Source organism: Myotis yumanensis, unplaced genomic scaffold, assembly GCF_028538775.1.
Source record: "Myotis yumanensis isolate MYYU_CA2020_CCGP unplaced genomic scaffold, mMyoYum1.0.hap1 SCAF_14, whole genome shotgun sequence".
Taxonomy (NCBI): Eukaryota; Metazoa; Chordata; class Mammalia; order Chiroptera; family Vespertilionidae; genus Myotis; species Myotis yumanensis.
Window position 1 is genome coordinate 9,572,235 of NW_027223765.1, and position 70,727 is coordinate 9,642,961.

The 70,727-nt window shown below is 50.1% G+C and overlaps 2 protein-coding genes across 2 annotated transcripts; both read right to left on the minus strand.

Moving 5' to 3' along the window:
• Nucleotides 1-3,158: 3,158 nt before the first annotated feature.
• SLC6A20 (solute carrier family 6 member 20) lies at nt 3,159-29,442 on the minus strand. Its single transcript, XM_070391670.1, has 11 exons — nt 29,177-29,442; nt 16,957-17,097; nt 15,293-15,384; nt 14,426-14,653; nt 13,563-13,673; nt 12,483-12,724; nt 11,074-11,236; nt 10,503-10,707; nt 8,833-8,992; nt 5,131-5,296; nt 3,159-4,180 (listed from the first exon to the last, which is right to left on the minus strand). Exons 1-11 carry the CDS (start codon nt 29,295-29,297, stop codon nt 4,031-4,033), a joined length of 1,779 nt encoding a protein of 592 aa, XP_070247771.1. The 5' UTR covers nt 29,298-29,442; the 3' UTR covers nt 3,159-4,030.
• Nucleotides 29,443-44,997: 15,555 nt separating this feature from the next.
• Nucleotides 44,998-55,646, minus strand: LZTFL1 (leucine zipper transcription factor like 1). Its single transcript, XM_070391069.1, has 10 exons — nt 55,511-55,646; nt 53,993-54,117; nt 52,132-52,326; nt 51,005-51,065; nt 49,661-49,732; nt 48,401-48,466; nt 48,242-48,319; nt 47,205-47,381; nt 46,406-46,509; nt 44,998-45,434 (listed from the first exon to the last, which is right to left on the minus strand). Exons 1-10 carry the CDS (start codon nt 55,511-55,513, stop codon nt 45,416-45,418), a joined length of 900 nt encoding a protein of 299 aa, XP_070247170.1. The 5' UTR covers nt 55,514-55,646; the 3' UTR covers nt 44,998-45,415.
• Nucleotides 55,647-70,727: the final 15,081 nt, after the last annotated feature.

A 70,727-nucleotide genomic window follows, 5' to 3' on the forward strand; every position in this document is an offset into this window, starting at 1 on the left:
CAGCATAGCCAACACTGTTCACTCTGCCCCATCCAATTTGCAGCCCCACCCAAGCTGTTTGCAGCAGCTTTTCCATATGAATGGCCTGTCCTGGCTCAGGCTTCAGACTTTTCTAAAATCTCTCAATAAGCAGCAGCAGCCTCAAACCTATCAAGCGGCCCAAAACCTGGTACTAGCACCGCCTGTCTTGCTTCACAGCTGGGCCTCGCCTGGGCACTTCCAAACTCAATACAAATAGAAGGCATGTTAATCTCTCTGTGGTTCCTGCCGCCACCCAGGCAGTGGCGGACTGCGCCTCCCATGAGGCCCCAGAGGCAGTACACCCGGTGGACAGCTTGAGACCACACCAGATTACAACTCTACACATCCACAGTGACACACTCAAAGGGCAGACTCAGTGAGCACCAAAGCCCCACCGAAGCAAGTCCTGCTCCATAGGGGAGTCTCCTGCACAGCAGCTCTCCCACTGTAGTCGCAGCTGGTCCTCACAGCCAACTTGGACGTCAGCTCCTCCCAGTGACACCAGCAGCAATCAAGGCTCAACTACAAGACTGTGCACACAGCCCACACAGGGGCGCACCTAGAGGGCCCACCTCAGGTGACTGGGGAGGCTGAGCCACTGGGCCCTATAGGACACCTACTACACAAGGCCACTCGACCAATTCCAGGAGACGTAGCTGCTCTATTTAATACACAGAAACAAACACAGGGAAGCAGCCAAAATGCGGCAACAAACAGGTCACAAATGAAAGAAATGCAAGCAAACTACTGGATACACAGTTCAAAACATGAAACGTTGAAGGATATTCTTTAAGAGTAAGAGAAAGAGGAAGAGAGCAACAAAACGGCAATAAATACATATCTAGCAACAACTGAATCTAAAAATAAATGAACAAGAAATCTAATGAACACAATAAACTGATGAATCAAATCAAATCAAATCAAAGGCATGGAAACATGGAACAGACTGATGCATCTCACTGGGAAGGGGTGAGGGGGGTGGGAAGAGATTAACCGAAGGTCATATATGCATTACCTATGGACACAGACAATAGGGTGGTGAAGGCCTGGGGTGGGGAGGGAACTGGGTGTAGGGGAGCAGTGGAGGGGCAGAGGGGGGAGAGGGACATCTATGATACTCTCAACAATAAAGTTTTTTTTTGTGTGTGTTTTTTTTAAAGAACTAAGACAGGGTTATGTTTCTAATATAAATAGAAAGCTTTGCAGCATTGGTGATCTGGCCATATCACCATGGTTACCATGAAGTATACAGGAACGGAATGTCCCTCTTTCTCTCCAGCTTATTGCAGAGGGGGCGAACAATTGTCAAAATGACCGCTTTGGTAAAGTACCTAGAAAACAGTCAACAAAGAGCTTTTTGAGAGAATCTTATTATTGGCTCAAGAGAATTAATGAGAGATAGTCTGCTCTTCATGAAGTTTGCAGAAACCAAAGTAAAAAAGTGAACTGAAACTCAAGACAGCTTTGGCGGGAGCCCATTATTCTATAAACAATGGGAGTTCATTGATTTGATTTCCTTGAGCAAAATTATTCTGTGGACGTGACATTTCCAAACAATTGGAAATGCTCAAAAATACTTTCAAATTTTTAAAGGTCATTTTGATGTAAATATTCCTAAATGTAGGATACAGTTTCCTTTAAAAAAAAAATAGATTTCAGAGAGAGGGAGGGAAAGAGAGAAACATCAGTGGGGCTATCTCTTGCACGTGGTGATGGAGCCCACAATCTGGGCAATATACCCTGACTGGGAATCAAACTGGTGACCTCCTGGTACCTGGGATGATGCTCAACCAACTGAGCCACACCGGCTGGGCTTTTTTTTTTTTTTTTTTAAAGATTATATATATATATACACACACACACACACATATATATACACATACACTTTTTTTTTTTGCGCCGACCACAACCTACGCAGGTGCCAGGGCCATTTTCCGTCTTTCTTTTAATATATTTTTCTAATTGATTTCAAAAAGGAAGAGCAAGATAGAAACTTCCATGATGAGAGAGAATCATTGACCGGCTGCCTCCTGCAAGTCCCTCACTGGGGATCGAGCCCACAACCCCGGGCACGTGCCCTTGACCGGAATCGAACCTGGGACCTTTCAGTTCGCAGGCGGATGCTCTATCCACTGAGCAAACCGGCTAGGGCGCCTCCTTTCTTAAATGGGTGCTGGTTCTCAGGTTTGGCTGGTTCCGGGACGTGGCCTGGGCATCGGGGTTGTAAATGCTCCCAGGTGGTTCGGATAGGCAGCCAGGTGGAGACCACTGAAATACAGTTACTGTGAATAAAGTGATGGGACAACATCGGTCTCCACGCCCCTGGGGGCCGATGTGGGGCTGAAAGCCCCTGATGGTGCCTGACCCCAGAAGGGCGGCCTGTATTCACTGTAAGAGAGACCAGGCCTGGGGGCTGCGGGTGGGGCTGGGCTGAGGACAGACTCTGCGCTGTGTATTCGCCATCATCGAGTGCACTCACTCTTCACACCTGATATCCGAGGTTTCTCAACACTAAAACCTCCTGATGAGAAATCAGAGGGCTGACTACGTGGGGTAAATAACGCTGGTTCCTCCATTTTAAAGGTAAGGGTTCTTTTTTATAACCGGCCATCGGGTGAGGCCAGAAGTGCTGATAAGCGGGCAGCTCAAGACACAGGAAGCCGTCCTAAGGCCCCAGGAGAGCGAGTGGCATGAAACGAATTAAGAAACAAACAGCCCTAACCCGTTTGGTTTGGCTCAGTGGATAGAGCGTCGGCCTGCGGACTGAAGGGTCCCAGGTTGGATCCCGGTCAAGGGCATGTACCTTGGTTGCGGGCACATCCCCAGTGGGGGGGGGAGGGGGGGACGGGCAAGAGGCAGCTGATCGATGTTTCTCTCTCATGGATGTTTCTAACTCTCTATCCCTCTCCCTTCCTCTCTGTAAAGAATCAATAAAATATATTTTAAAAGAAGAAACAAACATCCATCTCCACCTGAGGTCCCAAGCGAGTGCTTAAGTGTCTTCAAAGGCGTCTGCACCAATCGACCCGGGACTACCCTGAACCCCAGGAGCTAGGGACGCACAGGCCCGAGAGCAGGAAGGGACCGCTCCCTGGGGGACCCCCTCCCGCAGTAAAAACACGACAGGAGACAAGGACGGTGGTGGACGAAAGCTCTATCATAAATATAGTGGTTTCGGTTACAAGACGCTCTGCTGGAGTATATACACTTTAGAAAACGTATGTACAGATAAATAATTTAAATGGACCGTCAGTAGTGTTCTTGGCCTTTCCTACAAAGAGGCGCCCGTCGGGCCCCAATGGAGCAGGAAGTCGATGGGAAAGGGCCGCACTTCCTCCCTCGCCGGGGCCCCGCGGGCCCCGCACATAACCCCCCGAAGGCGGCCCACTGGGGCAGGTTCTGTGGGGAGGACAGGGCTGGACCTACTGTGAGCGGCTCCACGTGAGAGGACAGCGCCCTCCCCCCGCCACCCCCGCTCCGGTCCCGGCAAAGGCCTCCCTTCCGGCCACTCACCCTGTTGGCGAAGGCGGACGCGGCGGACGCATCCTCGCTCTGCAGAGAGGACTCGGGCTGCACGGGACACGCAGGTGTGCCCTCGCCGCCACTTAAAAGAGCCCGCTTTCAAACGATGGCCCCTCTACTATTTTGGAATCTCGTTAGAAAAAAAAAATGGCTTAAATTTTATTCCATAAAAATGGTAGTCAAAAGTCAGCTCACAGTGTGCGCTAATTCTAGGCCTTTCCTAGAATCAAGGAGGCCGCTGGCCTCGAGCCTGGCCCTGAACACCTGCCCCTGTGGCGACAGGGAGACGGCCGCGACCTCGGGGCAGAGGGCAAAGGGGCGCTCGGTGCCCGAGGGGCCTTCCTCCTCCACACCTTCTAGCTCTTTCTAGGCGCCGCCGGAAGACGACGCGCTCAGGACTTCCGGCGTAAATACTTGCAAAGCGGCCGCGGAGGCTCCACCTGGAACTAATAGCGTGAAAGTGGGCGGCGGCCTCGGGAGCCGGTCCTCAGGCCACGGGCGCTGGGTCTCCCTGCCTGAGGCGGCGCAAAACGAAAGTCCCCAGGGCCACCAGGGGGATGCACATGGTGGAGGAGGCCACGAGCAGCCCGATGACGGCCAGCGCGTACGCCGGGTAGTCCTTGGTCACCAGCTGGCCCTGAAGGGAGAAGCGGAGCTCAGCCCAGAGAACCGGCCCACGTGGAACCCTTCCCGAGCACGCGCGAGGCCCTCGGGCCCCGCCCTCCCGCTCGCCCCGCCCTCCCGCTCGCCCCGCCCTCCCGCTCGCCCCGCCCTCCCGCTCGCCCCGCCCTCCCGCTCGCCCCGCCCTCCCGCTCGCCCCGCCCTCCCGCTCGCCCCGCCCTCCCGCTCGCCCCGCCCTCCCGCTCGCCCCGCCCTCCCGCTCGCCCCGCCCTCCCGCTCGCCCCGCCCTCCCGCTCGCCCCGCCCCGCCCTCCCGCTCGCCCCGGTGTCTCACCAGCAAGGGTGCTGGGCAGACTAACTCCCCTCGTCCTCTTTCTCTTCCCTGTACTTCATTGCCTGCATAGCCATTATTTGGAGCTTCTGCTAAAGAGTAACCCCTAAAGACTAATCATCGATTGGCTGGTGTGACTCTGTTAGCATCCGTGGGTTGCGGGGTTGATCCCTGGTGTGGGGCATGCAGGAGGCAGCCAATCGATGATTCTCTCTCATCATTGATGTTTCTATCTCTCTCTCCCTCTCCCTTCTTCTCTGAAATCAATAAAAATATAAATTTAGAAGAAAAAGAATAACTGACGTGATTATGTTTGAGATGCCGGGCAGGGAGGCTGGATGTGGGGGTTGGCCCTTAGCCCAGCACAGTCCAGTAGAACTTTCTGGGCTGATAGAAATAAGCCATGTTCGACACAAGACACAAGGGGTTACTGAGCATTTGAAGTGGGGCCAGTGAGGCTGTGTGCTGAGCTTTGAGGTACGATCAGCACTGAACTGGGTTTAGCACTGAAACCACAGCTTTGATGTTGCCCTGTTGTGACCAACGACCTGCCCACGCCATGGCAGGAACTTCTTGGTTTCAGAGAACTAAGGCCTGTGCTCTTGAGGCATCTTGGGGCCCTGGGAGGGCAGGTACCTGGGAGGCGTCCCACGCTTGGTACTGCAGGGTCCCCGTGAGGATGTAGTCGCTCAGGTAGAAGAGCAGGAGGCTGATGATGAGCAGCGGGCTCACGCCAGCCCACATGATCTTCCAGTACCTGCTCAGAGTGCGGCCAGTCATGGCCTGAAGGTCACTTTCAAATCTGCTTGGAAAACGGGAAAGTCTGGATTAGCCACGATTTTGGAGCGAGGGGGAGCCCAGCTTGCACATCCCTGTTCGCTTGGGGAGATTCTGTTCTGGCTCCACTGAGATATGAACACAAACATGGGGCCTCCCTCCCTGATTCCTTCTGGGGATGGAATGGGGAGAAGGGCTGAGGCTGACACAGAGCAGGGTGCAAAGCGATCACCCCCAGATAAGTGGACGTCAGGAGACATCTTTCTGGTGCCAACCTTCAGATGGAGGCTTCTGGCATAGACCAGAGGGCAGCTCCCACCAATGGCGGGAACAGAGAGCCTGGGACAGGGGTCCAACCAGCCTCAATGCCAGGGGACCCCCAGGGCAACTCCTGGCTTGGGGTCTGCCAGCGACTCTACTCCCCATTACAAACAACCCAGAGGGGAATCTTTTTTGTCCCCTGAAACCACAGCAGGTTTTCTGGGGCAGATGGAGAGCCAGACTTGGGACTAAAGGGTGATGGCCCGGCGGTTGGAGCCACCCAGGTGTAGTTGCCCGAAGACCACTACTGTGTTCAATCATGTCTGCAGACTGTCTTTCTTTCCTTTCCTTTAAATGGACTTTTTTGCCTAAGTTTAGCAATAGCATAACAGCATCCATTCTTTTGTGGGTTTGATAGGCTAATTGTATATATATATTTTTTAAATATATTTTTTATTGATTTTTTAGAGAGAGAAAGGGAGAGGGATAGAGAGTTAGAAACATCGATGAGAGAGAAGCATCGATCAGCTGCCTCCTGCACACGCCCCACTGGGATGTACCAGCAACCAAGGTACATGTCCTTGACTGAAATCGAACCTGGGACCCTTCAGTCTGCAGGCCGACGCTCTATCCACTGAGCCAAACTAGTCAGGGCTGTATATTTTTAACATTCACACAAATAAGTATGAAAAGGATCTTCAGCACTTTGGGAAATGCTGACCCAGTCCAAGGGCTTTAAAACCGCTCCGCACGATGGGAGAGGCAGCCTTGAAGGAGGGGTGGGATTGGGACGGAGTGAAACTGTCACCAGGTGCAAACATAGCCACTACAGCCACTGCCTCACTTCCACCCCTGGCCTGTCTTTTTTTTTTTTTAATATATTTTATTGATTTTTTACAGAGAGGAAAGGAACAGAGAGTTAGAAACATCGATGAGAGAGAAATATCGATCAGCTGCCTCCTGCACACGCCCCGCTGGGGATGTGCCTGCAACCAAGGCACACACCCCTGGGACCCTTGAGTCCGCAGGCCGACACTCTATCCACTGAGCTAAACCGGCTTGTGCTCCTGGCCTGTCTTAAGTTCCCCCATGAGCTTCTAGCTGCCCCTGTGTGGCCGCTGACCTAGCCAGACCTTAGGCTCTAGGCCACGAAGACTCATGTGCATAATGTGAACACTGGGATTTTCAAGACCATACAAGGCAGAAAGTGTTGGGTTCTCTTGTCCCTTTACCTCCCCTGCTCTCCACTTTCCTGTATAGAGAAACGTGGGAAGAGCTGCAGAAAGGCCGCATGGCACTGTTGCAAAGTGGCCACTAGATGGCGCCGTCCCCCGTCCAAGCAGAAAGACTGCCCTCTGCTGGTCATTCTCATATCTGGCTGCTTACGAAATCCCCAGGGCACCTTTGGTTTCTCCGTCCATCGGGCCATTTACCAACACCCGCTTTGGATGGACTTGTACCCCTCTCCAGCGCCTCCAGTGGGCTCTAGGTTCTGTTCCTCTGGGCATTTCCTAGGTGACCAATATGTTCCAGTTTACCCAGGACTTCCCTGGGTTTAGCACTGAAAAAGCTCCAACGTCCCAGGAAACCCTTCTTTCTCGGGAAAATGGGGCGAGTCTAACACTAAAGTCCTCACAGTGTTGCTAGCTCTGGGGGAGGATTACGGGCAGATAAAAAGGCATTCCTTGACCACGAAAGTTTGGAAATACTGCAAATTACAACCCCCTCTTTGAGATTCACAATTGTCTTCAAGGGTCTGAGAAATCCTACAGCAAAGAAATCTGGCTTTAATTTATGTCCTGGAGTTATTTGATAGTGGAAATCCCTCAGAATGGCTTCCAAGGGGCACAGTGGGACACTCGGCACCAGGGGCCTGGCTCCTAGATGATCCCAGCTGGTCCCCTGACCCACCTCCAGATCAGTTTGGAAGATGATGAAAGACTGGGGTGGGGAAGACTTGGTACAGCCCTTCTGAGCAGGCTCTCATTCGAGCAGCAGTTTCCAAAACGTAATGGGCCTCTACCCCCTGGATGTGCCAAAATGTGGATTTGACTCAGGGGCTTGGGAGCCTGAGACCTTGCATTCTTTTAAAAATATTTGTATTGCTTTCAGAGAGGAAGGGCGAGGGAGAGAGACAAATCTTAATGATGAGAGTCACTGATCGGCACCTCCTGCATGCCCCTAACCGAGCCCGCAACCCAGGCATGTGCCCTTGACCAGAATCGAACCTGGGACCCTTCAGCCCACAAGCTGACGCTCTATCCACTGAGCCAAACCAGCTAGGGCAAGATCCTGCATTCTAACAAGCTCCCTGATGCTGCCGCTCTGGGACCAGACTCACCTGCAGCTAGAGCCCCACCTGGACCCACCTAATCAGCACCCTGGGGATGAAGGGGGAGGGGGGAATGTGAGAACCAGTCCCCAGGGGCTCCAGTGCACGCCCAGGTCTGAAAACTGCTCTAGACTCGTGGTTCTCAGCCCGGGCCACACATCCCAGCACCAGGGCTGCGCCGTGCCAGGGTTGAGAACCATACATCCTGGATCTGCCAGACTTCAAGGTCTGGGTTATCAACTGGACTTTGGTCAGCGAGCTTGAAAAATGCTGGTTTCGGCCTTAGCTGGTTTGGCTCTGTGGATAGAGCGTCAGCCTGCAGACTGAAAGGTCCCGGGTTCGAGTCCAGTCAAGGTCACATGCCCGGGTTGCGGGCTCCATCCCCAGTAGGGGGCACGCAGGAGGCAGCCGATCAATGATTCTCTCTCATCATTGATGTTTCTATCTCTTCCTCTCCCTTCCTCTCTGAAATCAATAAAAATATATGTATAAAAAAATGCTGGTGTTGGCCAAGGGTCAGAATGGCCAGTGCCCGGAGGCAGGATTGCCTGCCCCTGGAGCCGTTGGGGTTCAGCAGGGCCAATGGGGCCAATATCTATAATAATAAAAGCGTGATATGCTAATTAGACCAGACGCCCTTTGTGAGGAAGCCGGGGCTGGGAGGGAAGCCCGGGTCCCGGATGCCAGAGGGAAGCTGGTGCTGGCAGCTGGGGAAAGGAAGGCCTACTCTTGCACGAATTTCATGCATCGGGCCTCTAGTCCTTTAATAAAAAGTAAAAGCACAGGAACTAGGCAAGATAAAGGTGGAAGGCCAGCTGAAGGGGAAGTGAGGCAGAGAATTAGCTAAGATCTGGGGGAAGATTAAAGCCCCGAAAGATGCCAAGCTTAAAGGAGAACGCGCGATGCCCGCCGAGAGAGGGCTGTTCCTGTGGGTGAGCTTGCCCAGCAGTTGGCGGGGCGGGTCTCACCTCCTCAGCCCGTACACGTAGCACACGGCAATCGTCTCCACCAGCACGATGAGCAGCAGGGACAGCGTGGCCGCGTAGTCGTTGAAGATGTCGAACCAGTAGTTGCCGGCCTCCAAGGTGAACACCAAGCCCACCGCGCAGTTGATGAGGCACACCAGACCTGGGCCAAGACACGGCTCACCTGCCTGCACCCACACCTGCCCCAGCAGGGCCGTGGGCGCCGGGGGGACTCGGCTGATGGGCTCACCCATGTGTGTTGGTCTCTTTGAGAGTGTGTGTGTGTGTGTGTGTTTGGTAGTGGAGGAAGGTGTCCCAAGGAGCGTCAGTGGGCAGCATTGATGGTAATTGACAGAGCTGTCCTGCAGGGGGCACCAGCTCAATGGAAAAGAGAAGGTTGTAGCATCCCTAGGGGATCTGGCCCAGGCTGTGAATTGGGGCTGGAGATGGGAGCTGACCCTCTGGGGACTTCCTAGAGAGGAGTCATGTCTGACCAGAGGGGTGCGGGGAGAAGGGAAGAGTCGAACGTTTACACAGCTCCCACTGCGGCCCAGGCACTTGCCACGCATTGAGCACTTAGGCCTCCGAGGCGGGAATCAAGGAGCCCCTTTTACAGATGGGGACGCCAAGGCTCAGAGATGGGGAAGCCAAGGCCCCTCTGCCTCCAGAATCTGGGTTCTTGTCCGGGTCTCCTCCGGTCGCCTCTCTTGGGCTCCCCACCAAGAACTGGCCTAAGCTCCCTCCTGCCCTTCCACTGCTACCCCACATCGCCCCAGCCACCGAGCCCCAGCCCGAGGGGTCCCGCAGGAGAGGGAGCTCGTGTGGCCGGCAGCTAACAGCTCGCTGATGCGGCTGCAGGTGTGGGGCGGCCGCTCAATGCGGAGGGCACTGACCAAGGCTGGGCAGGACTTCAGAGACCTGGGCTGGGAGGAGGGACGCTGTGGGCGGTGTCACCAAGGGAAGGGGTGGGTGCACAGGGTGGAGTGGAGCAGAGGGAGGCGGAGTGGCTGGGCGGTCAGATTCTTCCCTAAAACCCTGCTGTCCGAGAGCAGAATGGTAGAGAGATGGGTGTCTGCTCTTACAATGGCTTATCACACGGGCGGGAGAGGGACAGCCGATCGCTAATTGTCACAGTGTGGGCGGGTCTCCTAGAGTTTGGGTGTAGACCGCACACAGAGCACATACGTGCGATTTCATGTACACGGAGCCCAACAAAGGGGGAAACAAACATAAAACGGTGGCAGTGAGACCAGGGGGGACGTGACCTGGGCCGGTGGTGGTTACCTGGGCGGATACATACGCCACGTTCACTGAGTTTGTGCTTAAGGAATGTACACCCTGCAGCGGTTATGCCTCAATTAAACACGGACAAAAGCGGCATCTCTCCTGGCCTGGGAGCTCTGGGTGCCAGCTTGGGGAGCTTGGCCTTTTCCCCAAGTCGGGGTGGCCACTTCCCGTTCCCCTGGGGTGGAGAGCCAGACGCATGGGGTGATTGACACGTGCCAGGTCCCGACTGCCCAGGGGGAGGAGAAGGTGAAGGCAGGACTCCTGTGAGGTCGCTGCAGCCCCGTGGCCACCTCCACAGGCACACGGCCCCCCGAGGCCGCCCACCCATCTGCTGGTCCCCCCATCCGCCCTCCCTGAGTGCCGCCTCCGTCCCGCCCGCCGCTCACCGGAGATGGCCTCCTTGGGCAGGTGGCGGGAAATGGCCTTGCTGTCGGTCAGGGGCGTGAGGATGGCGGCCGTGTTGCCCAGCATGCTCCCGATCCCCAGCATCAGCAGCATGAAGAAGTACAGCACCGACCACAGCTGGGACACCTCCATGTTCTTTATGGCCTCGGTGTAGACGATGAAAGCCAGGCCGGTGCCCTGGACGGCCTGCCCCCGGGGACAAGACCCCAGTCACACACCGAGGGATGCACGGCTCCCCGGACACCCCCAACGCTAAGCTGTGGGGGACCTCGGAGCTGGCTCTCCCACCTGCAGGCCAGAGCCCTGTCTGAGCCCCTAATGACAAGTGTTTACAATGGTTCTTTCCGGTGGTGGACACGTGGGTGCCGTTATAGGATTCTTTGTACTTTCTGCCTTTTCAACATTTAAAAGGAAGAGGGAACAAGGGCACGGAGGACCCAAAGGAACCAGTGTCCCCGGGCAGCAGCCGGGGGGAGGGTGGCCCGTCCTCCCTTCTCCCGGAAGAGGCGGAGGGAGAAGAATTCCATCCCCGAGACCTTGCCAGCGCCTTACCGTGTCCAGCTCCGACTCCAAGCTGCAGTTTTTAATCAGTGGGAACACCTTGCTGTACTGGTCGGGGTAGGTAGACGCCAGGTAGCCCTTCACCTGCTCCAGGTTGCTGGCTGTCAAAAAGCCATCTTCCAGGTCGAAAGAATTGGTCAGCAGCAGAATCACCCTGCGGGCAGAGCACGAGAATGACCTCCGCGATCAGAAAGGCCGCCGTCGCCAGCCTGCTGGGGGCTCGGGCCCACGCTGTCCCCCGCCTCCTCTTTTCTGATTGCGTAAGGTCCTCGCCAGAGGAATCTGTTGATTGCCAACCTTTAATTTATTAAAAAAATATACTTTTATTAATTTCAGAGAGGAAGGGAGAGGGAGAGAGATAGAAACGTCAACGATGAGGGAAAAATGATTGATCGGCTGCCTCCTGCACGCCCCACACTGGGGATCGAGCCCACAATCTGGGAATCGAACCCTGACCTCCTGGTTCATAGGTGGACGCTCAACCACTAAGCCACGCCGGCCGGGCAATTGCTGATCTTTTAAAGGGCAAGGTATTTAGAGTGGCACTGAAGAAGCCTCGAGTAGGAACAGTGGTGACAAGAGGGACCAACCGCACAGCGGGCTCTGTGACCGCTGTCCGGCTCTGTCCGGCCAAACGTCTGTGATGGGAAATGTCCCAGGTCCGTGCCGTCCACTGTGGCCCCCAGGAGCCACATGCGGCCCCGAGGAATTGATTTAGATCAGTGGTTCTCAACCTTCTGGCTCTTTAAATACAGTTCCTCATGGTGTGACCCAACCATAAAATTATTTTCGTTGCTACTTCATAACTGTAATGTTGCTACTGTTATGAATCCTAATGTAAATATCTGATACGCAGGATGGTCTTAGGCGACCCCTGTGAAAGGGTCGTTCGACCGCCAAAGGGGTCACGACGCACAGGTTGAGAACCGCTGATTTAAATCAAAATCTACGTCCGTTTAAGGAAGCGTTAAATTGACATTTAACCTTGTCAGGAGCCCCTCACAGCTAGTGACACGCTGTTGGACAGGGTGCCTGCGGGTGTTTCTCGCATTTGGGAAAGATCACAGAGAGCAGCTTCTGGAATCTCCACGGCTCAGCCGGGGAGCTCTCGGCTGCTTCTGGGGCCGAAGAAATGAAGGCTGTGGATGCCCTGCGTGCTGAGGGCTCTGAGTACATGGTGCCCCTTCCTTCGGGCACACGCTGACTCGGCACAGGCCTCCAGCTGCTGCTGCCGGTGGGCAGAGCCTGCATTCGACACTGGATTGATGACTGCTAGGCGGGTGCCCTGTGCCCCACACTCCTCGGTGCCTGGCATCTGCCTCTCCCCGGTGCCCCTTCCGCTCGAGCTTTGGAGACTCGCCTGCCCCTTGCGGCCCCGCTCCCCGGACGGCCTGGCTTACTTGTTCAAGCAGCTCTCGTAGTTGAAGGTGGCCTTGAAGCCGTAGATGGAGAAGGTCACCACGCTGGCGAATATGGAGGTGGAGCTGTTGATGAGGGACACGATGATGGCATGCTTCTGGCAGTTGTTGGAGGGCTCGTTGTAGCTGGCGAAGGCGATCAGGCTGCCGAAGCCCAGGCCGAGCGAGAAGAAGATCTGGGTGGCTGCGTTGATCCAGGCCTTGGGGTTGGCCAGCTGCTCCAGCTGGAAGCCAGTAGGGACAGGGTTGTGAGCCCAGGGGTGTGTGTGTGTGGGGGGGATCCCAACCTCTCGGGCAGGGGAGGGAGGGCGGCCCTGGAGGACCCTGCCTGGCACATCCTTAGCAGATGAAACATCCCTCCTGCCGTGTCCCCACAGCTCCTTCCCCTGGGAGGTGTGCAGTGGGAAGTGTGGGGTGAAATCACTTCAAAAGGAACCAGGCCCCCGATGCCTGAGCCGGGCACTGCACGGGCCTGGGCCTCCCAAGATGGAGGTGGTGGGGTCTGGTGGTGAAGCCGAGGTCTGGGTTGAACCCTGGTAATGTGGCAGCAGGGGGGCTCCTGGGGGGGCTGCCACCACAGTCATTTGTTTCCGGGGGCCATTCTTTGCTAAATGAAGAACCCGTCCTGTCCCCAAGGCAACCGTGACAAAGACAGGCTGTGGGGAGCCTGGGAGGGACCCCGAAACCCCTGCTGAGAGTGGATTTGCCCCGAAGGGAAACCGAGATGATGCTCAGGGCAGATAACAGTCCACAGGCTGGAAGGTGAGGCTGGGGTGAGACGGGGGCCAGGAGGCCAGGTGTGGGGCAGCAGTCGGTGGGGGGCAGTGAGGACGAGGATGGGAGTGGACAGAAGACTCAATGCCCAGAAGTCACAGGGCTTGGGGACTGCCTGGCTGAGGGTGACTCAGCACCCGCAGGTCAGCCAATCCCCATCACGGCCTGGGGGCTCCCACCAGCCTCCTGGGTTCAGGACAGCTTTCTCCACCCTCCCTCTTGCCCTCTCCGCCCTCTGGAAGGGGCAGGAAGATGGGGCACCTCAGGCCCTGTCCCTCCGGCTCGTACCTTGGGGGTGAACATGTACAGCAGCCCGTTGGTGGCCCCGTGGAGCGTGAGGCCCCTGATCAGGTAGATGATGAGCACGCAGTAGGGCATCGACGCGGTGAAATACACCACCTGCGGGCACCAGAGGGCAGTCAGGCTCCGGGAGATGTGGTCAGACCCTGAGCAGACCCTCTGCCTACAGCAGACCCTCCGTCCTGGGAAACACCACGCTGTCTGGGCTCAGGCTGCGGACAGCAGGGAAGGCATGGGGTCTCATCAAGTCCTGCTTCTGGGCTGGGAGATGGGTGGTGGGATGTGGTCGCCAGGCCCGTAAGTGCCAGGAAATGCCTGGTTCCACAGAGAAGAGGAACCCAGAGCAGAGGCCAGCCCTCCACCTCCCTTCAACCTGGCCTCGTCCTGGGAAGGATCGGGGCCGCCCTCAAGCACATCCATCACAGGAACGTGTGTGCATTTCAACACCCCAGCGCTCAGGCTGCCCCTCGCTGATCACCAGAACCTTCGGGGGTGGACTGACCCGGCAGAGGGGCAAAAGCTCTTAGGCGGTGCCCATGGGCAGCGAGGCCTGAGAGCAGGGCAGGTGTCTCTGGGAAATCTTCAACCATTTAAGGTTTTAAAGGAGGAAAAACTCCCTGTCTGGTTGCTTGGTGCTACTGGGCAGTGTGGCTGTGGGGCTGGCTGGCCCAGAAATGCCCGTCTTTTGGGGGGCGGGAAAGGCCTGGTTTTGAGATTGAGGGCTTCACCTCTGACCACCTTTATAGTTACCTGGCAAGTGGCTTGTGCCAGCGCACCGCCCGCCTCCCCCAGCCAGCTCTGCCCCTCGCCGGCAGGAGGCAGCCTGCCCCCCTCCACCACCTTGCCCCCACCTTGCCGGTGGACTCGGTGCCCCGCAGGATGCACAGGTAGACTACGAGCCACGCCAGGAGGAGGCAGAGCGCAGGCTCCCACTGCAGGCTGCCGCTGTCCTGGATGGACGGCGAGATGTTGAGGGTCTTCCGGTACCAGAAGTACTTGGTGGAGGAGGCCTGCTCACACTCCTCGTCGAAGCCTGTGTGGTTGGCGTTCAGTGGGCAGACGGACCACGGCAGGGGGTCCTGGGGTCAACACAGCATCACACAGAGAGGTGAGGGCTGAGGCCGAAGGTCAGGGGGAAGGGCAGGAGGTGGCCCTCACACTAGGCTTTTGGAGGAGAAGGAAGCTGGTCCCCAAGGGCAGGTGGTGGGAGCCCCGAAGGCAGCCAGGGAGTCAGAGGGTTTGTCGAGGGCACAGATGAGGTGGGGAGTAGGGGGAGGCAGGGAGGGGTGCAGGAGGGGCTCCACACTCCTTACAGTCCTAACGGTGCTTTTTGAGGATCACCTAACTCTACCAGGACAGAGAGACTGAATACACAAACGGACAAGGGCCAGACTCCCCATGACAACAGGGCTCTGCCCCGCAGCCCAGCTGGTGTGGCTCAGTGGTTGAGCATCAACCGATGAACCAGGAGGTCATGGTTCGATTCCTGGTCAGGTTTCAAGCTCAATCCCCAGAAGGGGGCGTGCAGGAAGCAGCTGATCAGTGATTCTCATCATGGATGTTTCTATCTCTCCCTCTCCCCTCTCCCCTCCTCTCTGAAATCAATAAAAATATATTTAAAAAGAAAAAAAAAAGAACTCTGACCCTCAATCTCCTGCCTGTTCCGGTGTCCACCTGCCCCACGCCCTGGCCCCGCCCCACACCCTGGCCCCTCTCACCTGGAAGGAGTGGAAGAGGTACCAGAAGGCCCAGGCGTTGATGACGTTGTAGTACATGGACAGGAAGAAGGACACCACCACGCTGGCGACGCCTGTGGGAAGCAGAGGGCACTGAGGGGCCGTCCCCGCCCGCCCTGGCCCCCTGCTCCACGCCCCCTCCTCCACCCGTGCGCCCAGGATACCCCTGCAGTTACTGGGCTGGCAGAACGTCCGCAGCAGGTGTGTGGGGCTCCCCGTGACCAGGGCCTGCGAGCATCGCTAAGGGTTAGCCTCGTCCCGCTTCTCTCTCCCGGCTCCTGGGACAGGCGGAGTGGCATTTCTTGGAGCCCTGGGTGCCAGCTGCTGTGCCAAGAACCGTATGTGCCATGGGCGTCATCATCCCCTCACAGAGGAGGAAACCAGGCACAGAGCTCGCCTGAGACCCCGGCTGGGAAGAGGCAGACATTGTAGTTGCCCCCTCCTGGCTCACCTGAGTCAGGTCACCTGGGCCAATCCCGCCCTGGGGTGGCAGGGAGCAGGGGTGTGAGGAGGTGTGTCGGGTGCAGGGGTCCCGGGGTGGGAGTGGGAGAGGACAGCAGAGCAGAGGGACGGCTGACAACCAGCGGTGTCTGCAGGCGCCCGCCCCGTGTGCGCCTCTGCCCAGCCCCTGGCTCCGGGACATCTCATTAGGAGTTTGAAACTGGCCGTGGTGTTGTGTTCACACCACACGCAGCCGCCTTCCCGCACCCCACCTGAGAGCTGGCGGTTAAACATTCACCAGCCCCCCGTTTGGCACAAACATCTGGCCTCTTTTCTAGAAGCAGCAGATGACGCCTCGGAGAAGCCCTCTGGGATCGCTCGCCCGGGCGGACTGTCAAACCACACACCTCCGAGCTAAACATTAACAGCCACGCACGGTGGGGAGGCAGTTCGGGTTTGAAGATGACTTGTGAGGGCACTGGGCACAGGTCTCCTGCGCCAGAGAGAGTCACGGACAAGTTTACGCCCTCCTTGCCCCTGGGATGTCACTCTGGCATCCTGTCTGGGGCGGGATCGTTGGCAGAACAGAGTGTGGGCATCGCTGGTCAAAGGTCCTCCTCCTGGCAGAGGCAGCCCAGGAGCGGGAGGGTGTGAAGGCAGGTTAACCATCTCCCCAGGGTGCCCAGGGCCCGGGCTCAGGTGGCTCAGGGCGGACAGGCAGTCGGGCAGCGGGCGCGCCCAGCTTCCGTCCACCCGAGACGAGATGTTGATGACAGCCCTACAGCCTCCCAGTGGTGGGAAGAAGATTCAATGAGCTGATGTGTGGGCATATGCAGTGCTCACTGAGAGCAGGTGCCATTCACAGCCAGCAGGGGGCAGTGCCAGGTGGTTGTTAGAAGGACACTGAGGCACAGCCCCAGTGCGCGGCTGTTTCCTCTTTACAGACTAGCCACCTGCGGTCCAGAGAAGCAATGCGGTCTCAGGTCCTCACCTGTGCCTCCTCCCTTCCTCACTCCTGGGGGCGGGGAGCCAGCCCTGCTCAGCCATGTTCTATGGCAGTCAGTCCCTCCTGGGCCGTCTGTCCACCCCCCTCAAGGGCTCTCTCTTGGGCCTTGTGCTTACCCTTTGCTCCCACCCCCACCAGGGCTGCCCAGGACACAGGGAGGGGGTCTCCCGGTGGGGGAAGGCTTGAGAGCATCACCTACCAACACCGCTCAGGTAGGGGCTGATGGTCCTCCAGGCGCCGATGCTGCCCTGGCGCATGCGCTGTCCAACCGCCAGTTCCAGGTACAGGAGCGGCATCCCCTCCACGATGAGCATGATGAGGTAGGGCACCAGGAAGCTCCCTGTGGGCGTCCAGAGCCAACAGCCAGGTCACCAAAGGGTTGTACTCCGCAACCACCCGACCTCCCTGCCAACAATCAGCCTTCCTTCCCTTCCTTCCCTCCCTCCCTTCCTTCCTTCCTTCCTTCCTTCCTTCCTTCCTTCCTTCCTTCCGTCCTTCCTTCCTTCCTTCCTTCCTCTCTTCCTTCCTCCCTCCCTCCCTCTCTTCCTACCCTCCCTCTCTCCCTCCCTCCCTCCCTCTCTCCCTCCCTCCTTCCTCTTTCCTTCCCTCCCTCCCATCTCTCCACTTACCCATTCATCCTGTCTTTCCACTCATCCTCCACCTTCTGCCTTCACACTCTTCCACCTGTCATTCCTATCATCTATCCATCATCCATCATCCATCCATCCATCTCTCTTCAGCCATCTATCCTTGGATGATGACACCCAGCCATGCCAGTGAAAATCTTTGTGGCCTATACGGATCCTTCCATGTTATTTTACCGAGAATGTTGGAACTCTGGGTCTGTGAGACAGTTCACAGCAGGGAGGGTGCGACGCAAACGTTGGTTTTCCTATCTGCCTCCTCTAATCCATATAGTTTATCTAAAGATTCTTTAAAAATCACAACAAAGGCTCCAACTCATGTGTTTGCTAGTGGTTTTTTTCTCTCGCCTCGGTGGTGAGAGCTCAGTGTAGCACTCTTGCGCCCTGGGAAATCTGAAATTGTCGTCATTAAAGTAGCTGGGCTAACGTTGTAGCTCATATTCACACTGATTAGAATTATTTTACTCACTCGTCTTTAAGGTGAAAATGTAGTTTCATCAGTTTGATTATATTTCAAATGAGGAATGCAAGTGGTCTTTAAGAAAAGTGTATGTTGTCAGGTTGAAACGGCCCCCGTGAGGTAGGGACGACCCCGGTGAGGTTGAAACAGCCCCCGTGAGGTAGGGACGACCCCAGTCAGGTCGAAACGGCCCCGGCGTGGTAGGGACAACCCGGGTCAGGTTGAAACAGCCCCCGTGAGGTAGGGACGACCCCAGTCAGGTCGAAACGGCCCCGGTGTGGTAGGGACAACCCCGGTCAGGTTGAAACAGCCCCGGTGTGGTAGGGACAACCCCGGTGAGGTTGAAACGGCCCCCGTGAGGTAGGGACGACCCCAGTCAGGTCGAAACGGCCCTGGTGTGGTAGGGACAACCCCGGTCAGGTTGAAACGGCCCCCGTGAGGTAGGGACGACCCCAGTCAGGTCGAAACGGCCCCGGTGTGGTTGGGACAACCCCGGTGAGGTTGAAACGGCCCCCGTGAGGTAGGGACAACCTTGGTCAGGTCGTAACGGCCCCGGTGTGGTAGGGACAGCCCCGGTCAGGTTGAAACGGCCCCGGTGTGGTAGCGACAACCCCAGTCAGGTTGAAACGGCCCTGGTGTGGTAGGGACGACCCCGGTGAGGTTGAAACGGCCCCTGTGAGGTAGGGACGACCCAGGTGAGGTTGAAACGGCCCTGGTGAGGCTCAGACGGCCCTGGTGAGGTTGAGACTACTCCAGTGAGGTTGGGACAAATAAAGGGGACCAGTATGGACTGATGAACAGGGGTAGATACAGAAGCAGAGCAACATTGAACAGAATGTTAAACTACAATGGGGAGCCTGGGGAGGGTTGGGGGGGGATTAAGAGACCAACTGAAGGACTTATATGCATGCATATAAGATTAACCAATGGACACAAGACACGGGGGGGGGGGGCGGGGGGTAGGGGCCGGGGGAATGTCATGGGGGGGAAAAAGGAGACATATGTAATACTCTTTGTAATACTTTAAGAAATAAAAATTATTATTGAAAAAAAAAAAAAGAAAAGTGTATGTTTTTTAAGGGGGGTTGGGTTATTTTGTGTGTTTTTTTTTAGTTTTGTTTTTTTTGTGTGTGTGTGTGTGTGTTCTCATCTGAAAGAAGATAAAATGTTTGAAATCCAAGTATGATGTGGGAGGCAGTCAGATCTGAGCAGAGCAAGGACGATGGGCCAGGTGCAGAGGTCACAGGGTGGAATGCCCGGGTGCCTGGCAATGGGTGAAACTGGGAACACAGGGTTAACTCTCCTTCCCTAGCATATAGCTGGCTGGCGTGGTTTCGACCTCCTGACCTTTCCTCCCCAGAGAGAACATCTAGGCCTCAGTTGTATTTCAGCTCCAGGCCCAGAGGCCCAGCTGCAATGACGAAGGACTCCCACCCCCTGAGCTGACCACTCAGCGGAGACCCGGAGATCCAAGGATACACTTGGAAAGCTGATGAGTATTCTATTGAGGTTCACCCTCCCCTAAAATCTCCACCCGTAAAGGCTCTTAGGATGGAGGACCGGAGCGCCCTCCCTCCTCAGCGCACACCAGCGCCTCCCACTCCTCACCTCCCCGCCTCCCCATCTCCCCACCTGTGCCTTCCTCTCTCCTAAGGCCAAGGACCCTTTTGCTTCTGTAACTTGTTTCCTGAGCCCATGTCTTCTACCTTTCACCTCTTCTACCTCTGTGACCTTCTACATAAACTTTCTCTTAGAGTTTGAGTCTTGGCTCTGAATTCTTTTCTAACCAGAACTCAAGTACTGAGGTTGCTGAGCCCTGGTCCGGTCTGACCCCGAGGGTCTAACACCTGGTGCCATTCTCGCCACCGGCACAGGGACAATAGTTCTTACTGCTACGAGGTGTAATAGGTATTACTCACAAATTTGATAGGTTCCCAGTTTTCATGTAGTGCTGGCTCCACTTCCAGTGAGAGTACAAATATGTTGTAGCACCAAGCGGCTAAATCACCTAACCGCGTGTTTGTGTAAAAAGAGACTTGCCAAGATTTGTTTGCTGAATCTCCAACATCCAGACTCTTAAGGAGAACACCTCTTAAGGGGCCTGTGAACTCCGCGTGATGGACGTTCTTGTGTTGCATTAAGGAATGGCCACTGGCTTACTCACCGCATCTATGGTATGGTGGCTATAAATACAGTCGCTTACAAACAATAAAATCCCTATTCCGTCCTCTACTGTGGTGACTAATGGTTAGTCAGGGCCGGCCACACAGAGTTGCTAAATATTTTGCACATCATCCCCGGGTCCTCCCACCCAGCTGCCCACCTTCACATATGGCTTTCGGCGTTTTGCAGCCCTGATGTGCCCGCCAGGAAGGGTGTGCAGAACAATTGTTTCACTTTCTCCAGGCCAGACCTGGAGCTGGGTGTGGGATGGATAGATTAGCGGCCCTGCTCCCTGCCCTGGAGGGATCACCTGGACAGAGGAAGGTCGGCTGCCTCTTCATGGTCCAGCTCACAGGATAGTCCTCCAGCCTCATATCTTCAGAGATAAGGCAGGGGCTTGTGGTGTCCGTGTGGGGAGGCCAGGGGGTCCCCAATAGACAGAGCCTAGGCTACCACCTCCCTCTGAGAGCACCTCTATGTTTTATACCAGGGCCTTCAGCCTAAAATTTCATCTTTAAAAAATGTTTTATTGATTCTAGAGAGAGAGGAAGGGAGAAGGATAGATAGAAACATCCATCGGCTGCCTCCTGCACGCCCCACACTGGAGATCGAGCCTGCAACCTGGGCATGTGCCCTGACCGGGAATCGAACTGGTGACCTCTTGGTTCACGGGTCAACCCTCAACCACTGAGGCATACCAGCTGGGCCTAAAATTTCATTTTAATGAAACTGACTAATACCAAATTTTACACCCACTGATTCCCAAGGAGCCATCTGTAGACAAGCACCCTTGGTGATAGTGGGGAGCCAGCGAACGGAGCTACGGATGCCCCCGCACTGCCCCACACATGGACAGCGGCAGGCAGCCTGTGTGTGGGGGTCACCACATCTGACACCATCCCCTTTCCAGGCAGATGCCTGACCCACTGCTTCTCCTGTTGGTCCCGCCCCTCCTTCTCCGCAGCCCTTCGGCCATGGCCATTCCTCTCCCAGGTCCATGGCTGTGAACTTGAGAAAAAGGTCCAGTGGGAAAGAGGGCAGGATCTGAATAATAAAAACCCTGACGCTACAGTGCAGGGATTAAGGTCTGGTTACAGAGGAACAGGCTCTGAAAGTTCAAGGTAAACAACGAAATTCACACATGCTTACATAAGCAGCTAACACAAAAACGCCGCCACTGCGGGTGTGTGCTGCCCTATAACCCCCGGGGTCTCCCAGGCCCTCTCCCGACACACCATGCACCTCTGCGTCACCCCGTTAGCAGCTGCAACATTCCACTAGGAAAATGGGTCCAGAATTCATTTCATCGGTCCTTGGACACTTGGCCTGTGGTCAGGTTTCTGCCATCCCAATCCCAGCTGCAGCGCAGAGCCTGGCCCACGTGTGTGGTTATTTCCTCGGGTATAAATCCCAGAGTAGATGGCAGTGAAAACAACCAGGCAGAGCCCCCGTGGCTCTCTGACCACAGAGAGGAGGGGCAATGCAGGGCCTGCACCACGAGGCCTCGGGGTTCCCCTGCTCGACTGGGGCCTAGAACAAACCCTGCCCTCTCACTTCTGGGCCCTGAACGGCCGCTCTCCTCCTGCCCTGCAGAAAGGCGTCTCAGCACCGTCCCAGGCTTCTCTCGCCAGCAAGGAGTCCATCAGGGGCCCACCCAGGGCATCCCGACAATAAGATGGTGTTGACACACCTGCTTGGAGCAACATCCAGACTCCCCGTGGTTACAAGAAAAGCTCAAGGTGTTAAACAGTCACAGCAAGGTGCAGGAAAGCTTGTCCCTGCGACAGGGCCAGTCCCATGGCCCTCTGCCCGTGGGGGTGGGCAGTCCCAGGCCTGGTGCCCAGGCAGGAGCATGGGGCTCCATTATCCTGCCCCACAAATATCCAAACACACAACTAGAGCAATATGCAGAGAAAACGAACTTCAATATCTCAGACTGTATACCCAAAAACCCCACCCATCAAAATGCATCATCTATATGTATAAAAGCCTCATATGCAAAGTGTCCCCTCGGGAGTTCAACCAGAAGACCGGGAGTTGGATTGCTCACTATGACATGCACTGACCACCAGGGGGCGGCGCAGAACGAAGGAAGGCCCTGGCCGGCAGCTGGAAGGACCGGATCGGCCCTGATTGCTGGCCAGCCCTAGGACCCTATCTGTGCACGAATTTCGTGCACAGGGCCTCTAGTAGGCCTATATGTATAACTCAAGACTTTTTAAAATTTCTAGAAGAAAACATGGGAGAAAATCTTTCTGACCTAGGGATGACACCGAAAGCATTACCTGTGAAAGAAAATATTGACAAACGGGACATCCTTTTAATTCTGCTCCGTGAAAGACAGCGTTAGGAGAATAAAAAGACAAGCCACAGACTGGGAGAAAATGTTTGCAAAACACATATCTGATAAAGACTTTGTATCTAGAACATATAAGGGTCTCTCAAAACTCAACAATGAGAGAAAAAAGGAACCCTGTACAAAAAAAAAATTGAGCAGACATTTTACCAAAGGAAACATATCAATGGCGAATTAGCACGTGAAAAGATGCTCAACATCAGCGTTCACTAAGACAATGCAAATTCAAACCCCAGTGAGATGCCACTGCACACCCGTTAGAATGGCTCAACTCTCAGATGCTGGGGCCCCCCCTTCCCGTGCTGGACGGGATGCTGTCAGATTCACGAGTCACTTAGTAAAACCAATAGCAAGTGCCTGGGAGGATTTGAGAACTCCCATAGTTGCCGGGGAAACGGAAAACGCTGCAGCCTCTCTGAGAAGCAGTTTGGCAGTTTCTTATAACTTAGCATACACTTTCTATAGGACCCCACAATGCTAGTTCTAGAGAAATGAACACTCACATTCACACAAACCCCTATACACGATGTTGATAGCAGCTCTATTCACAGTTGTGGGAAACTGGAAACAACCTAATTACCCTTCTATGGGGTGAACGGGTGATACACGCGCACATCCACACATGGGAGACTTAACGACTCAGCGACGAGAAGGAACACACGACGGGAGCATCTCAGAGAAGCATTATGCTATCAGCGGTTCTCAACCAGTGGGTCGTGACCCCTTTGGGGGTCGAACGACCCTTTCACAGGGGTCGCCTAAGACCATCGGAAAACACATATATAATTACATATTGTTTTTGTGATTAATCACTATGCTTTAATGATGTTCAATTTGTAACAATGAAATTGGGGGTCACCACAACATGAGGAGCTGTATGAAAGGGTCGCGGCATTAGGAAGGTTGAGGACCACTGTGCTAAGTGAAAGCGGCCAGAATCCAGGCTGTGCACCATGGGATTCCATGTGTATGACAAGCTGGAGAAAGCAACCCCGTGGGGACAGAAAACAGATCTGAGGTTGCTGGGGAGCAGGGCGTGGGGTGGGATTGACTGTAAAGGGCACGATTGTGGTGACGGTAACACAACCATTGCATTTGTCAACACTCGCAGACTGGACACCAGAAAACCCCAAAATTTTCTGCATGTAAATATATGTCAATAAAAGAGAAATTGGTTTTGCAGTCCGTTTGAAAACAAGTCCACTAACCCACCCTTTTCTCATGGGACTGTTCCCCAGGCTCCCGCATGTGAATGTCCGGACACGGGCTCTGCTCGAGGGGACCCTGGCGTCAGGGAGAGGCGGGCAGAGGCCTGAGAAGGCGCCTTTGCTCCCACGTGTCCTGGGGCACATGTCGTGGTAGATTACACGCAGCCACATTCTGTGCTGTTGCTCCCGAGAGGAGTGGAGTCCACGTCCCACCCGTGAATCTGGCTGGCCTTGGACCTGCTTTGTCGAGTGGGATGTGGGGAGAAGGAGCCTTCATTCTCTTGGAACTCGGCCTGAGACCACCTTGTCAGGCAGCCCGAGCAAGACCGAGGGCCCGCGCACTTGGCACCAACTTCCAACGTGTGAGGGGCCTGACCAGACCAGCAGAGAAACATGCAGCCCACCCAAGAACCGTGAGAAATAACTAATTGTGGTTTTAGCCACTATTTTTTTTCTAACACATTAAGTGCCCAGTCAGTCACCGATGACTGACACTATCCGGAAGACAAAACAGGCTGGGCACTTACATGTTTAAAAAAAAAAAATTAAAAAAAATATATATAGATTTCAGAGAGGAAGGAAGAGAGACAGAAACATCAATGATGAGAGAGAAGCATTGATTGGCTGCCTCCTGCACGCCTCCTACTGGGGATTGAGCTGGCAACCCTGGCATGTGCCCTGACCGGAATCGAACCGTGACCTCCTGGTTTATAGGTCGACGCTCAACCACTGGGCCACACAAGCTGGGCTTTTTTCCTTCTTCTTACTACTTCAGCGTGTATTTCCTACAAACAGGACATTCTCTCACATAATCCCAGTGCAATCAGCAAAATAAAAAAATTAACACTGAGCCCTGGCTGGGTAGAGCAGTTGTTAGAGCAGGGGTCCTCAAACTTTTTAAACAGGGGGCCAGTTCACTGTCCCTCAGACTGTTGGAGGGCCGGACTATAGTTTTAAAAAAACTATGAACAAATTCCTATGCACACTGCACATATCTTATTCTGAAGTAAAAAAACAAAACGGGAACAAATACAATATTTGTATTTGCATGTGGCCCGCGGGCCGTAGTTTGAGAACCCCTATGTTAGAGCATCATCCTGATATGTCAAGGTTGCGGGTTCCATCCCTGGTCAGGGCACATACAAGAAGCAACCAGTGAATGCATAGATAAGTGGAATAACAAATCGATGTCTCTGTCTGCCTCTAAAATCAATACAAAAGTTAACGCTGATAGAGGACTATTATTTTATCTACAAACCGGTTTGGCTCAGTGGATAGTGGAACTTTGACTTTCCTTTGTGTCCCTGCCCTCAGAAAGGGAGAAACAGAAGAACTGTGTAGAAAATGTCTAGAACTTGGTCTCTAAGAGCCAAGGGGACACTGTTTGTGGAACAGCATCAGGCAATGAGGAAGAAAACACAATTCAAGAAGAAACAAGATTACATGAAGATGAAAAATATGAATACAGCCTTGAGCAATGATCCTGCAGCCCAGAGGAAAAGGACGGAGAAGTGAAAATGAGAAGAGGAGAGCGGAGGCACGAACAGCAAGCCCAAGGATTTTCCATCGGGAATGAGGGCCGGGAGACAGCAGCTGGAACGCGTGCGTGTCCCACAGGACTTCTCCCTGTGTGTCCTCACCAGTCCCAGGTAAAGTGATGAAACATATTTAACACCTAGACATAAAGCTCTCACATTTTTGAGGTAAAAATTGCACATAAGGGGGCCTAATAAATGGTGATGGGTTTGTATTTTTCTATTTTCTAAATGTTATACCATGGAGATGTATTAAATCTGTAACTCCAAAACACAGAAATTTGTTCTTCTAGAGCATGTTGCCACTTATTTTCCTAATTGGCACACACAGTACCTTATCTGTTCCCTAAACCCAAGAATCTCACTAGAAGAGAAATTCCTTCTGTATGAAACTGATCTCCGCAAGCCCTCCTATCTTGCTCTCCCTCTTTGAGACCCACGAAGAGACAAATTGGAGTCTACCACTCTCAGGGCGAAGTTTCCTCAGGCTTCCAAACTCCTCCTCTACCTGTACTTATAAAACCTTTGTTCTCTACAAAGCCGACCTGGTGTGGCTCAGTTCCGGGCTGGGTACTGGCTTGTAGGGCTTGGCTCCAGTGGTGTGCCAGGGCCGGCTCACCCTGGCTCACAAGAGCTGGCCATGCCCATCTCTTCCCAACCCCACATCCCAGATGTGACGTTGCTAGTCTGCAATCGGCCATGGTGGGAGCATTTACATCACGGTAATCGGCAAATGCTACAAACCAGGTCCTTCGCTACCAAAGCCAGCTGTCCAACACCTACCAACCCCCCACTGCCTGGTTCCCAGCAGCTAGTGCCTGGGAGAGTGGCTTCCTCTAAAGTGTGGTCCGTGGACCAGCAGCTCTGACGGGCACCGCCTGGGAGCTTGTCGGAAATGCAGAATCCTGCCCACCGGCCGGCGGATACCTGAGACGGACTCTCTGGGCATGGGGTCCAGCAGTTTAGCAAGGTCCTACGCACTGGAGAGAGCAGCAGGGGCTTTGAGGGGAGGGGACATCCAGGCTTAGAGTGTCATTGTCCTACTGCATGGTCAGGTAGCCTCTGATTCCCTCTCTTTATGGTTCAAATAGCCCACAGAGAAAATTCAGGAGAGAAAAAAATCCGATTTCCACCAGCCACACAACCATTCTCACTGCCCCACGTTTCTCCGTGGTTGGAGCACGTGCCTCTAGAACCACCAGCCGCTGGTGCACCTTCCCCTGCACCTTAGTGTGCAGCACATTTGCATCTCGATTGCTTCCTGAACAACTTAGACTTTGACATGATCGGCCAGACCTGCTGGCTTTTTCCAGAAGAAAATGTGTGTGGTTCCTACAGCTGCACGCCCTCCCCCGCTGCCCCGGGCCAGCCTGCTGTACAGAGGTGGTTGGTACCTGGCGTGCAATCTGCGGAATTAACATTCCTCTGGCTGGGCCCGGCCTGCAGAGCGGGGAGGAAACAAGCCACCCTGGTGGAGGGCAGAGCCCCGTGGAAGGGGCACAAACCCCTAATCGGTTTTATTCTGGGAAGTATGTGGCACAGCAGCTGATCAACAAGCTCTTTGTTGGCTGGGGGTGGGAGGTCACAGCTCTGTTTGGAAGGAAGTTACACTCGGAGCCTTTTAGGGTGGTTGGTTTACCCTTTAGCTTTAGGTAAAGGATGGATCTGTAAGCTGCCTGGGTTTGGGGGGACATAAATCACTTATTAATTAATAGGCGACACGATTGTCAGCAAAAGGCTCAGAAAACCACCAGTCTCAGACCCTGCGCTTTTCATAATGAACCGGGCTCATTCACTCAACAAGTATTTATTGGCACCTCCTCTGACACCCCGCCCCCCCCCCACCCCCCCGCCCCCCGCCCACCTCACAGAGACGGGCCAGTAGGAGACAGAGAAACTCTAGAACAGTGGTTCTCAACCTTGGCTGCACATTCTGTTTCTTTGTTATGGGGTGGGGCCATAACATTAGTAACAAAGAAATAGAATTTCCGGAGGATGAGGCCCAGAAATCAGGATTTTAAAAAGATTCCCAGGTGATTCTAATGTGCAGTCAAGGTTGAGAACCACTGCTATAGACACTTAAGCCTGAGTGTCAACACTTCACCCAACCAACATTCGTCCATCTCCCAACCCAGCCATCTGTCCGTCCTTCCATCCTTTCTCCAGGGTCCATCCCTTCGTCAACCATTATCCATCCATCTTTCTAGCTACCTACCAACGTAATATACTCTGTCCCAGCCACAAATTTCTTTCTTTCCTTTTCCCGAGTCCTCAAGGTCTTGCAGTTTCCCCAGCAGCACCTTAGATCTATTCTACTTCAGCGTTATTGTGTCCACCTGTAGACTACCCAGGTGATGATGTTTTTAGAAACAAGGAATGGAATAGTCATGTGACAGCAAGGCTCACCTGGCCGATGTTTGGGAAAGGGTAAAGGTAGCAGGGGTAGGTGTGCTGACACAGAATGACAGGGAAATCGCATCCTGACAAATAATTATTTCAAAAGGCAGTTATGGCACTGTTACGGCATATGGCCACACACGCCCTTCACATAATTAGGATGTATTTATGCCCTTAACATTTTTTTAAAAAGTCAGAATTAAGAATGCACTATTAAAAAAAAACACCCCTCTGTGGATTAACCCTTTTGTTGAGGTTTTGTTTTGGTAAGTGGTGGGGGCAAGAGGGAGGGAGCACTGTTTTAGGTCTTAGTCTTCTTAAGTGGGTTAAATTTTGTAAATACTTTGGCATGACATCTTTCATTGTCCTTTATGGTGAAAAAAAAAATCCATGCAGATTAGAGAAGACATTGCACACACACACACACACACACACACACACCCTATAAGGTAAGCCAACACCACCCACAGATAACTAACTACTGTGAACATGCTGGTATATTTTTTCATTCTCTTTTCTCTGCATATTTTAAGTTGAGATCATTCATTTTATGCAGCCTTGACTCTGACTTCCCTCCCTCTGTCTAATGCATGAAATGGGAAGATGCATAACAGTTTCTGGAATGCCGGCTTAATGGCTGTGAGCAGCACCCTGCACGGATGGTCCACGTTTCCCGAGCCAGGGACCCGTTCAGTGCAGGGCTCGGGAGTGTTCAGTGTTTTGCTTTTATTGAGAGATGGAGACCCTCCTATATCATCCACCTTCTGGCAGGACTCTCATATTTCCTTTAGGTAGAATTTTAGAAATGGAACAACTAAAAGAAACATTTTTAAAAACACTGAACTTCAATCCCTACTGCCACATTGCCTTCCAAAAGGCCCTTGGCCTTCGCGGAGGTTCCGGGCCATGGCACAGGTGTCCCAGCTCGCTGGACGTTAAGAGAATGCGGTGCATGGCACTGTCTACCTAGTGAGTATGCTGTGATGCTTCAGAGAAAAAATTGTAGGAAGGAAGGAAGGAAGGAAGGAAGGAAGGAAGGGAGGGAGGGAGGGAGGGAGGAAGGAAGGAAGGGAGGGAGGGAGGGAGGGAGGGAGGAAGGAAGGAAGGAAGGAAGGAAGGAAGAAAGGAAGGAAGGAAGAAAGGAAGGAGGAAGGAAGGAAGGAAAGAAAGAAAGAAATGATTTGCCTTCCTGCCCTCTGTGGTTCCAAACCCAAACCAATCGTTTTATAAGAAATCTGAAGAAATAGCTCAAGATCCTCTATCCTGCATTTCTAATCATGCTGCGGGAACATAAGTTTTGGAGCTGCTAGAGTGTAAGAGTTTCTGTTGAACAAGGCAATTTCCTGCTCCCTTTTGACACTCATTAGAATTCAGACTATTGCCACCTCTCAAAATAGTGTCCCTCAGCCTCCTAGATCCTGGCCAGCAGGGGTACGGTAGGGGGCTTGGCCGCCCCTGGAACGGGGCTGGGGTTGCAGAGGGCGTGGGCCCGGGGCGCCTTGGCTGCCCCTGGGTCCCCTTCCCAGCTCTGCAAATCGGGGCAATCACACCAACACTCTCCGAGCCTCGGCTGGAATAGGGGGCCAGTCCCAGCGCGCACCTCCAGGTGTGGGGACTTGGTGCCGCTCTGCGCCGGGAGCCCGGAGGCGCACTCACCTCCGCCGTACATCTGGCACAGGTAGGGGAAGCGCCACACGTTGCCCAGGCCCACGGCGTACGAGATGCAGGCGAACACGAACTGCAGCGGGTTGGCCCACAGCGGCCGCGCTTTCTCCATGGTCGCGGGTCTGCGCGCTGGCCTCCCGCTCCGGCGCCTGCTCGGCTGTTTAGGTGTCCGGCCGCCAGGCGCGCGTCCCGCCCCGGCCTGGGGGTGGCCCCGCGGCCCCGTCGCACGCCCGCCCGCCTTTTAATTGCTAATCTCATTAACGGCGCGCCCGTCGGAGGGGCGAGGCTGGTAAATGGATGACGGCCGGCCCCACCCCGCCTGGCCGCCGCGGCCGGGAAGGCGCCGGAGATTGCGCCGCCCCCTCACTGGGGCTGGACGTGGGGCGGGCGGGGAGCTGGGGAGCTCCTTAGAGTGGTCAACACCTCCCCGGCACTTACTGAGTGCCTACTGTGTGCTTTGTCTGGCACAGGGCTGTGAACCTTCCTGCAGCTGACATTCTGGTAGAGCAGTGGTTCTCAACCTTCCTAATGTCGCGACCCTTTAATACAGTTCCTCATGTTGTGGTGACCCCCAACCATTAAATTATTTTCGTTGCTACTTCATAACTGTGATTTTGCTACTGTTATGAATCGTCATGTAAATATCTGATATGCAGGATGTATTTTCATTGTTACAAATTGAACATCATTAAAGCATAGTGATTAATCACAAAAACAATGTGTAATTATATATGTGTTTTCCGATGGTCTTAGGCGACCCCTGTGAAAGGGTCCTTCGACCCCCTGAAGGAGTCGCGACCCACAGGTTGAGAACCGCTGTGGTAGAGGGACACACTTAAGAACTGAACTGAATAAAATGTTCAATTCCTCATTTTTGACACACAGAACGGACAATTTCATCGTAGTCCACATATAACATGGTGAGATACAAGGAAGACAACTGAGGCAAAGCAAGGCCTGTGTTAGCTGTTACCACGCTGGGCTGGTATGGTCAGGGAGGGCTTCCCAGAGGAGGAGACATGAAGGAATTGAGGGACCTCCTCCCCCTTCCAGAGGAAGAACCATACAGGCAACCCCATTTCTGTCCATCCACTCAACAGACGAGCCCTATGTACCTACTGTGTGCAGGGCCTGGGGTGTGGCTCTGTAGTGTCCTGTGCAGCCCCAAACCGGGTTTTGAATGACTGCCATGGGGGACTCTGCTTCTCCGCCAGCCTAAGGGCCGAGATTCTGATCACTAGGCTCGGGGTGGGGCCGCAGAAACCTCCCATTTCCACGGGTCTTGCAAGGTGACTGGGTGCAAGGTGGTCACCAGACTAGCTGAGCCCGGTAGCTTGTAGAAATGCAGGGTCTCTCTGGCTTCCAATCCCAGCTGTGCCACTGACTTCACTGCGTTCTGTTTCCTCATCTGTGATGGGAACAGACATTTCCCCCACCTCCCAAGGGCTCGTGTGAGAATGAATTGATAACTTAGCTGACTACCTGGTCCATAGTAAGTGCTCAGTAAAGAGGCCACATGATACACCCCCAGCGGGCTGAGGGAACGCATGTGTAACACACGAAATAAGCTAATATTGACGACACATGTTGAACAGTGCCTGGTACACAGCAAGAGCTAAGAATATGCTTGATGAGCAAATACATACATGGGTACAATGAAAAAGAAGTGAAAAGCCAAGTTGCTAGTGGAACTCTTACTTGAAGCCAAAATGATATCACCACTTTGGGACAGTCCCCAGTTGGACTTCCCCTGGAGTTCCTGCTTGGCTGGTGGCAGAGGAGAAAGGAGGGTGTGGTGAGGGAGGTAGAGGCTCCTTAGGCACATTACCTGTTCTCGAACTTTCTACCTCCAAAATGCAAAGCAGGAAAGCGGAAAAACCAGCAATCCAGCTGGATAATCCAGCAAAGCAAAAAATCCGGCAATCCAGCAGGAGAAATTATTTTTTACTTTAAAATTTGGAATCTAGACAGTTTTTCCTATCGCCGGTTTCCTTCCCGAAGGAGCCCGCCATCCTGGCTTTTGCTGCTGCTCTGAGTTGTACATACATGGACTCAGATACGTGCTCTTCCATGCCTGGCTTCCTGTGTGGGGCCCATTCATGCCCTGGGGTGAGATGTAGGTTGTTCCTTCTCACGGCTGCGTAGTGCTCCGTGTGAACGCACTGGTCGAGGACTCCTGGACCTGTGCGTTGTCTCCAGGTTGGGGCTCTCCTGAATGAAGCGGTAATGACATTCTAGTACGTGTCGTCGGGTCCACGCAGGCGCTTGCGGCTGGGCACTTCTGGGCCACGGGGTGGGTGGGTGTCAGCTGGAGTGGATATGGCCCAACCGTTTCTAGAGAGGTTGCACCAGTTCGCACTCCCACGAGGAGTTTCGGTTGCTTTGCATCCTCACTGACGCTTGTCATTGTGTCTAAAGTTCTACACAGGCTCATGGGTGTGTCAGGATCACGCCCTGTGGCTTTGAATGTGAACTTCCCTGATGCTAACAAGGCTGCACACCTCTCCGCAGGCTAACTGGGTCATTTGGATGTCGTCTTTCAGGAAGTGTCTGTTCAAGCCTCTTGCCCATTTTTAATAGGCGTGTCTGTCTTTTTCTTTTTTTTTTATAAATATATTTTATTGATTTTTTTACAGAGAGGAAGGGAGAGGGACAGAGAGTCAGAAACATCGATGAGAGAGAAACATCGATCAGCTGTCTCCTGCACACCCCCTACTGGGGATGTGCCCACAACCAAGGTACATGCCCTTGACCAGAGTCGAACCTGTGACACTTGAGTCTGCAGGCCGACACTCTATCCACTGAGCCAAACCGGCTAGGGCTTGTCTGTCTTTTTCTACCGACAGTTCTTTCCGTATTCTGGAAACACGAGCTCTTTGTCAGTTTCATGAATGGCACACTTCTTCTCTCAGCCTGTGAGTTGCCTTTTTATTGTCAGTGGTGTCTTCTGATAAACAGATGTTCTTAATTTGAACAAAGTCCAATTTACCAATCATTTCCTCTAGTGTTCTCCTTTAGTTAAAAAATAGAAAAGTCCTGGTGAAGAAATTTCTCCAAGATCATGAAGATAGTCCTGAGAGTTTAAATTTGTGGCAGAGTCTGCCTCAGCAGTCTGTAGATAGGGCTGCCTGTGTGTGTGTGTATGTGTGTGTGTGTGTGTGTGTATTTTATTGATTTGAGAGAGAGAGAGAGAGAGAGAGAAACATCAATGATGAAAGAGAATCATTGATCGGCTGCCTCCTGCATGCCTCCCTATTGGGGATCGAGCCTGCAACCCAGGAATGTGCCCTTGACTGGAATCGCACCCAGGACCCTTCAGTCTTCAGGCTGACGCTCTAGCCACTGAGCCAAACCAGCCAGGGTGATAGGGTGCCTTTGCAATGTTGCCGCCTTTGAATTGTTGTTGCCTTTACATTACAAAGGCACAAAGGCACTAGACAAGGCATGCTGCTGCCTCCAGCTATCTGCTTGGGGTTCTTATTCTCACAAATGAGTTTTCCCTTGAGGGTACCTGGCTACAAGGTGCCTTTGTGGAACTGGGCACCTTGGAGAGATGCCACCCACAGCTGTCTGTCACCTGGAACAGAAAGCTGCTAGGACTTTGTTGGTTTGACATAGGCAAGGCCCCTCTTCAATTCCCTACCCCAGTCAGGATGAGGCCAGCCCCTCCCTCCATCCATATGGCCAGACTCTCTGGAGCCTGTCCAGGGTGTGCAGCCCTCAGTGGGGGCAGAGGCAGCACAGAGAGACGTCCCCAGATAGCCCCATAAACAGGGCTAAGTCCTCAGAGGCTCCCCACACCTTCCTGAAACCCACCCGATAGCTCTAATCTGACCAGACCAGCTGTGCTGCTGCGGCTGCTAGAAGTGGAAAGAACAGGCCTGGGAAGGGTGAGTGCACTTTCACCAGGAGCCGGCAGAGCAGGGCGTGGAGATTAGTGGTGGTGGCTGGAAAGTGTTTAAGGGCCAGCTCTCTGCAGCCGCAGCTCTGATGTGCAGCATCTGCCACTTTCTGTGGTGTAAATACTCCCCTGGTGGCCAGCTCCAAGCTACCAACATGGTTCCCCTGAATGTGGAGTTGGGGAGAGGCAGGCAGGGGCACATCACTATATTCAATTCCCACGACACATATGCAATGGCCATCCATCACCTCAAGAGCATACATGATAGTGTTGTAAGTAATTAGGAAGTGGTGGGTATGGAGCATTTATAACCTGTTGTTGTTGTTTTTTCATAATGGTCACGTTTAACAATCAGCTCACGAGTCCCTGTTGGGTATGGCTGGGAAGCCGGGGGAGCGGCAGAGCCATCACTCAGAACAGTTCCCGGAAGGATGCCAAGAGTGATCTGATTTTCAGATAAGGGTGGAGAAAGTGGGGATGGCCATGACTCAGTACATGTGACTCAGTTGCCCAGGTGTGGTCATGGCCTGATGCCAGGATGCCAAGTTTTTACCTGACTAATCATGGCCACGAAGCTTTCAATAGCAGCCCTGGTGAGTGCTGTGGCTTACCCCCCCTCAGGGGCTCCCAGTTCCCAGCGAGATCAAGTCCAAAGTCCTCAGCCGGGTCTGTAAAGCCGTGAGGAATCTGACCCTTGCTCACCTACGTTCTAGGAGAAGCTAGACTTTTCATCTTCGGGAAAACGTGCATTTCAATACGTCTGGGTCGTTCCCTCAGCCAGAAACACCTCTCCTTCTCCACCCAGGAAACGCCTGTTCTTCCTGCCCCCCGTGAAATGCACCCTTTTTAAGGAGCCCATCACCCTCCTGGCAGCCGATGCCCCCAAGCCCAGGTGCACGTGTTTCTATGTCGGTGCTGCCCTGTCACCCACGGTGCACGGCGTGTCCCCTCTGGTCTGTGCTGGCAGCGAGCCTTCTTCATCCTCCCCCCTCGTGCGGGCTCGTGGTGGAGTCTCAATAGAAGGGAGCTGATGAGTGAAGAGCCTGTTGCGGAGACCCACTCAGCAAAGGGCAGCGTGCAGATCTCCGGGAGGAGGATCCGCGGGGGAAACGCTGAGGCTGCTGGGAGGACTGGCCCAGCTCAGGACCTTAACAAACAAGACCAGAACCCCCAGCTGAGCGCACACCGTTGTTCTGGAGGAGGCCTGGGCTCGTGCTGGCCCACGTGGTCGCCGCTGGCCACATGGGACCGCTCCGCCTCAAAATGAAATAAAATGAAAAATCCAGGTCCTCAGTCACACCTGCCACATTTCACCAGCTCGGTGGCCCATGTGTGCATGGCTGCGGAGCTGGACGGCGCGGACCTAGAACATTCCGTCATGCAGGACTATCCGACTCAGTGGGAATTCCTGCACGGGCTTCACCTCCTCTGAGCCTGGACTGTGGGCGGCTGCTTGGACAAGGCAGTGAATGCTGTTCCCACCCCCGTCCTCCTCCATCCTCCCTGTCCCAGGTCCCAGGAAGAGGAAAGATGGGAGCTTTCTTCTCTCTGCTCCTCGCTGCCCACAGCCACTCCTTGAAGCCACTCCAGCTGCACCACGGGAAACCCCAACACCCTCTTCTGCACCCCAGTCCCCACCCTCCTGCAGCCTTTCTCTTCTCCTGGGACCTGTGTCTGGCCCTCCTGTGTCCTCAGTGCCTCCCTCTGGCCTGGACCTCAGGGTCGGCCGTTTCCACATATTTCCCTCCTACCTACCTGTCCCCAATCCTTTCACCGTCTCTCAGCCTGCACCACCCAAACTTGAGGATCACCAGGCTCCCACACTGCGGTTAGGGCTTCTGAAGAGCCTCCCAGAGCTGTGGGCGGGTCTGCTGCAAACCCGGGTCGTGAGGCCTCAGCAGGGCCCCGGTACTGCTCGTCCTTCGAGACCGTGCCTGGTTGAGGCCCCGTGGCCCTGGCCCAGGTTTCTAGCGCTGCTCCGTGTGCCTCCAACCTCTTTCCATCCCCTCATCCCACTGATGACTTAACAAAGATCCTGAGGCGCCCCTGCCAGCCTTCCTGGGCGAGGGCCTGCTCCCTCCTGGGGCCCTGGTGTCTTGCCCACCTCATCCCCACTCTTCCTGCATGTGTGTGGTCCACATCCCTGCCTCCATCCCTCATCACTATGTTCGCTCCTTCATTTCTTCTAAGGGAGTCATGTGGTCTCCCATGTAGACCTCAGTGATGACGAATGCAATCTGTCCAGTAACCTCCATACTGACAGTCCATCCTTGCTGTCCAGTGAGGTTTTACCATCTAAGCATGAGTTCCTGAACACTACCCTTTAGTTTTATCTGTGTTTGATCTTTAGATTGTGGAACAATGTAGTGGTTATTCTTTGGTGTCTAACATTTCTTGCCTCACATCATGTGGGTTTTTTTTTTTAAGTTTCATTCAAGTTGGTATATGTACCTATAGTTGATTTTTTTTTCTCCTACTGTATTTCCTATATGGGTACAACCACAGATCATTTGTCAATTTTTCTAATAATGGACACTATGAGTTCAGGCTATTATGAAGAATGCTGCTAGGGACATATATCCTGGTGCACATATGTCCTGGTGCACATATGCAAGCATTTCTATGGTTAGAATTGCTGGAACATAGTGTGTGTATATTTCCAACTTTGCTAGAGGATCCCTAAAATGGTTATAACAATGCGTGTATATGTATTAATATTCCCACAGCAGCCTGGGAGTTCTAATTATTTAATATTGCATAGTCTGATGAAAGCAAAAAAAAAAAAAAAAAGAGCTGTTAAAAATTCAAAACAAATAAAAAGCAAATAGTAAGATAGGGAAAATAAGTTTAATATATCAGTAATTACAGCAAATATAAATGGATTAAATAGACCAGGTGAAAGGCAGAGACTATAAGACTGGAATAAAAAAATTCATCCAGTTACATGCCATTTATTAGAGACATATTAAACATAAGATCACAGAAAAATTTATAGTAAAATGATGAAAAGGATGTACCAGGAAAACATTATCTAAAAGAAAGCCAAAAGGAGCTGTATAATACCAGACAAAATAGACTTTAAACTAAAAGTGTTATTAGTGATGAAAAGGAATATTATCTATCAGTAGAAAGAATATTCTCAAAGTTGAATACAACTAATAAAATAGCTTCAAAAGACAAGGAGTAAATACTGATAGGACTACACGAAGAAATGGACACATTTGCCATCATGATGATCTCTGTACTCCTATATCCATTATTGATAGACAAAAGCAGAGAATAAAAAGAATAAGAAATAAAAATAATATAGATTGTTACAATAAGAACCAAATGGAACTTCTAGAAATGAAAAATTCAATAATTGAAATTAAAAGTTCAGTGGATGGGTTTAAAGCTGGATTAGACACAACTGAGGAGAGATTCAATGAACTCAAAGATATGCCAGAAGAAATGTTTCTGGAACATCGCAGAAAGAGATAAAGAGACAAAAATATGAACAAGCAAAGATATATACATAAGATTTGTAGGGCAATAAGGTCTCATATATGCTTACCTAGAATTCTAGAAGAGAGGAAGTGGGACAGAGTGATATTTCAAGTACTAAGAGCTCAGCATTTCCCACCACAGGTTCATGCAGCCCAATGAATCCTAAGTAGGATTTAAAGAGAGGAAAGAAATATACCTCAAGATACATCATCATCATCATCGCGACGCTCCAGAACATCATGGTGAGCCCTCAAACCACGTCCAAGTTCTCACTGCAGAGGAGAGTTTAATTTGTGGGATTTTGAGACAATAAGGTAAAACTTGAATCTTGGACAGGTAGAACAGCAGGTAACTTAGGGAGAAGCGTGTACACACGCAACTGGGATGGACGGCAGATTGAAATAAACCCTCAAAACACAACCACTGACCCACCTGGCCCAGGAGAGCAGGTAAGGCCAGTTTCTCCTGAATTGGGTGGAAGGCTGGGGGGGAATCTGGGAATATTCCCCGAGGCACCAGGGCAGGCACACCCAAGGCGGGAGGGGTGACCTCCCTGTGACCTGCCCGGCAGCACCAGATCTCACAGGAGCAGATAAGAGCTGACCAGCTGCTCCAGGCAGGACCGAAACAGCCCAGCCACACCCAGGGAGAGGCCGCCAGGGGAGAGGGGCCGGATCCGGGTGTGAGTGGTTGGGAGCCTGCAGAGGCTCCTGAGCTGGGGACAGATGGGAGTAAGGGTGCTGCCACCCTGCAGAGGGTGCCCAGAACGGGGGAGAAAGGCCAGCTCAGGGAGAGTGCCCGGCTCTGCAGGGTCCTGGGGACAAGAGGGGCAGAACCATGTTGGGCAGAGGCATTTTAAGAAACAATTCCCACCCAGGCTGGTGTGGCTCAGTGGATAGAGCGCTGGCCTGCAGCCCGAAGGGTCCTGAGTTCGATTCTGGTCAAGGGCACGTATCTCGGTTGCAGGCTCTTCCCCAGCCTGGGCCCTGGTCGGGGTGCGTGCAGGAGGCAACCCGTCGATGGATTTCTCTCACATCGATATTTCTCTCACATTGTCTTTCCCTCTCTCTTCCATTCTAAGAAGAGCAATATGAGTTGAAATGTTCTAAGTTGGTGAATAACTCAGACTTTGTGAAAGTATGCCAAGTAAAAATGTCCAGGAGCTGTCCCCCGATGTTTGTTTTTTTTTAAATCCTCACTGAGGATATGCTTTTTATTTGAGAGAGAGGGTAAGGACGAGAGAGAGAGAAACACTGACCAGTTGCCTTCCATACTTGCCCCAATGGGAGATTGAACCTTTGGTGCATGTGTCGACGCGCCAACCATCTGACTCACCTGGCCAGGGCTCCCAATGCTTTTTATAGCTCTCCAGGGTCCAATCAGGGTCCCTACATTGCATTTGGTTATGAATAGAGGTGTTTTTAGGATAGTTTCCCCACTTTTCATTTTTCCACCTTATTAACTTGCTGAAGAGATTAGGCTAATTGTTTAAATCGCAGAATGTCTAACATTTAGAATTTGTCTGATTATTTCATAGGGGGTCATTTAACACTGTCTTTCCTCCTCTGACTTGCAGAGAATGTACTCAACTTAGTCTTCATATGGAGTATATACATATAGCATTATAACATTGCACATTCACTTAGGCAATGAACAGTGTTGCTGATGGACTTGGGGGAAAATGAGTGTATAACCTTTTGGAATTTACATCTTACATTTGCAAAATGGAGACAGCATCCCAAGCGATTCAGACTATGTGGCAAATCTAACAGGAGGCAGAGAGGCCCCCAGGATGGCGCAGAACTACTGGCCAGGCCCACAGGCAAGGTGGCTGCACAGAATGGGGGCTGGTGCCGTGCTGGCTCTGACTGTTTCTGGCTCTGCTGTGAGATTATTAGAAAACAGATGGGACACAGGTGACTTTAATGGCAGCTGTAAAAATGAGAGAAAAGAAAAACAAGAAGTCTAAGGCTTGAAAGCAAGATGATTTAACCTAAAATAACGTAGGCAAATGCTTAAATACGTTTGCGTTGATGTATTTCACTGGTACATATGCGTAACGACTCAGGGCTTCCTGAGACTTGGAGTGGCATTAAAGAAAAGAAAACAGACTGTGTTCTTTTGTTCATACGCCCGCTTCCAAAGGACAACTGTTTCCACAGAGCAAAGTGAAAGGATTTTCTGGAAATTGACACTTGTGTTGGCCAAAGTCACTAACGTGGGTAAACACCACCAAGAGGGCATCGCTCAGAAGGACCCGAATGGAACACACAGGCTTTTTTTTTTCCAGGTCAGAGAGAACAGATGCAGAAATGAGCTGATTTGGAAAACACTGTGGCCTCTCCCCACGACCACTCAGCTGATCCCCCGCCTTAGGCAGACGAAGCCACGTGCTTGAAAACCCTGGGCCGAGAGCAGCCACGGACCCTTCTGCACTTCTTGTTGGTGTTGGCTGAATTTATTTCTTCCCCTCACATGTTTTTGCTGGGAGCAAGCAATTGAGACCAACGAGAAGGCGAAACCTGGTGGAGAACAGACGGAGCACTTTGAAAATATTTTCCAGGGTCAGCGTGTCCCTGGGGCCGCGCGGTCTCAATCAGCGACCCCCCAGGACGCTCCCCATGTCCGGCTGTGCTGTTCTGAGTTGTTCTTTCCTTTCACAATGGGAGAGGAGCCCTAGGAATCCCACTCTGCCAGGAAACACACGGCTTCATTGCACAAGCTCAACACTTCAAATTAGATTGGATTTCTTCCATCTCTCGGTGCTGAACATGAGGTCCATGGACGAGCAGGGACCCACTAGGGAGCTGGCGAGGATGTGGATTCCCAGGCCCTCCCAGGCCCCTGGAGTCAGGACCTGGTTTTAACAAGACCCCCAGGGGTCTGCGGGCACGCTGAAGTGTCGGGCTCGCTGGACTCTCCATCCTGGCTGCACGTCAGGGTCTACCCAGCTGTTCAAACACGGATGCGGGGGCCTGGAGAACCACGTGTCTGCCAGTCTCTTGAAAGTTTGAGACGGCTGGCGAGGCCACCTTTTCCCAGGAGAGGAAGGACCCTGCCACCAGCGCTCTGCATGTGTTTTATTAACGTCCACAGAGTCCCCCCTCCTGTCCCATTGTCCCCAAAGCCCCTGTGAACGGTCCACTTCTGCTTTGCCACCTTTTCAATTTCTTCTCTAAAAATACATTGAGCCCATAGAAAAGAATCTTCAAGGTCGTTTTGATGTATATGCAACACAAACTGCTTCCCATGACCTTGAGGAGCCCAGAGCCTGTCCCCTGCTTGCCCAGGTGCCACGCTGCCCGGAAGAGCTCGAGAGCTCAGAGCAGCTCTGCCAGGCTGATGCCCGCCGGGTCACTTCATGCTGCTGAAAGGGCGCTTCCGACTTCGTGGTGCCCATTTCTAAACCTGTAGCCACCTCGAGCTACAGTGTCATGATCTGCCATGCATGTGTTCAGTACTTTCTAGAGCACGGCACACAGCAAATACACGTGTGCAGGGTGACAAACGGTTACAATGTTGGTGCCCACGCAGCCACCACCCAAGTGAAGACGACAAGTATCTTCACCCTGTCCTTTCCGTGTCTTCACACTGCCCCAACCCAGAGCTCACTGTGCCCCTAACTTTTATGCTGGCTGTTTCTTTCTTTATGGTATTTTTTTTTTTAAGTTCAAATGTTGTTGTTTTTGTGGGTGCATGGTTCTCCCCTTTTCTTTATGTTTCAGTTTAGCTTCTACATCCCTCTTCATAGCCCCACTTTTCCCTCTGAGAGTCCAGAGTTGTACTCCCCGCCCACCCCCCTCCCCCTGGGGGGAAAAAGGAAGTCTGTTTTCAAACCTTCTCTGTGGCACTCTGTGGCCGCTGTCACAGCCACAGCCAGCTCCCTCCCTATCTGACCCCACGGCCACCCTTTGTTTATGGCTTTACGCTCTGTCCACACACCCTGAAAAACAGCTTGCTTTTGCACTTTCGACAGGCAGAATCATAATGTCTGTCTTTTTTGCATTTTACTTTTAATATCCGACTTGTGGGACAGGTCCACAGTGTGTGTAGCTGTAATGCGTGCATTTTGGCTGCTGTGGACAGCCAATTTGATTGGCAGTCAATTTAGACCCTGGAGCAGGTCTAAAGACATATTTTTGAGTCCAAAAATATATGGCAAAAATTTAGTCTAAGGAAGCAGAAAACATAAAATCAAGACGACAGACAGCAGAGTCCTGAGAGCCTGAGGATGTGCACCACACAGCACCGTGTCCAGCCCACGCTGTAGACAGCGGCCCAGGTGTCCCTGCCACAGCCAGTCCCCGGACACCAATGGGCGGCCTCGGTCATGCAAGGAAACCTGGCTGGGTTAATGGCCGCTGTGCTGGGGATGCGGGTAGTTGCTCATTATCCTCACCGCTCACCCTCCCAGTCTTTCCTTGAAGACTTGAAGAGGGCTTGACTCTGATAACGCATTGTTTTCACTTACGAAGACAAGTCAACGCTGGTTAAAGAATGCGAAGGTTGCGTTGAATATTAATCAGTTATTGATTCAGAAACCCTATTGGTGGCTTTCAGCGACTTTACAAGGAAGGAAAATTCCAGACCAATCACTCACAGGAATATTGAGGCGAAAATCGTAAATAATGTAACAGCTAATAGGACCCAGCAGGATATAAAAGGACAGTATGTCATGGGGAGGGAAGGGGGCAGGACTGGGCAGATCCAACGAATGGCTCTCGACCCCGTGGGCAGTTCTGAAGGTAAGACACACTCAGGACAGCCCCACACTGGGGGAAGGGCCAGGCTTTCTACTCCCCCACGGACTGCTGTTGGAGGCAGTCACTCTGAAGGGGAGTGTAAACTGGGGCCAGCGACCCTTCAGTAGCTGGGGCCACAATCCTTTATTCCTGAAGGGGATTACCAAGCACAGAGCAGCAGCCAAGGCTGCTGGGTCCGATGGTAACGAGACAATGGGCCACTTCTAAATTCAGGCAGTTTATTACTTAGGCAGACAATCAAAGGCCGAGAGAAAGCCAGCGGTGCCAGCTCCCTGGTCCTCCTCACACACCAGAAAGGACCGCACGGAAACACCAGGGGCGGGTGCCTGCAGCATGAGCGGTGGGAGGCCACGCTGCTGAGGGGCCGCGTCTAGACTGCACTCCGCAGTTTTACATGCCGCAGGTCTTTCTGAGCTCACCAGAACTTCATCAGAAGCCTCCCGGGAAGACAAGCAGGCGGGTGAGCAGGTCCCCCCGGGCCTCCCGCCTCAAAATCACAAGGCATTCTGCCAGGACAGAGGAGCTGTGGGTCCACTCTTGCCTGCACGTGCCAGGGTGACTACAGCACCCACCAACAATGACCCAGTGGAGGACGTTTCAGCACCCTAAGGACGGTTTAACATTAGAAAATTAAGTGTTGTGACTCACAACATTAACGGAAAAAAAGAAAAAATTATATCATTATCTCCATAGATACAGAGAAGGCATTTAGTAAAATTCAACACCCATTCGAGATTTTTATAAATGCTCACAGCAAACTGGGAATGGAAAAGCACCTCCTTAATCTAATACAGAAGGTTGCAAACATTATCCTTTATTGGATAATAGTGAGGCAAGGATGCCTTCTGTTACCACTTCTGTTTAGCACTGCACTAGAGGTCATAGCCAGTGCAATAAGGCAAGAGAAATAAATCATTTACCCGGAAACTGCAATTATCTGAAATCAACCTAACATTCTCTTACAAATCAATCTAAAAGAGAGCTGCCAAGATGCCACAAAGTCTCTGCACTTCACTCACACAGGAGGAGTTTCTAAGCCTTCACTGAGGATGCACAGAATTCTAATAAGCTACTCTTTTCCAAGCCCATTAGAAATGGCAACAGAGATTTGGCATATTGATCAAGACCAGAGTGATAGCTGCCAGTCCGATAGGAGAGGACAAGGGTGGATGTACGCGAACCATAAAAATCAGACACAACAGCTCAAAAAACATCGTGCTTGCAAACCATGTATTATAGGGGCAAAGATCTCTCCACACCTCAGTAGCTCTGGGGCCACTGCAATACAGGTCACTGTTACAGGTGTCACTGTAATGGTGTAGGAGCAACTTGGAGTCATCAGGAAAAGATAAAATCATGCTTATGACTCACCACTTAAGACAGGAAATTATGTCCCATAGTAAAGGTTTTTCTAATGGCTGATGTTAAAGTTTTGTTCATTTATATGGAGAAACCTTAGTACTAGAAAATCAACTCATAGGTAATATCTAATTTTGGTCAACCTATCAAGGTTTTTCATGGCTTAACCTGTGCTTGCGCAGGGAGCAGACGTTCAGTTTCACAAACATTTGGACTGAGCACCCACGACTGGCCTGAGTCACTAAGACGGGGTCTGGTCTGGGTTCTCCGTCCAGGAATACTCGTTTTCGGGGCTGTAACTATGTAAAGGCAGCTGTGGCCTGGCCATCTGAGCAGTGAGTGGGCTGAAAAGGCTCAACAGGGTTTGTGATTTCTTCGAGTGTGAGTTCATCCTTTGGTTGGTATGGCCAGCATGTCAGAATGTCCACTGCATTTACTCTCCTGTCTTCCCAGTTCACCGTGGAACCACATGCTTACCCTAGCCTGCAGGTGGCCAGTAGGAGGCTCGTGGTGTCTCTGCCCCTGGGGGCCTCTCTTGCCGTCGGAGCTTGCACTTGCGCAGCCAGGCACAGGAAGTGCCGGACATAACATCACCCTGATAAATGAGGAGTTGGACCATGCTCTAGCCCCCTCACTCCGGAGAGGGACTAAGGGTGGCAGTCCACAGTGTCACCTACTGTACTGACTTCCTTCCCTTCCTGTCTCCTGCCCCATACACTCATAGTGCTTCCTGGAACACCCCAGATAATAAACTACTTGAACCGAAATCCTTGTCTCAGAGCCATCTTTTAGAGGAGCCCAGTTAAAAGAGGTGATGCCAGAAGTGGCCCAAGAAAGCAGGCCCTCAGGATGAGAGACGGGATGCAGCCAGATGACAGCAGGACCTCACTGCTGGTGGTAAGCCCGACGGTGAGAACGCTCACCTGGGATGGACTGGGATGAACTGGGATGAAGGAAGACAGGGGCAGTTTCTGACTAGCCAACTGTCACCTCAGGAGATGCTGTGACAACTAGAATGCCACATGGCGACATTTAAAGAGATCCCTACCACCTAACTGCAGAGAATAGAACCTGCTGAGAATCAGGCCCAGATGGGATCATTAGGGATCATTACAAAGGGGACAAAATTCACACCCCTAGAAAGTCTCCTTTAAGCGAGGGCTCTGGGAAGGAATGAGACTCAGACATGAGTGAGCCCATTTGGGCAGATGCCCTCAAGAACCTTGACACCCCAAGTTCCTCTGAACCCTTGGGTCTAGCAGGTGGCTCTGATCCTGTGCTAGAGAAGGGCAGTCTCCCCCATCTGGCAATCATTCAAAGGCCTCTCTTGGGAGAAAAGACTGAAAGGATAACCTTTGTCTTCCCCAAGATCTGCCCACTTCCACTTGTTCCTCCTAAACCATGACGTGGGTGAGCAGCAGCACGGCCTGTGTGGAGGAGCGGTGCCCTGCTGGGGAGGCCATGAGTCACTCCCCAGGAGAGCTGCAGACCCTGGCTAGCTCACACGGGCTGGCGGGAACGGGCAAGCACGTGTGGGCATGGATCGTGAGGATGTCGGCCCAGTGGGAGCGAGAACAGAAGCTGGCCGAGTTCACTGATGTGGGGGTTCTCTTCTGCTTTAGGACTTGGCACGTGGCAAGGACACATGAGGCCAGTTCCAAGACACTGCTCAATGATGGCATCCCCCCAAATGAGGCGGGTTCCACAACCGCCTTGCAGAGCACTGAGGGTCAGAAGGCCCGAGGGGTGGTGTGCTAGAATGGCTATGACAGGAGGACCCAGCACGGGCAGGGGACACTCCCTCCACTGAAACACTAAGGGAGGTAACATCAGCTTTGCGGAGCTCAGTGGTGGCCGTCCCGTTGTTCAGAGCGGACAACAGGAGATGCTGGGACGTAACTGTGTGTGTAATTTGAAACTTATGAATTGTTTATTTCTGGAATTTTCCACTTAATATTTTCTGACTGAGGTTGACTGCTGGTAACGGAAACCATGGAAAGTGAAACCGTGGATAAGGGGGGGACTACTGTCCATTTATGTGGAGCCCAGACACTTTCTCAGCTGTGGAAGGACAGGGAGCACCTGGCCTCTCCATCAGTTTTCTTGGTAAGCTGGGCTGCAAAAAATCCGAACCTCCGTCGATGAGCACAGCATGGAGGTGACCGCAGAAGTTACTAGTAAATTCTCTCGTTCACTGTTAATTTTCCTTATAATCGGTGAAAATGTTGCCTATAATAGGTGGTATTTACATTTCCAATTAATTCACATATTTCTTGATGATCAAATAGAGAAAATGAATTAGGTTTCATTTTAAAAAATAAGGTTTATTTGTAATGTCTTCAATAACTCTGTATCTGTATTTACCCTGGGAATGCACAGGTAGGGAGATTGCTCGCTTTAACATTTGCTAAAAGGGGGTTCTCCTCAGAGGATTGCAAAGGTTGAGACCCTTCTTCCCGCTAAACATCTCTTTACTGTGAGGGACTCAGTGCATGTGAGCCAAGGCCCGGGAGCACTCGGCAGAGAGGGGTTTGGGACAACGGCCAGAGCCAGGCTGTCCTTAGGCAACTGAAAACAGGAACTCCAGTTTAAACAGCCGGAGCAAAGTCTAAACATTAGAAACGTAAAGAGGGAATACAACAAACTTCTCCAAAATACATGCCTGAGGTGACAACAGCTGGTGTTCACGCTCCGGCAGCTTCCGGATGAGACCTTCAGCTTTTAATCTTCGGGTTCATATCTGGAAAGAGAGACCCATTAACTTAAGAGCATAACATCATGACGCCCTCTTGTTGTCGTGAAACATCTCCAGTGACTACAGCAGTGACACCGCATTTCTCACTTTAAATCACGGCGGAGGCAGAGTCAGGCACGTGGGGACTGGGAGGGGCTTCCTGCAGCAGGCAGAACGGACCGGCTAACTGCTAAGATGCCTTCAGACTCAAGCCTCTGTATCTGACAGTTAGATCCGTGATAGCAGAGTAGAAATTCAGTCATTATCTAATTCAGATCCACACCACTAGCTGGTATGGCTAAGCCAGTAAAAGGTTAACGAGCCCAGATTCACCTCCTAGCTCTGTTCCCCTGGAACCCTGATAAAGATAATGTCAGCCGAGTTTGCAGACATAACTGCTGATGACAAAAGTGGCCCTGATTAGTAGACTCCATCTGGACCAGGACTGTGAGCAAACGCCAAGTACGTGGTGGGCGCCACGACTTGAGACCTCCCTCTGCACGGTGAGTTCCTGTAACTGCACTGTCCCTACTGGGGTCTCTGTGAGCATGGACTTCTCAGCCATGCTGGTCATGGCATCCATCTGCGTGAATCTCATTCTCCTGCACCTAAATTGTCACCTGAGGGCACAGTACGACCAGGTCTTGGATGCTGCAAGGACACCGTGAAGGAGAAATGCCCAATGCTGCCCTGCCAGCTGGCTGTTTCCCACCCGAGATCCTGCTACCTGAATGCACTGCCAAGAGTAGCCTAGAGCAGTCGTGGGCGAGTCTACAGGACTGGCTGGACCTAAAAGCCAGGGTGGGCATTATAGACAAGACCAGGCCAAAGCTCCTCTGCTGTCTCAGATGCAGGCTTCGGACTAAATGGTAGAGCAATGCCCACCGGCCTGACCTCTCGACACAAGCTTAGGTTTAATGAGGAAAAGACATCGACCCAGCAGAGAGGAAAACCCGAGGCAGATGGGCACGGCTTACTTTGCCAGTCTTTTCCTCAGGTCTTTGATTTGGTCATTCTTCTTGGTTAGAATCTCTTTCATGTTCCGGTAGGCTGCTGTTTGCTGGAATTTCTTCTCTAATTCCTGCACAGTGAAAAATGCCAGCTCACTATTAAGAAGTCGTTAAGGAAGGAATGAACAAATCTGATGAAAGTGTATATTTTTTGCTCTAATTTTACTAATATTCTGCTTATATTATTTTCGGATTTCTTTAAAAAACATACTCATATAAAATTAAGAGTATCCAAACTTTAAAAATATTCTTTCAAATGACAAGCCAACAAAACAGTAATGTCTCTCCAAACATAATGTTAGCAAATCACTCAAGCATGCTATGCCCTAGACATGGGAAAGGTATTTGAAACAGTAAAGTAATTTCAGCGAAACAAGCAGGATCTCTTTCCAAATCCCAAAGTAGAGCCATATTTCAGGATTTTTAAATTACTTAAATTTTTGCTCCCAAATTCTTACAAATTAAAGGTATAGAATCCTTAAAAAAAAAGTCACCCATCCCTCTGACAGGCTGTAGGAGTGACTGGCAGGAAGGGCAAGCCACCATGGAATATTCTACCACACGACAGAAGGAGTGGAGATTTTTATCATCACAGATATTTTAGGGCCAAAGATGGAAGAATTTCAGTGCCCAGAAATGATGATCTTTAGAGCACATACTGGTCAACACCTGGAGGAAAATGTGAATGCGCAGCTGTCCAGCGCTCGCCCAGTACTTTCCCTCTACGGCACCCACCACGCCATGGACATTCACAGACAAATCGGACCTTCTCAGCCATGCTCAGCTGCTCCTGAACCCTGAGCAGGTCGTGCTTGGCCGTCGCTAGACTCTCCTCCAGACACTTCTGGTTTTCTGTCTTGTCGCTGAGTGTCTTCTGAAACTCACTCTTTAAAGCGGCAACTGTGTTTTCCAAGTCACTCAAGTCTTGGGCCTTTATAAAATCCTATGAAAATACACACGTGAGCGTAAGTTCATGCTGACGCCCTAAACAGTGATTCACCTTCACAGGAGGTGAAGGCAGGTGGTGCTGCAGGTGCACGCCAGTCTCCCTCCCCAGCCGGTACCCTGGCTCCCAGCGCTGCCAGCCCCCACCCCCTCGTTCGCCCTCAGCCCTCAGTGCACGGTGTCCTGCACATGGCAGAGTGCAGGCTCACTGACTTCCAAACACGTAAAATATGACCTATGAACTGCAGGGATTCCGAAGAGAAGCAGGACAGAGGTGAGATTCTACACGTGACAGGGTTGTGCGCCTCAGTGCTGGGATGGAAAACAGGTTTTATTTTGAAGTTTAAAAAATCCTGGTTAAGAAGTTTAAATGATACACATGGAAAAATAATAAAATTATTTATGACCGGCCTGTGTGGCTCAGTGGATTGAGCATCAACCCATGAATCAAGAGGTCACTGGTTCGATTCCCAGGCAGGGCATATGCCTGGGTTGCGGGCTCAATCCCCAGTGTGGGGCATGCAGGAGGTAGCCAGTCAATAATTCATTGATGTTTCTATCTCTCTCTCCCTCTCCCTTCCTCTCTGAAATCAACAAAAATATGTATTTAAAACTATATATATATATATATCTTGTATGCTAACAAGCTCTCGGGACACATGAGCTGTGTATGTCTTCGGCCCTGGAGGGCAGAGTGATGGGTGCCATTCTCACTGGCTTTTCCCGGACCAGGAGGTCCCCGTGCCGCACAACAGCGGTGCGGGAGTGAGGGTGATGGTGGGGGAGGAACAGTAATGAGGACTTAATGTTCAGTTCATAACTCTGTTTAGCCAACGTGAGAGAGCTGCCTTAGTTCACCTTCTGGTTGCCTTGTTCCAGCTGTAAGTCACGCAGCGCCCTCTCCAGCTCCGACTTCTCATCCAGCGCGTTCATAGCCTGCAGTCAAGTTTGAACACAACACGGTCAGGATGAGCCTGTAAGTAACTCTCAGGGTTCGTTAGTGTGATTCTCAGGTACCTGCATTTCGATGGTCTTCAGCCTGGACTTCAGTTTCTCATTCTCTTCTTGAAGCCTTAAAATTTCCTTTGTGAGTAAATTAAAGTTGTGTTATTTCAGCCAAAGAATTTTTAATAGCTGACATTACTTGTTTCATTTTAAAATAGATAATAAAAACCTGCATGCCCTGGTTATGGGTAACATCCCATTTTCCCCAGCGCATTGGCCGCGGCACCTGGAGTCTCCGTTGACTCGGAGACTCCTAGCTGCTTCTCTCACGTCTCAGACTCTCTCAGCCTCCCCCTCAGCCTTTGCCTAGCCCCTCCCTGCCATCTCTCACCCGCCTGATCCTGCGACTCCCATCTATTCTCGGCCTACCCTGCACCACTGCATCAGAGTGCTGCCGGTCCCATCCTGCCAGCCTCCTCCCTGTGCTGCCCGCCACGCCCTTCTCTTCCCTCCGACCACCTAACCTGTCTTTCCTCTTCAGCCTGCCTGCCCCAAGTCTGTCCTCCTCTGACACACACCCCTGCGTCTTTGCTGCCGCCCGGTGGCACCTGTGGCAACAACTAGCGTTTCCCTATCTCTGCTTCCAGAATCCCCGTTCCCCCTCCCACAAGGCTGGGAGGTGTTTGAGGGTAAAAGGCCAGGCATTGGACTGCTTTTTGTTGAACAAGATCTAGCATAATGTTGACAATACAGGAATCATGAAAAATATTTATTTGTATATTGGTAATTAATTTTTATAAACCTCTCAGTACTAGTAAAATTCCCTTTATTGTTAGCACAGATTATAAATTTCAAATGCCCATCAATAAATGATGTCCAAAAGTCCATGCTCTTCACTCCCCCATGAGAAAGTGCCACGAGCGCGGCTCAGTGGGGATGTACAGCACAGCGCAGGAACATGTTCACTGATCCTGGAATAACCGCGAGGCCAGGTGAGCACTAGAATTGTCGGGGGGATCACTCTGCATAGTACATACATGTCTAACCACTATGCTGTACCCCTGAAACTAATATAAAATTATATTGAATGTCAACTGTAATTGAAAAACTTTTTTTTTTTTTAGAGAGCTGCTTCAGACTTGCTAGAGAAAGTAAGTATGCCCTCTTCTGGCCCGCCGGTACCATTAAGTAAAACAACAACAGACTAATTACTCTCTGTGGACCAAACCCTGACCCAGCCACCTCCTCCTCAGGGTCTCCACTCGAGAGCTGTGCAGGCAAGGAGAGGATGGAATAGAGGATCTGCGCCCCCCAAAATGATGGCAACATTACCTTGTTCAGGAGCTCTGCTGTTCCTCCCTCGTTAAGTGGAGCAAGTTTTGGCTTTATGATGTCTATGATGGGCTGAAATGAAATACAGAAACCGAACTGAAACCAGCACGGAATGTACTGCGTGTGATCATGGAGCGCTTGCACTTTCTAAATGGAGATGCTGTGTAGGCACATCCACAGGGAAGTCAGCTCCTCGGGTGAGGGGATTCGAGTGGGTTTGGTTCCCAGGGCCCAATACAAATGGGAGACAAACATGAAACCCATCCTCCCATATCTTTTGTAAAAAATACAGATGGAAGGAAAGGAGGGAAGGTGCTTAAAGCCAGAGCAGGTACAAACCCTGGCATCTCAGGATTGAGATTGAAAATGACCCAAAATGACCCTTTCATTTAACCTGTGGGAGCGGAAACAGATTTCTGCATGAACCCAGATGCTGGGAAAAACTGTAATACAGATGAGGATTTAGGCAACTACACTGCAGATGAAGAATTACTTGGTACTGTAGCAATGTGTACAAAAAACAAAAGAATCCATTCCCTCTGACCCAGAAATGTCTTAGGCAGAAATGTGTTCCACAGGAATACCTGGGAAACTGTTTGTATGTGTATATTCATGGGTTCCTCTCAGCAGCATTTTGGGGGTTTTATGGGGCAACAAGTAGTCATTGCAAATGACAAGGATTAAAAAGAGAAGTATGCCCTAACCGGTTTGGCTCAGTGGACAGAACCTGCGGACTCAAGGGTCCCAGGCTCGATTCCGGTCAAGGGCATGTACCTTGGCTGCGGGCACATCCCCAGTAGGGAGGGTGCAGGAGGCAGCTGATCGATGTTCTCTCTCATCGATGTTTCTAACTCTCTCTCTCTCCCTTCCTCTCTGTAAAAAAACAAATATATATATATATATATTTTTTTTTTTTTTAAAAGAGAGAAGTAGCTCCTGTTAGTATGATCTCCACATGACAGACGAGGAAAACGAGGCTCAGCCATTTCAGGTAAATTGCTCAAGGTCATGCAGCTCTAGCGTGACAGAGCCAGGATGTACGCACAGGTGGGCGGACATGCCTGTGCTCTGCATCATGGGAGCGGAGAGATAATGTGGCGGGAGTCAGGTGGACGGCAGGGAGTGTGTGTGTTGTGTGAGAGATAGTGGACAAAAACAGGCTTTCACAGTTATTTACAAAACTTCTCTTCTTTTGCCTGAAAGTCTGAGACAGTTTTTCAATCCTGCTCTTAAATTGAAAGTTTTACCTTGAGTGCTCTCACTTTCACCTCTGAGTGCCCGGAGTAACTTGGGGACTTTAAATACTGGCTATTAAGGCACAGACTTAAAATGACCAAAAAGTACCTTTTTAGTGGAAGATGTAAATTCTGCCTTTTCAAATTCTGCAACTTGTTCTAGTAATTCCCTAGATGATAAAAAGAAAATATGAAAAACATTTATTTAAAATGAATTTATAATAAAACCACACACACAAGAATACAATCGCCGGAACCAATCTCCCACGTGCTGGGAAAAGAGAGCGAGAGGCATACCTCCCCACGTCAGGGTAATATCTAGTTACCAACGGTCACCGTCCAAACACAAGGCCTCAACCCTGCGTCAGCCACAGCACCTAGTCCTTGCCACCCACTGAGTGTACACTGTTAACCGCTAGAACTACAATGTTAGACAAATATGTCTGAAGTTTGTAGGCAACTCTGTATTTCTGCGGTGCTACAGGGAGCTTATCATATAATATGCATCATTAGCTAGAAGATGTTCAAGAAAGACAAACTGATTTTCATAGAGGAGCCTCACAAACATGGGATTACAGTAGTGCGAGCCACCTGGAAAAGTCGATACAGTCCCAGAGAGACAGTGGTTCCGGTGAGCCGCCTGACTGCTTCTTCTCCTTTGTAAAGGGGAGTGAGGCCGACGCTACGAGAGCCTCGGCGGGAATGCAGTCACTGCCCGTCCAAGCCCCTTCCCAGTCAGCTTCTCGTTTACTTGCCAGTAGCCTGCTCATGGTTTTCCTTCCCTACCGCAGGCCCTACCGTGTGGTCCACACTCCCCACGTGGCCCACAAGCTGCAGCTGTGCTCAGGTAACAGCCCCAGGGTCAGAGGTCAGTCTTTCCTGATTTCTGCATGACTTTTCTTAGGATGAGTTTCAAGCTTGCCGATTTAAAAAAAATTAATGAGCTCTTTGATGATGTTTGGAATATAAAATTTTTTTTACATTTCCGATCAGGCTACCAAATATTCTGTAAGGCATAGTTAGCAATAGCCTAAAAGGCAATTTCATACGTTTCTAATGCCCAGGAACAGTAGCAGCAGAGAATTTTGAAGAGGACGTCAAGTGACACCCAAGACCCATGCTTTGCCACTGCCCAGCCTGAATTTTCTTGTGCACCTGCCCCAAGAAGACATTCACTAACTTTTAAGAACATGCTTGGGCTGCTATTGTCATAACTGCAGGTATAAATTTTATTACCTGTTTTCAAGCTCAGAGATATCTGTTTGCAGCTTGAGGTACCACTTCTCAGCTTGCGAGAAAAGCTGCCGCAGGAGTAACACGTTGGTGTAAGCCGTGTTGATGAGCTCCGACTCCACCTCGCTGTGAACCACAGCCTGCAACCCGCTCAGAACCTCGGAGACTTCATCTATGGTGAAGGTCTCGTCCACCAGCCTGCAATGCAACAACCCAAACTTTCGCATGAACAACAAAAACCATTTACACAATAAAAGAAACCTGCACTGTGACATGGAGGGGATGACAGGTTATTGTGACAATCTCTCTGGGAGCTATCCCCTTAATAAAGCAGATTAAAAATAACTTAAACTGCATTAAATTTTGATGTCTATTTAAGCGATTAAATTGTGGCTCATTCTTCAAATGTGGACATCCTTTAATACAAGTACATGCTAGGAGACATTTCCCCAAATTATTTACTTTTTTCTTTAACTTTTCAGTTTAAAAATATTTTTATTCTTCAGTGAAATCCGTCTTGTCACAGTTAGTAATTTCAAAAGTCACCTGGAAGAAGTAATTTCTTATAAGTATTCTCTCTTTACCGCAACAAGCACAGCTAGAGAGCGGATGATGAGTCCTGAGTAGGGCCGACAGGGGATTGAGAAAAAGAAAGAGACAGACTCAGAGACAGTAGGGAAAGCTGGGACCGGGTGGGACAGCTGCCCTCTGATGAAAGACAGTGACCCAGAACTGGTGCAGCGTGTTTATTATATACACTGTATATTATACAGCATGATTCTAGGAAGTTTTACTAGAGTTTAAAGCAAAGGGAATTATGTGAAATCATGGTTAAGGATCAAGCGGCAATTCTTCATTCTTGTGGCTTCTTTGTAATTGTCACTCCTGGCTGAGCCAGGATAATTGCGTTTGTTCCTTGTGCCTGGCTGAACTTAAATAATGAAACCCACCTCCTGGTGCTTGAGTTAAGGGTCAGGCTGACAACACATCTGCATCTGGCACAGTGTGTTTCCAGGACGTGGTTCTGCCAACGTCACTGGACTCAGTTGACAATCAGCTCATGTGCCTTCCCAGGTGCTCTCTACAATTTCTCTTTTCTTTCTATTATTTATCTAGCATTTCAATAATTGTAGGAACTATTCACATGGTAGTAAATGCCTATGAGAAAATCAATGATAATTATATGTTGCTTCTCCTACCATTCTTGAGACTTGAAAATAAAATAAAACAAAAAAAATCTAACTTCTTTCAGTTAAAACTCCATGGACCACTGACTACTCCATAAAAGTGAACATCATCATCATCATCAACAAAGCATTAAAAATCCGCCCGAACCCGTTTGGCTCAGTGGATAGTGTATCGGCCTGCGGACTGAAGGGTCCCAGGTTCGATTCTGGCCAATGGCATGTAACTTGGTTGTGGGCACATCCCCAGGGGGAGTGTGCAGGAGGCAGCTGAATCTATCTTTCTCTCTCATTGATGTTTCTAACTCTCTATCCCTCTCCCTTCCTCTCTGTAAAAATTCAATAAAATACATTTAAAAAAATTCATCTCCCACAGACAGTGTTTGAGATGGGAGGGAATTTTGGGGCCAACTTCTTCAATCCCCTCACTCTGCAGATGGAAACACAGATGCAGGAGGCAGAAGTGACATGCCCATGGTCCCACTGCAACCCCTTATGCGTGCAGGTTTGAGAATAGACTGCTCCCACCACCATTTAATTTGAGTCTCACACCTCCATGTGGCTATGTAGCTGCTCTCAGTGGTAACGGACCACGATAATCCCGGCAGTGGTTTGCATGGCCTCCGCCACAGCCTCCCCCACGTTGGCTGCCAGAAGGACCCGTATTCCCACCGGGATACCTGCTCTCCTTGAGGTCTTGGAAGCAGGAATCTACAGTTTTGAGTCTCAAGCCTCTTTTTGAACGAGCAAAACGCATATAATTAATAACTTCATTTTGATGGTGCTCATTTAGGCCCAACTCTGCCTGAAAGAGAGAGAAGTAATTTGTTAGTCTTGAAACTGTAACAAAGGAACCAACAATGAAAACACAGGCCATCTTGTGGTGGAGACACCAGATGGCCTTCCCAGGTGCATGGCTGCCCAGCCCTCCTTGCAGTCAGGGGTGACCACACGCCTACTTCTCAGTAATGGATGTCAGAAGAAGAGAAGAGGGCTACTTCCAAAGCCTGGGCCTGAAGATGGGGCGGGGGCGGTTTGCCACACCCCATTTCTCTGACCCTTGGAGGAGGCGGTGATGAGCCTGAACCTGCAGACAGCAACCATGTCCTAGGGCAGTGATGGTGAACCTATGACACGTGTGTCAGAGGTGACACGCAAACTCATTTTTTGGTTGATTTTTCTTTGTTAAATGGCATTTAAATATATAAAATAAATATCAAAAATATAAATCTTTGTTTTACTATGGTTGCAAATATCAAAAAATTTCTATATGTGACACGGCACCAAAGTTAGGGTTTTTCAAAATGCTGACACGCCGAGCTCAAAAGGTTCGCCATCACTGCCCTAGGGGCTGGGGGAGCAGCAAGATGAAAGGGATCTGTACCTTTAAATGACTTCATGGAGCAGCACTGACCCACTCACCTGAGATGAGCAGAGATGGCTGTTAAGCGAAAGACAGAACTAACCTCTGTATTCTTTAAGCCATTGTTTTCTAGATTTCTATTACAGCAACTCAACTTTACCTCCCCTAATACAGCTTTATGCATTAGATTTGGTTTTGACATAGCCATTAGCTGGTCTTGATTTTAAACCAGATGACAGCTTGACAACTATGAGCTTAAGATTACCGAAATGCTTTTTCATTTACAGCTACACTGTTTTCGCATTCAGGAAAACGGGGCCTCTTTTCAACAGGTCAAAACGAAAAGAAATGTCACCCAAGTTCCCTCGGCTGTAAAATGGGAGGCTTGGACTCTTAAAGTCACTCTCACATCAGAAAGCTGGATTCAATCACGTTCTCCCTCCTCGGCTCCTTGACACATAATTGTTTATGCTGCCAAAGGGTGTGTGTGCCCGTAAAAACTTGGAGTTTCTGGAAGCGAGTGAGAATCCTGCTGGCAGCGAGTCCCGCCAGCTCTCCTCGCCGTCCGCCTGCGCGGTGGGACCTGGCGAGGAGCAACGCACGCCACGCGGCGGAGCGAGGCCGCCTGGCAGGGCTTCTTCAGCCAGGACCAGCCCGGACGGGCTACGGCCGAGGCACCTGTGCCCCGCACCCGGCGCGGCCTCCCCTCCTCAAGGAGGCCCAGAAGCGGGCTCAAACCCGCCACAGGCCACGCCATCACTGCGGGGCCCCGCTCCGCGTCTGCAGCCCCGGCCACTGCCCACTCCCGGCGCGGTGCCGGCGGGCCGCTACTCACCATGGCGGCGGGCGGGAGTGAGCGGCCTGGAGGAGCGGGAGAGGCCAGGCGCAGCCCCGCCAAACCCGGGACCACCAAGGAGGTTGGACCGCAGCGGCTGCGGAGGGCGGGCAGGCTGTTTAGAAGCCTCTGGTTGCTAATGGCAACGGAGGCACGTGACCCCGGAGTTAGAAACTTTTAGTGGTCTTTAAGATCACGTGACAGGAAGTTCCCTGTGACTGGCCGGCCTCCGCATGCGCATTGGTTCCCAGAGCCGGAAGTCCCACCTTTCCATGCCACGCTGTCTGCGGGCCGGCCGCTGTTACCAAGGTAACAGGAGGGGCGGGGCTGCTTGGGGCCTCGAAGCTCGAGCCTGGAATCTGATGCTGCGCGGGGCTGGTCCCTTACGGCTCTCAGCCTGGCGACCCCGAGGGCCGTGGCCACCCGACGGACTCTCGACCTTTCTACGGTTTCCCGGGGCGTCGTCGGGCGCCCCACCCCCAAACTTTCTCTTCTCTCCAGGAGTTCCTACTTGGCTGAGATGGGCCGACAGCATCAGCGGTGCCAGGTTCCTGCACCTTAGAGCTTTGAACGACCCTCTCCACCCGCCCACTTTTTCTTTTATATTCCTGGTTTTAAAAAATATCTCGAATAAAACACCCTTTTTCCTTAAAAAAAAAAAAAAAAAACAACAACAACGCTAACGAAGTTGTTGAAAGAGCAGCGAATTTCAAACGATTATGCCTAAAATCACCCGGCAAACTTGTTGAAAGAAGGCTTCCGTGGCCTCACACCCAGCAAGTCTAAGGCATCGTGTGGCCGGGGTCCTTTCCGACACCCCAGGAGTGACCCGGCCCCCTCTTCAACTAACGCGGTCCTAGGAGAGCAAACATACTGCAAATACCACGAGGTTGGGGCCAGGTGGGTGAAAGCCATTGAGTGGGCGTTGGCCATTGAGTAGGCATTTCTGTGGGTTCTGAAGGCAGAATTGTGAGCCAGATGCAGTCACTGGGGAGGCAATGAGTAAGCTAGGAAGTGAGCTCAATACACAGACAGAATAAGGAGCATGGAGAGGGGAGCTTTCTGAGATCCGGGGGACTGAAACTGGAGGAGAGGTATTTGGCATTAGCCCTGACTCATGAATAGATACAGTAACGTAGGTAATGCTTTTTGGGTTTATGTTGATGTTGGCCACTCCACAGTGAAGCTTTAAATGGATCACAATAGGGACCTAAAAGTCTAGAAAGGATTTTAGAGATCTGGTTCCCCCTGTTTACCTGATGGAAGAAGAGACCCAGAGCCAAAGTCACATGTCCAAGACCTCAGAGGGTTGGGTGGGGACATCTGAGGTTTGGGTTTGGGATGAAACTAATATAAATATGTTTTCAAGAGCAAAACCAGAAAGCAGATGTGAACTATTCTGGGACGGTGTGTGTTAATTATATTCTGGTATCAAGAATTTCATTTTTCTTTTCATTTCCTGCCTGACTTCACTTTGGCCTCCCAGTGGCTTCTGCGCAGAATCTCTGGCTCCCTGCAAGGTCCAAAACGGTAGGTTCTGAAGTCCCCCACTCCATCAGGACCCCTCCCAGCTCAATGAAATGTCTGCCCTACCATGCACTTCTCTTCTCACATTTCTGTTCAGTGAGTGAGTGCTGAATTTGGTAATAATAGTTGCCATTATTTAGTGCCTACTAGATATAGTCCATTCCAATAGTTGATCTTCACTGTCTTCTGTTCTTTCTAACTACAATAGATATTCATTGAATTCACATAGAAGGTGACTTGAATAGAAGGTCACAGGTATGGATCCAAGGCAAAGAAAGAATTTCATAAACACTTTTATGACATTTAATAGAGTTGTTTGTCAAAAAAGAGTAGTTTGTATTCAAAGGAAACTTAAGTGTATTTTCTTAACATGCAAACTCCTGTGCTTGCTAAGTGTTATTAATGTAGGGGGACTAAAGCAGTGGCCACATATTTTATTTGTGAGTATATTCATGGCTTGGGAATTTTGTAAGTTCTACAAAGCAGCTCATTGTTTTTATTTAAAATCCTATTTTAACCTAAAATCTTCTGTACCAAGGATGTCATGTCACTTTTAGCCAATCTATCCAGCTGAGTGGAGGGTTGTTACATAAGCTGTCTAAATAGTGTCAGCAAATATGAACACGTATTTTGGTCTTCAATTGATGAATTTGGCTCATGAAAAGGCTGAACTTGTGCTTTGGGTTGTTTACTAGCTTGGGTTGATCACTAAAGCAAACACTTTGAGCTGTGAGGCAGAACATTCCCACCCTACTTTAAGAGTGAGCTTCTTAGTCTCACTCTGTTTTTTTAAGTTGTTGTGACAATTTTTAAAAGTGTGTGTGTGTGAGTGAGTTCTGAAGGATTGGATGGGAGGCATACAAACCAGACCATAAATACCTCTTAGTATAGTTCAACATAAATAAAATGAAGATCAACTCTTTTTAGATTCTTACTAAATGAGGCTCTTGGGAGTTTATAAGTGGCCAGAAACTGGTGGTACCATTGGAGGAGTGAGAAGCTGACCATGGTCTTCTGGGCTGTGTTGACAGTCACCCATTCAGCCACTATTTACAGAGCCCCCTTTGTGTGCAAGGTTCTGTGGCCATAGTAGTGGGAATCTAAGGGGAGCAGTGGAGGGATTCACGAAGCTGTAGGTCCCCCTACTCTATAGATCTTTGGGTGAGATTGGGGGGACTAAGGTGAGGCTTTACCTTAGTAAAAAAGAGGAAATCATTAAAAAATATTTTTATTGATTTCAGAGAGGAAGGGAGAGGGAGAGAGGTAGAAACATTAACGATGAGAGAAAGAATCACTGATCGGCTGCCTTCTGCATGCTCTACACCGGGGATCGAGCCTGCAACCCGGGTATGTGTCCTGACTGGGAATCGAACCATGACCTTCTGGTTCATAGGTCGACACTCAACCACTGAGCCATGCCGGCCAGGCAGAAAATCATTTCCTAAACAATTAATAGAGGTGGTATGCAGAAAAGGCAAAAATCTTGAAGGTCATATGCGAAAGAGAACGGTTTGAGAAACACTACATTGGTAGTAGGTGGGAAATGTTTAGAGGGAAATGGTTTGGGGGATTATCTTGAAGAAGGCAGAGCTTTTGGAATATGGCATCCTGCATGTCACGGATCCTGGCCATCTTCTCTGACCCTGCCCAGCTACATCTGAGAACGTATCCAAGACTTTCAAGAAGGGAAGAGCCCAGGATCGAAACAGCCTGTACAGGAGCTATGGCATTTGAGTGGGTTTCTAGTGTAAGAGGTTATTTTCAGTCCTTCCGCCGTTTGCTCCTTCAGTAGTTGGTTTCAAAATGCTCTAGTGGCCGGCAGAGTATTGGAGGATGCTGACAAATTAGATTAGTAAAATCACTATTACAGGCATTAAAGAAGGTCAGGCAAGGAAGTGGTTCACCATAAAACACTCCAACTCCCTTTAAGAGTGTGTGGATGAAGCTAATGTCTTAGCCAAAATGATAGATTAGTTTCACTGATAACTCTCCACACATTAAAAAACCCCAGAGGAAACAAACAACAAAATCATCAAAAAAGGTAAGCCTACCTAAAAACAAGTCAGGCACTGGTCGTGAGGAATACCTTCTTGTGAAGTACAAGAAAAATGTACTGTGAATATGGTGACGTGCGCCAAATCCTCATCCGCCACCCTATTGTACACAGATATGTCTGAGTTAGACCAACAAGCTCAGTTCTTGTGTTCAGCGATTTGCTCATGGAACACTGGACACAAGAAAGACATTATAGGGAAGGGGACAGTGAGCAAGGTGGAATTTGCCCCCTTCACCCATGGCCTTAAAAACAAATCAAGGGGGAAAGCAGGCTTGCAAAACCACCTCAAAGCAGACAATAAGTGGCATGCATCAGAGAAGGGCATGGTCACCTCTGTTGAAAGTGAAGGGAGGTTCAGAAGGCAGTGCAATTTGGGCTCGGCTTTAAGCGGGTGTGTGGCATAGTTGTAGGTGGGCGTGAGGATTGTGAGGGAGAGAAGGTTGTCCCGAGCAAGGAGCCAGACCCTGCATCGGGTGAGGCAGCAGAAGCATCCAGAGATGTAGATTTCTATTTGTCACATTTCAAATCGCAGAAAGAGATACATAATATTGGAGAGCCTGTACTAGGTCTTACTTAGGGAGGTAGGCACTCCCAGATGCGACCTTCGCTAAATGTTTATGGGACCACTGTCAGTGTACAGGTGCTCACCAATCGCATTCATCATAGAAGGTGAAAAACAGACTTCAGTCTGCTCAGGAAGTGTTGCCTACAAAGGTCGGATGCTTTGGAAGGTCTGAATGGCCCCGTGCAAGCTGTGTTCGAGAATGGAGGTTTTCTCAATGAGATGGGTAAATGCAATGAAGGATATGCCATTCTTGGTTTATGCATGGTTGTCCTTCCCCAGACTGCATTTCAAGCTTCTTGAAGGAAGGAATCTTTATTATATGATCAACCCGAAGCTTCCCGCAAGGAGGGCACCCAGGCAAGCACTGAGGAAGATAATAAGCTCAAAGATGATAGAAACAAGGTCCCTGCTCCAGGCTCCTGTGTGATAGGAGAGACAGACCCATTAGAAGGTCATGTCTGCATTATGTGGTCATCTTTTGGAAAACCAGGTAAGGGGCACTCAGCTCAATCTAGGGCTCCAAGGCAAGCATTGAGGAAGATCCCTGAGTGGAATCTTGAGGGGCTGGAGAGAGTTAGCTTGGGGAAGCAAGGTAGAAAGGGCAGAGAGAGCATAAACCTGAAACGGCCTGACTTGTGAGTTCCCTGACAAACCCCAAGAGTTTAAATATTAGGGTAGCATGTAGTTTTAGGAGTTAATGTTGCCAAAATATCACTGCTTTGCTAAAAATATCGGTGAATAAGTCATGAGTAGAAAAACCTCTGACTCTTCACTCGTTCAGGCACACCCGAGGTTTGTGGCATCGGATTCCACCCTATCTTGCCATCCCTATGAGGACCCACCTGGCCCCGCTCTGTCCTGGCTCTGCCTGCGGCTGTCTAGCCACCTTTAGCTCTGTTTCCCTGTAGCACCTGCTCCGCTCCCCACACCTCACCATAATCCGCAGTGGCCACTGCAGCGCTGACATCTGGAACTCAGGAAAGACCTCTCTGGTCATCACCAGCTACCTGCACACCCCACCAACTCCTTCACTCTCCTTAAGCCTTGTCCCTGACCTGACAGTCACCAAACTGTGGTCTTTTGGGCCTTCTGTGTCCCTCTGCTCTATCAGCCCTTCTCCTCGGCTCACCTCTCATGCTCCCAAGTGCAGACCTCCACATCATCACTCAACCATGAGAAGTGTCTATTTCTCACCAGGTGACTCTGTTACACCATCAACTCGATCCATTCCAGCCATAAATCCATCCAGCTGCCCACTTTTTGGGTCTTGCTGCCAAAACGAAAAGTCACATAACTGGCTGTATTGGCTTTATAAAAATGTTGGGACTCCCCCCGCCCCAACTTCCTCTGGGCTTTCCAGCTGCTTAGACCTTCTGGGTCAGTTGCTGCTCCATCTCCCCTAAGTGGCTGTCCCCTAAAGTGGTCCTAGTCCTCACACATCCATCCTCTTCAAATCCAGCAGATGACCCCGCTTCTGCTTTTCTAGAAAAGTAAGCTCCCTGATAGCCCTGCATTTCTGCTCAAAGTGAGCCACCAACAGGCCAAGAAACACTGAAAGATGATTACCACTCCGGATTGCCTTGGGCATGAGCAAAAAGACATTCTTCAAAACTTTGGTAGAAGGACAGAGCAGTATGGCTTTTTTTTTTTTTTTTTTTAGAGCAAACTAAAAATCAGTATCAAAACTGAAAATGCACACACCCTTTGACCCAGTGATTTGCCTTCACTTCTAAGAATTTATTTAAGAAAAAACAAGAGCGCTGAGATGTGTACAGAGATGTTTACTGAGGTTTTGATATGGTAAAAATCTTGAGATCGGTTAAATGTTCCTGTTTTGGGGGAATGTTAACTAAATTATGCTGCAAGAAAGTGGAATTTTCAGCAGCTGTCAGAAAGAACAAGGAAGAATTCATGTGCACGGACCTGGAAAGATGTGTAATACAGTGAAAAATCAAGTTGGAGAACAGGAGTCGTAGTAAGATCCCAGCTAGTTAGTTACAAATGCCCGTACGATAAATTAGAGAAGGCAGAGCAATAAACTCCTTAGCCCCAAATCTGGGCTGGGATAAGAGAAGGTGATAGACGTGGGGGGGGGGGGGGGGGGTTGATCTCTACTCTATACATGCTTGTAATTTGAATTTCATTATTAAGGGGATTTTACTTTTATTTAATAATGTAAAGAGAAAATAAAAGCCGACACAGAAGCACCTTTGGTTTCATTTGCCGTTGTTTGCTGTGCTCACCACAATGAAGGCACCTTCCTCCTAATGGTCAGGCCTCATTTCTGTTTTCTTTAAGAAACTGCAGGTCACCAAGAAAGCTGGATGCCCTTTCTTTGTTTTTCTTTCTTTTAAAAATCCTCACCAAGGATATGTTTTCATTTATTTGAGAGAGAGAGGAAAGGAGGGAGGGAGGAAGAGAGAGAGAGACATTGATGTGAGAAACATTGACTGGTTGCCTCCCATGCACAAGCCTACAGGGGATTGAACTAGTAATGTAGGTATGTGCCCTGACCTGCAACTTTTTTTTGTGTGTGTAAGAGGATAATACTCCAACCAACTGAGCCACTAGCCAGGGCTTTTGTTTCTTTGTTTTAGCTCCTCTATCTTCATTCTCTTCCTCTTTCTTTGATCCCTCCTCAGGTTAAGATCATGTTCAAGTCTCCCCAGATTTAAAATGTAACAAAACAATGACAAACATGAACCCCAAACTGACATGTCCTTTGCCCAAACTTTTCCCTTCTCTCTTTTGCTAAACTCCTTGAGAGAATACTCTCTCTTGACAGTTCACCCGTCACCTGTCAGTCACCCTGAAGTCTGGCTGTTTTCTTCTCCTCTCTACTGAAGCAGACGCGAGAGCCACCAGATGGCCTGATGGGTGCCAAATCCAGTGCCTCATCTCAGTCAGCATTGCAGCATTTCGCAGCAAGGACCTCCTCTTTCCTCACCCTTCCCTTGGTGTTTGCTGCTCTGCCCTGTCCTTTCTGCTCCTCACTCTCCAGAGCTGGCTCTGCTTCTGCTCACCTCTGAAAGTTGATGTCCCTTGAAAGTCCCTGCTCAGCTGCTCTGTCTTGGCACTGTCCCCTCCTTGTCTGTGCGACTCCATTCATTCCCAGGGTTGCATCTGTCATGTCTGAGGATGACCATCAAATCTGCACCTTCAAGCCATGCTTCTCACTTGCACACCCAACTCCTATGTAGCTTACGGGTTTTCTCCAATGGGGTGTCCTAAGGCTACCGGAATTCAGAGCACCCAGAGAGCCCCCCAGTCTGTCTTGGCCCCATTGCATCACCAAATCATTTTCTCACCATCCACCCATGAGACGATTCAGGGGCATCTATGAGTTTTCCTTTCCTTCCTGCTGCTCCCAGCGTATCTGCGATGATATCTCCTGAAATGACTTTCCAAATCGCCAATCCCCTCTTCTTCATTCTGATAGCTACTCCCCTGGTCCCATTCCTCTTAACTGGAATACTAACCAAAAAGCAATACAATAACCAAATATAATTCTGATAGGTCTACAGCACTGATCAATTAAGAACTTCCTCCTACTGGAATTTAGATCAGCTTCATGGAAAACATGCAGGAAGTTGGGTGAGTAGGGTACAAAATGATGCATAGTCTCCTCCTTCCCCATGAAATGGGAGTTTAAAATAAAAATTTAATCGGATCTTGGAAAATCAAAGTGATGGTTCTCGCATGCCTGACATGGACTGAGGAGTATATTAGTTACACCAGCCTAGAAGTTAATCACTTCAACAAAATTGCCCAATGGGGCCGGAACTGGCTTGGCTCAGTGGATAGAGCGTCGACCTGTGGACTGAAGGGTCCTGGGTTCGATTCCGGTCAGGGGCATGTACCTTGGTTGCGGGCACATCCCCAGAGGGGGTGTGCAGGAGGCGGCTGATCGATGTTTCTCTCTCATCGATGTTTCTAACTCTCTATCTCTCTCCCTTCTTCTCTGTAAAAAATCAATAAAATATATTTTTAAAAAAATTGCCCAATGGGCTAAGAATCATACTTAAATATTTAAATTAAAAAATAATTTTAAACCCCCTAGAAATTTTATTGGGCAAATAAAGACCACTGTGTTTGGTTTTTATTTCTAATGTATAAAAAACAGTGTTTTGTAATTTTTCAAATCAGTTAACCATAATGTTCATTTTGTCAAAGAAGTGCTGGTTTTAATGCCTTTTAATTTTGCTTTTTTTTCTTGTGAAATGGATTAAATCAATGTATATACACATTTAAAGCCTTTCACACACTTGATTTTTAGGAGAAAAAAACTGGCTAATTTACATCCATTCCCAAGAACAGTGAATAAAGACATGAATAGTAGATGAAAAATCAATGCTACTGTATTTTTCTCTTTTAACAACTGTCAGAATGTGGTGTCAAGAAAGAAACACCAACTGACTCACAACAAAATCATCTTGTGCTGATCTTCTTTACTCGGAAAGATTCCATGCGTACTTAGAAGTACAAGGACTTTAGCCCAAATATGATGACCCCTTCAACATTTCCTCCAAGGGCAAGGGAGACGCTGGAGCACAGCACCTCTGGGTAAACATGGTGACAAAGAAGCATTCAAAGTGACAGGTGAACTAACACACTTGCCTACATTTTCACCTAGTGCCACGGAGATGAGCTATTAACGTCCCTAAAATCTTTTCTATTCTTTGTTAAACTTAAAAACCACAAGCTGTATTTTGCAAACTATACTTATATGCTACATATCCTATAAAAACAAAAAGTAGACCAAAAGACAACCTTAATTTAAAAAAAAAAAGAGAGATCTTGAGAGAATGAGAAGCTGCAGACATGACTGCTGTGAAAGTGCCTTTGTTTGATCCAAATAAAAAGGGTAGTGAACTTGCTAAGTCTGGACTATTTTATCTCATTGTCTTTCCCCAAAGAGCAAATAGTTTTCCTGTAATGTCATCATTAAAACAATAATTCTACGAATTGTTGATCTGACCCTTGAGGCCGCAAAATTTGTGATGGGATGTTTACTATAGAAATTGGTGTTTGTTCACTCAAAGTTGTAGGCTGTGGTTGTTGGGGGAGGTTTGTTTACTTTCTCATCCTTGTGAGGAATCCACTGACTGAACTCAGAACAAGCATGTCAAACTCATGGCCCGTGGGCCGCATGCCTTGTTTATTTGGCCCGTTAGCCTTTGAGTTTGACATGCTTGCTCTAAGATGCTCTCTGAGAAAGAGGCATTTGGGGGTATTGCTCCTTGGAAAAGTTATTTACAGCTGAAAGAAAACGGCTCTAACAGTTGAATTTTAAAGCAAAGTGCAGGAAGTCGCTTTCCTGGAGTGTGAGTGGGTGTGTGAGTGGGTAATACAGCTCATGGGGCAGACATGGGAACTGATTTCTTCCTGGATTTTTATTTTATTTAAATTTGTTGGGGTGACATTGGTTAATAAAATTAACCTGTATTTAAAAAAAAAATTTGCTATGCTGAGCCTGGCCGGTGTGGCTCAGTTGTTGAGTGTTGACCTATGAACCAGAAGGTCACGGTTCAATTCCCAGTCGGGGCACATGCCTGGGGTTGTGGGTTCAATCCCCAGTAAGGGGTGTGCAGGAGGCAGCCAATCAATGATTCTCTGTCATCATTGATTATTTCTCTTTCTCTCCATCTCCCTTCCTTTCTGAAATCAATCAAATATATATTTAAACAAAAAAAGAAATTATGCCAAGAGAATGTAAGAAGAGTGTGTGTCCATGAGTGTATGTGCGTGTGTGTGCATATACATGTGTGTGTTGTGTATGCGTGTGTCAACGTGTGTGTGAACGTATGGGGATGCATGTAGGGTGCACATGTGTGTGCGTATATATGCATAGTGCATGAGTGTGTGTGTGTGTGTGTGTGTGTGTGTGTGTTAGTGAGGAAGAGCAGAAATGAACAGGAAAGGACTTGGGAATCCTGAGCTAATTCAGATGCTGGATGGGCATTTATCACGAGCTAATCTTAATAAATGCTTTCTGTAGGTGATGAAAATGAGCGAAAGGGAATAACCGAATTCTCTAACACTAGGATTGTGGGAGATTTTCTTTGCCTGAAATGAATCTTCCCTTATTTTAGATTTTGTTCCGATACTTAGGCCGGACTCAAATGTTTCAGCCAGAGGCCACCACGGGACTTTCAGAGCAGGTGGAACAGACGAGTCATTTTGAAATTGGATCCCAAGAGGCCGGAGGGAGCTCCCGGGGGCTTGGGAGTGGAGGTGCAGGCTGTGTCCTCTCCTGGTCTCACAGCCCCGGTCCAACCAGGAAACAGGGCTCACGGGGTTTCCGTAATAAACAGAGTAGTGGAGCCAGTTCCAGTCTGTGAGCCAGTTACGTACCCCTCGCCCCTTAATTAAAAGTCGCTCTTTTTTTCTGCGAGGAGGAGAGATGCTCAGCTTGGGTTTCCCAACTGATTCTGGTCCAGTTCATGGCCCACATTTTCCTGCTTGACTCTCATTCGGGCATATTTCTTTGGGATTATTTTTAGAGAAAAGATAAGAAAACACGCACAAGGTCCAAGCACACTGGCCTTGTAGGAACGAGCTTAGGCCCGAGAGGCATCATTTCTGGGAAACCAGAGACACCGGGAGTGGCACTTGTCCAAATCTCAGGCACCCCCTGTGGGCATCCTCGTTCTGTTGAAAGAATGCAAAGAAGCAAAACAACAACAACGAAAAACACCCCTCCGAGGGCAAAAGTTCAAGGGAGGATTTATTTTTAATGGTAAAAGGAAAGATGGTTGGTGAGTAAAATCGAGAAAGCTGATTAAAACTCGAAAGCTCAGAATGCCCAGAAGTGCTGTTTGGTTGGCTGTATGTGTGTTTTTTTCAGAGCCAGAAGCTATCAAACACATCTGCCTTGTTCCTAAAAGGTTTTTCTAACTGGTTGCTCACCTCAGATGAGAACCATTTACTACATACAGCTTCAATGTGTGCAGAGCGGGCGGCGGTGGGGGGGTGGAGGGGTGTGTTTAAAAATGTTCCATGAGTAGGTTGTCCCTGCTGATGAATGAATGATATCTGCAAAGGTGTGTGTGTGTGGGGGGGAGGGGGGGTGTATGTGTGTGTGTGTGTGTGTGTATGTGTGTGGTGTGGTGTGGTGTATGGTGTGTTGTCATGCTATTTATTTGCAGATACAAGGGGCAGAATTAGAGATGAGACCCTAGGTGAGACCATAGCCTGGCCCTATGGGCATGTTATTACAAGCTCAGGCACAACTGATTTGAGGTCTAACCCTTCTCTTAGGAGGTTTCACCAGTTACAACTCTCCAGGTAACTAACTGGAAGACTTCCCTGAAAGGGAAATCTATTTATTGAAGCTAAAAGCCACGAGGGACATTCATATCATTTATTACAAACTTGACTTGGAGATAACCGAGGTCCCAAGCTTGCCTAAGTCACGGTCAAAGCTTTTATTCCCTGCCTGGTGGTTATTATCATTATTATCGACGCGGAGGTCATTTTTCCTGAGCAAATAAAAATTACACAGGGTGGGGCAAAAGGAGATGTACAGTTGTGAGTATGAGAAACACAGGTTAATCCTTGTATTGTTATTAATTAGTTATTATATTATTTTCCATACAACAACTGTGAAACTACTTTTGCCCCACCCTGTATATGGCCAGCTATGGACTTTTGCAAATCAAGTTCATTTTCTTGTCCATGAAATGTATTCTGGGTCTGACAGACCTGTCGGACACCCCGAGGCTCTGGGGTCACTGCTCTTGTGAGGTCAAGTGAGTCGTAAAGCTGAGCGATTGGTTGTGAACGTCGCTCTTCCTTGGGAGAAACTTGCAGATTAATTGTAGCCTCTGCATCCTCCACTGGGAACCAGTAGGGATGTGTGGAGCAGCCTGGAAGCAAGTCCCATAGATGTAACTTCAAAGAAATACAGGGGAGTCCTAGCCAGTTTGGCTCAGTGGATAGAGTGTCGGCCTGTGGACTGAAGGGTCCTGAGTTCGATTCCGGTCAAGGGCACATGCACAGGTTGTGGGCTCGATCCCCAATAGGAGGTATGCAGGAGGCGGCCAATCAATGATTCTCTCTCATCATTGATGTTTCTATCTCTCTCTCCCTTTCCCTTTCCCTTCCTCTCTGCAATCAATAAAAAAAAATACAGGGGAGAGAGCAACAAGTTAAATGACACCACAGGTAAGTAAGGGGGCCCCATGAGGCCCAGTGGCTGAAATAAGGAGATTCCACGAAGAAAAGACTAGAGGCTACACTAAGACACCAATGGGACGTTAACAACCGGTCACAATGCATGGTCTGGGTGTGGTTCCTGGTTTGGACAAATCAGCTACAAAACATTTTGAGGGAATTTGAATAGATGCAGATATTAGATTATTAATTTTTGCTGTGGTAGCATTATTGCTTGCTATGTAGGAAAGTATTCTTACTTTTTAGAAATACATCTTGAGGTATGTAGGGGGTTATGTCATGGTCTCTAGTTTATTCTTCACGGATGACACACAGTGGGACAGTGCATACAAAACAGACTGAAGTTCAGGTTCCCCTATGGAATGGCTGAGCACACACAGACTTTTTAGCAGCCACACATATCAGAGACAACCACACCAGCAAGTATTGTGTAATTGTAAGTTGCTATCAAATAATGAGCACAAATTTTGTACAACATCTTCTAAAGATTGGTGTCTTGCTGGTGAGTAAAGTGAAAAAGGATAGCATTAAATGTTCAGTTCAAAATAATGAGGAAGGCATTATCATAAGAAGATAAGTAAAAAAAATTTATGAAAACCTGGGATTGACTTAATTTCAGCATGTTCACAATTAAAGATTTTTTCAACATATTCACACTTTATTTACGTTGAAATAAACTATACAAAATTGACCTTCTTCACCAAAAATAACAATTTTTTTGTATTACTCCTAGATAATCACAATTAACGATTTTGATAACTTTTCTTCCCTCAGTGCTACTCAAACTCATCATCTACTAGTAAAAATCAATCAGCCATGGGAAATGGTTAAATTATAATATGTCCATAACTGAAATATTGTGAAATCATTAGCCATTAAGATTTGGATTTAACTTAACTTTTGGATTAAGTATTTAATAACACGAAAACAGGTTTATGACAGAGTATACAACTATATCACCATATAGTCCTAATTTTATGTAAGTGAAAATGATTGAGTCCCAGGTACTTGCTGAGGGACCATTTGATGCAGTCTATTTTAAAGAGGAGTGTAGGTTCTCACCACAATGGGCAGATGTGGTAAATTTCTGACACGATAAAGAGAAACCTAATTTTACTCATCTGCAAAACTGAGAGTTGAAGAGGTGAAGCCCTTTGCCCTTCTCAGGATGACTCACCTCAGTGAGCCTCCTCACCACCAAGTACAGGACCGGGCGATTCTGCGGGGACAAACGCAGAGGAGCCCACGCCGAGGGTCAGAGCCTAAGCCTTTGGTCCTCCAGGGCATTTTCATGGAACATTCTCTCACTCTCAGGAAGGGCGGCCCACCTGTGTGCAACCAGGAGGCCAGGATCAACCTGAGAAACACAGTCCTTCCTCACCGGCAGCCTGTCCTCAGTCATGAGAAGGAAAAGGAACTTCACCAAGTGTCACATTGATTTAAATTTTGAAGAGACCTGCCTCTTACATGGGACAGGCAAATAAATTCTAACCACGGTGAAAAACACATTCCCCCGATGACTGAAGTAGGTACTCAGCAACAGTTCAAAAGACCGCGGTAGAGCCCAGAGCATTGGCAAGGAAAGACCCCCAGGCCTCACTGTGCAGAGAATGAAGCTAGAGCAACGGGTATCCTAGAACCACATTTACACCCATGTACATGTACGCACATGCAAACACACACACGTATATACACATACAAGCAAAACACATGCAAACACACAAGGCTTGCACATGGAAAGACATGTATACACATGCAAATATGTACATGCACACGCATGTGTGCACATGCAAACGTGCGCACACACATATACACACACAGCCATGCACATGCAAGCACACATATATTCACAGCCATGCACATGCAAAGAAAAAGCTCTGGATAAACATGTACTAAACTTTTAATAATAATAGTAATAATAACACGAACTAGAAAAGAAACAGAATAAAAGGGAACTTAAACTTTTCATACTCTATATATTTCTGAAATTTTCTTTTTACAGTAGCAGATATTCACTTAATTATTATATAATTTTTTAAAAGAAGGAAAGATGAACTCATCCACTCTTGGTAGAAATGTAAAAATGGTACAGTCACTTGAAAACAGTTTGGCAGTTCCTCAAAAATTAAACATAGAGTTCCCAGGTGACCCGGCATTTGTAACAGCCAGAAACTGGAAGCAGTCACAATATCCCTTCCCAGTGAATGGACAACAGACTGTGTGGTATAGCTGCACAATTGAACACTAGTCAACAGTACTGTTAGCATAGGCAGCTAGTCTATAATAATAAAAGTGTAATATGCTAATTAGACCAGACGGACAGATGACCTTCCGGATGAAGCCAGGGCTGTGAGGGCCAAAACTCTTGCATGAATTTCATGCATCGGGACTCTAGTTAGGTCATAATGAAAGAGAAGAGAGCCAGACATCTAATTAAGCCAAACTAACTAGAAGCTACAGGGGACAGCCACATCCTGGGCCAAAGGGACATTAATCCCAGAGCAGGCAGGAAAGACCGGCTTTCCAATCCCCCCAGAAAACAGATTGGGGGGTGGGGGGAGAGGGATAAACAACGAGGGGGAAAATCCTCTGCAGGGCCCATGTGCAGTAGAAACCGAGATGGTGCAGAGGGAGGTCCTTGTACTAAGCACATGTCCGTAGATGCCAGAACTTTGAGGCATGCGCAGTAGGAGCCAAAATAGTGACCATAAAGGGAGGAGTGTAGCCTGGGAAAACCTGGGAAATGGATCAGCTAGGGACAGGGCATAGAACCCCGGAAGACCCAGGAAATGGATGGGTTAGGAGGAGGGCCCAGCACAGGCTGGGAAAACTCAGGAAGGAGGTTGGCTAGTTTAAAAGACAGCCTGCTTGTTCCTGAAACCAAGGAAATATAT

What these genes read in the sequence shown, in the direction of transcription:
- LZTFL1 (XM_070391069.1), bottom strand. An exon ending in CAGCAGAGCTCCTGAACAAG is followed by an intron (nt 48,467 to 49,660) that starts GTAATGTTGCCA and finishes TTACTCACAAAG; the next exon opens with GAAATTTTAAGGCTTCAAGA. An exon ending in TGGAACAAGGCAACCAGAAG is followed by an intron (nt 47,382 to 48,241) that starts GTGAACTAAGGC and finishes GTATTTTCATAG; the next exon opens with GATTTTATAAAGGCCCAAGA.
- SLC6A20 (XM_070391670.1), bottom strand. Translation starts at nt 29,297, where the DNA reads ATGGAGAAAGCGCGGCCGCTGTGGGCCAACCCGCTGCAGTTCGTGTTC. An exon ending in GCCCAAGGAGGCCATCTCCG is followed by an intron (nt 8,993 to 10,502) that starts GTGAGCGGCGGG and finishes GTCTTGGCCCAG; the next exon opens with GTCTGGTGTGCCTCATCAAC. An exon ending in TACGTGTACGGGCTGAGGAG is followed by an intron (nt 5,297 to 8,832) that starts GTGAGACCCGCC and finishes TTTTCCAAGCAG; the next exon opens with ATTTGAAAGTGACCTTCAGG.